This window comes from Rutidosis leptorrhynchoides, chromosome 1 (assembly GCF_046630445.1).
Source record: "Rutidosis leptorrhynchoides isolate AG116_Rl617_1_P2 chromosome 1, CSIRO_AGI_Rlap_v1, whole genome shotgun sequence".
Lineage (NCBI taxonomy): Eukaryota > Viridiplantae > Streptophyta > Magnoliopsida > Asterales > Asteraceae > Rutidosis > Rutidosis leptorrhynchoides.
In genome coordinates this window covers 481,854,853-481,926,941 of record NC_092333.1, presented here as the reverse complement: position 1 = coordinate 481,926,941, position 72,089 = coordinate 481,854,853, and the positions used below count along the sequence as shown (strand labels likewise).

General features: G+C 37.9%; 4 protein-coding genes and 2 non-coding genes across 6 annotated transcripts; 2 read left to right on the top strand and 4 right to left on the bottom strand.

Moving 5' to 3' along the window:
- Nucleotides 1-6,944: 6,944 nt before the first annotated feature.
- LOC139840156 (probable myosin-binding protein 4) lies at nt 6,945-10,206 on the top strand. Its single transcript, XM_071830381.1, has 3 exons — nt 6,945-7,086; nt 7,537-8,509; nt 9,173-10,206. Exons 2-3 carry the CDS (start codon nt 7,591-7,593, stop codon nt 9,856-9,858), a joined length of 1,605 nt encoding a protein of 534 aa, XP_071686482.1. The 5' UTR covers nt 6,945-7,086; nt 7,537-7,590; the 3' UTR covers nt 9,859-10,206.
- A 26,611-nt stretch (nt 10,207-36,817) lies between these two features.
- On the bottom strand, nt 36,818-36,920 carry LOC139887487 (U6 spliceosomal RNA). The gene has a single exon (XR_011773311.1). It is a non-coding gene; the product is annotated as a U6 spliceosomal RNA (small nuclear RNA).
- Nucleotides 36,921-38,985: 2,065 nt separating this feature from the next.
- Nucleotides 38,986-56,618, top strand: LOC139840146 (uncharacterized). The gene is made up of 3 exons (XM_071830372.1): nt 38,986-39,042; nt 39,808-40,525; nt 55,515-56,618. The coding sequence occupies exons 1-3, from the start codon at nt 38,986-38,988 to the stop codon at nt 55,949-55,951; spliced, it is 1,212 nt and encodes a 403-aa protein (XP_071686473.1). The 3' UTR covers nt 55,952-56,618.
- A 2,043-nt stretch (nt 56,619-58,661) lies between these two features.
- On the bottom strand, nt 58,662-59,769 carry LOC139840134 (uncharacterized). Its single transcript, XM_071830365.1, has 3 exons — nt 59,564-59,769; nt 59,359-59,488; nt 58,662-59,243 (listed from the first exon to the last, which is right to left on the bottom strand). Exons 1-3 carry the CDS (start codon nt 59,767-59,769, stop codon nt 58,662-58,664), a joined length of 918 nt encoding a protein of 305 aa, XP_071686466.1.
- A 5,620-nt stretch (nt 59,770-65,389) lies between these two features.
- On the bottom strand, nt 65,390-65,492 carry LOC139887488 (U6 spliceosomal RNA). The gene has a single exon (XR_011773312.1). It is a non-coding gene; the product is annotated as a U6 spliceosomal RNA (small nuclear RNA).
- Nucleotides 65,493-66,834: 1,342 nt separating this feature from the next.
- LOC139840125 (uncharacterized) lies at nt 66,835-67,683 on the bottom strand. Its single transcript, XM_071830356.1, has one exon. It carries the CDS (start codon nt 67,681-67,683, stop codon nt 66,835-66,837), a length of 849 nt encoding a protein of 282 aa, XP_071686457.1.
- Nucleotides 67,684-72,089: the final 4,406 nt, after the last annotated feature.

Below are 72,089 nucleotides of genomic sequence, written 5' to 3'. Positions count from 1 at the left end.
CGGAAACACCATTGACCATTATTAACTTTGGTCCATTGGTTGAGGATTTTCTTTTATTTGATCGGTTTTCTGTGGTTCCTACTATTCCCCCCTCCGGAACCTCTTCTTCTTCCGGTTTCTCTTCTTCTGGTTCCTCTTCTTCCGGTTCCTCTTCTTCCAGTTCCGTTTCCTCTTCTTCTGATTCTTCGGGAACTTGTGAATCTTGCCAATATATATTCGACTCTTCGTTATTATTAGGTGAGTCAATGGGATTTGTGCTAGAGGTAGACATCTATCACACAATATCAAACATGTTAAGAGATTAATATATCACATAATATTTACATGTTAATAATATATAGTTTCCAACAAAAATGTTAAGCAATCATTTTTAAAGAAAACACGGTCGAAGTCCAGACTCACTAATGCATCCTAACAAACTCGATAAGACACACTAATGCAAATTTTTTGGTTCTCTAAGACCAACGCTCGGATACCAACTGAAATGTCCCGTTCATATTGATTATAAACGTTCCATATTAATTGATTTCGTTGCGAGGTTTTGACCTCTATATGAGACGTTTTTCAAAGACTGCATTCATTTTTAAAACAACCATAACCTTTATTTTATCAATAAAGGTTTTAAAAACATTACGTAGATTATCAAATAATGATAATCTAAAATATACTGTTTACACACGACCATTACATAATGGTTTATAATAGAAATATATTACATCGACATATGTTTCTTGAATGCAGTTTTTACACAATATCATACAAACATGGACTCCAAATCTTGTCCTTATTTTAGTATGCAACAGCGGAAGCTCTTAATATTCACCTGAGAATAAACATGCTTTAAACGTCAACAAAAATATTGGTGAGTTATAGGTTTAACCTATATATATCAAATCGTAACAATAGACCACAAGATTTCATATTTCAATACACATCCCATACATAGAGATAAAAATCATTCATATGGTGAACACCTGGTAACCGACATTAACAAGATGCATATATAAGAATATCCCCATCATTCCGGGACACCCTTCGGATATGATATAAATTTCGAAGTACTAAAGCATCCGTTACTTTGGATGGGGTTTGTTAGGCCCAATAGATCTATCTTTAGGATTCGCGTCAATTAGGGTGTCTGTTCCCTAATTCTTAGATTACCAGACTTAATAAAAAGGGGCATATTCGATTTCGATAATTCAACCATAGAATGTAGTTTCACGTACTTGTGTCTATTTTGTAAATCATTTATAAAACCTGCATGTATTCTCATCCCAAAAATATTAGATTTTAAAAGTGGGACTATAACTCACTTTCACAGATATTTCCTTCCTCGAAAATAAGACTTGGCCACGGATCAATTCACGAACCTATACAAATATGTACATATATATCAAAGTATGATCAAAATATAATTACAACCATTTTTATTATGTTTTAAATATTTGAGTGTATTAAGTCAGCTGTCCTCGTTAGTAACCTACAACTAGTTGTCCACAGTTAGATGTACAGAAATAAATCGATATATATTATCTTGAATCAATCCACGACCCAGTGTATACACATCTCAGGCTAGATCACAACTCAAAGTATATTATTTTTGGAATCAACCTCAACCCTGTATAGCTAACTCCAACATTACTGCATATAGAGTGTCTATGGTTGTTCCAAATAATATATATACATGGGTCGATATGATATGTCAAAACATTTGCATACGTGTCTATGGTATCCCAAGATTACATAATATATTAGAATACATGTATAATACAATATAAGTTAGCTAGGATATGATTTGTATAGATTTGTTAAACATTTCCCGTAGCTAAAAAGATCAAAAATATCCAATCTTGTTTTACCCATAACTTCTTCATTCTAAATCCGTTTTGAGTGAATCAAATTGCTATGGTTTCATATTGAACTCTATTTTATGAATCTAAACAAAAAAGGGATAGGTTTATCGCCGGAAATATAAGTTACAAGTCATTTTTTTTAAAGGTAGTCATTTCAGTCGAAAGAACGACGTCTAGATGACCATTTTAGAAAACATACTTCCACTTTGAGTTTAATTATGATTTTTGGATATAGTTTCATGTTCATATGAAAAATTATTTTCCCAGAAGAACAACTTTTAAATCAAAGTTTATCATAGTTTTTAATTATCCAAACCAAAACAGCCCCCGGTTTCACTACGACGGCGTATATCCGATTTTATGGTGTTCATCGTGTTTCCAGGTTTTAAATCATTAAGTTAGCATATCATATAGATATAGAACATGTGTTTAGTTGATTTTAAAAGTCAAGTTAGAAGGATTAACTTTTGTTTGCGAACAAGTTTAGAATTAACTAAACTATGTTCTAGTGATTACAAGTTTAAACCTTCGAATAAGATAGCTTTATATGTATGAATCGAATGATGTTAAGAACATCATTACTACCTCAAGTTTTCTGGATAAAGCTACTGGAAATGAGAAAAATGGATCTAGCTTCAAAGGATCATTGGATGGCTTGAAAGTTCTTGAAGCAGAATCATGACACGAAAACAAGTTCAAGTAAGATTTCCACTCGAAATAAGATTGTTATAGTTATAGAAATTGAATCAAAGTTTGAATATGAGTATTACCTTGTATTAGAAAGATATCTTACTGTAAATAAGAAAGATTTCTTGAGGTTGGATGATCACTCTACAAGATTGGAAGTAAGCTAGCAAACTTGGAAGTATTCTTGATTTTATGAAACTAGAACTTGTAGAATTTATGAAGAACACTTAGAACTTGAAGATAGAACTTGAGAGAGATCAATTAGATGAAGAAAATTGAAGAATGAAAGTGTTTGTAGGTGTTTTTGGTCGTTGGTGTATGAATTAGATATATAGGATATGTAATTTTGTTTTCATGTAAATAAGTCATGAATGATTACTCATATTTTTGTAATTTTATGAGATATTTCATGCTAGTTGCCAAATGATGGTTCCCACATGTGTTAGGTGACTCACATGGGCTGCTAAGAGCTGATAATTGAAGTGTATATACCAATAGTACATACATTTAAAAGCTGTGTATTGTACGAGTACGAATACGGGTGCATACGAGTAGAATTGTTGATGAAACTGAACGAGGATGTAATTGTAAGCATTTTTGTTAAGTAGAAGTATTTTGATAAGTGTCTTGAAGTCTTTTAAAAGTGTATGAATACATATTAAAACACTACATGTATATACATTTTAACTGAGTCGTTAAGTCATCGTTAGTCGTTACATGTAAGTGTTGTTTTGAAACATTTAGGTTAACGATCTTGTTAAATGTTGTTAACCCATTGTTTATTAAATCAAATGAGATGTTAAATTATTACATTATCATGATATCATGATGTATTAATATTTCTTAATATGATATATATACATTAAATGTCGTTACAACGATAATCGTTACATATATGTCTCGTTTCAAAATCATTAAGTTAGTAGTCTTGTTTTTACATATATAGTTCATTGCTAATATACTTAATGATATGTTTACTTATCATAATATCATGTTAACTATATATATATCCATATATATGTCATCATATAGTTTTTGCAAGTTTTAACGTTCGTGAATCGCCGGTCAACTTGGGTGGTCAATTGTCTATATGAAACCTATTTCAATTAATCAAGTCTTAACAAGTTTGATTGCTTAACATGTTGAAAACACTTAATCATGTAAATAAAAATTTCATTTAATATATATATAAACATGGAAAAGTTCGGGTCACTACAGAAAGCGCGTGTGTGTGTGCAAATGATGACTAGGCTTCGGTCCGGACTGATGCAAGCTTGCCTTTCAAAAAAAAATTATATTTTTATTTACACTTTTAAAATAAAATAACAATCAATATTATCTCTTATGATTGGATATGGATTGTTTAATATGCATTTTAGGTGTTTGATGAAATGTTCAGCTGTCGAGTTTCTTAATCGGACTTTGTGGTTCCACGAGTCATTAAAATAAATGACTTTAGCATTTACGTTTACTTAATACTTAAAACATATTATTATATTGTTTCGTTTAAACAAACCCGTGATTCCACGGGTCAATTCACTAGTATATAAGTATATTGGCATCAATAAAGCACGTATCAAAAAATACGTAGGGCTAGATATAGATGAATACACGTTTAGCTATAGAAACATAATGCATAGATGGAGAATAGATAACATGTAGTACGGTGAAGCATATAATAAACAAACAATAGAGGCAAAAAACATGTAAATATCTTATATCTCCCTAGAGCACCGTACCCATCACCAGTGGCAGCGAATCTACCTTTTGACTCGTGAGATCACGGGACACCAATAGTTTAAAAATGTTGTGTACAAAATACTCTTTAAAATGTATACGACATCGCTAAATTTAACTACAGGACCCCATATATTTTTCGAATTTATAGTTTTTTCTTTTAAACTGTATATAGGACACCACTAAATTTAACTAGTAGGACTCCATATATATTTCGAATTTGTAGTTTTTTTGAAGGTAAACAATCATTAAAATAGTATTCAAATATAATTAGTCCTGAAAAGAAAAAGTCGGGACCCCCATTGAGTTTCGATTCTGAAATCGCCACTTGCCATCACATTATTGAGTTGTAGCTCAGCTGGTAGTGCTCTGCCTCTCTTAGCGAGAGGTCAGGAGTTCGACTCTGCTGGGGTGCAACATTGCACTCAATGTTATCCCTTGACCTGAAGTATCCACCCAGGTCGCTTTTCGCTTCGTGCAGGGGCAGCGGGGATGGGGTTTTTACAGGCCATGCCCTCGGATTAGTCGGGTTTCCTCCAGGGCAGTAGTTAGGGGCGGGTTATGCAACTACGGAAGATGAACGCGTGGGTGGTTAAGTCCCCACTGGGTGAGATCACCGATGTCCAAAAAAAAAAGAACCTTTTCTACTCCTATCGACTTAAACCTCTAAGTTCAAAGCTTCCATAAGTAGCCGGATGGACATGCTTGCCAATCTTGACTAGTCATCGCGTAGAACATGATTGCAGCAACGAGTGTTCGCATGAAGTAGGACAAACTTCTGTTTTCTTCTCTTAAATCATATTTTTGCGACACACACACACACACACACACACACACACACACATATATATATATATATATATATATATATATATATATATATATATATATATATATATATATATATATAAATGACTGCCTAACCAGCATAACTATTCAAAACCTTAAGACACCAATATCTCTCATTGAATGAAAAAACCTAACTAACCACATGAAACATTAAGAATATAAAAATTCATCTATCTATATAACTTATAACAATACAAAAACATAGATATAATATGAATGGGTATATATATATATATATATATATATATATATATATATATATATATATATATATATAAGACACGTACATATACATGAACAAAAAAACATATAATATGATACATAGAGCCATATATATAGGTAAAATTTTATAAAAATTTGACAGCAAAAACAACTTATTTCGCTTCTTCGCACACTACAAACAACTATAAAAAAGTAGATCGTCTTGATGACAAAGGTTCATGACATTCTAATTAAATTGGATTGAAGAAAACGAGAGAAGTAATCCGTGCGACAAAACTAGCCATTCGATAATTCAAAACCACTGACCAAATACCACCGAAACCCCCAAATTAACCTCACACTGTCATTTCATATTAGGCAGGATTGGAGTAAGGAACGAAGTCTTGAGTATTAGTACTCGTAACCTTTAGGCTTAGGTAATTGTCAGATTTCCAAAGCTAATAGGCCTTCACGCCCTGACCTTTAGATACGGGGTTCACTAAGCAAAGGAGGATATTACATTTTTTTTGCACTCCACCTTCGTGAAGAAAAGGCCGAAAACCATCATCACAAACCACAAAATTAAACACACAATATTATGCGTCTACTCTTCTTTCAGCTTAATCCACACACGATGCTTAAAATGTAGGGAGAGCGCACTAGCCACCATGGATTAATCATATAATTAAATGTTTCATTGACGGAGTAATTCCTTATTAGTGGAATGAAATGGAAAAAATTTAAATTGCTCATGATTCATGAAATTTCGAGAGCAAGTATATCTAGTAAAAAAGATTAAATTCTACAATAACTAGCTCTGATATCACTATATTATCTAATAGATAAAAATGGTGAATAGTAACTAGGGGCGTTTTCGTCCTTTTACTTTTTTTTAACTCTAAATAAATTTCACTACACTACCCACAATTTTTTCAAATATTCAAATCGACCCCCCAAACAGAGGGTAAAATGTCAAATAACCATTTTCATAAAAAATCTTAAATAAACTCCACCCAAACATTCAACGGGTCATATCTTCTCGCTCGCAACGAGTTAAACTTTTTCGACACCATCGTTAAACTCGAAATAATTTTAGGAACACAATGTCACTAACTATACGCAAAACGGACGTTTTTTAAAAAACGCTAAATATTTGAGGTACTATTCATACACGTTGATTTTGCGTTAAATTTTTAAAAGTCGATAATTACATAGCTAAACGCGGAGATGGACATATATTGTTAATTTAAAATAACATTTAAATCTTTCACGGGTTATATCTTTTAGTTCGACTCGAGTTGCGCTTCAACAACATCATTCTTTAGCCACGAAATAGTTTTACAAACTAAATGCAATAAAATACATTGAAAACCGAACCCCATGCGCGAAGCGAGGGTTAAACAACTAGTTAATTAAAGTTTGGTAAAAACAAAAATAACTGAATATTCCAAACCTTTTACAAGATATAAAAGAAATCACTTTAATATTAAAAAATAAAATATAAAAGTTAGTCGTATGTCCATCAAAATTGACTAATAAAGTTGGTAACACAAGTCATTAAAGAGTCGATTACTATCAACTTTCGGTAGCATTGATTTCAATATTATTAGCTTTCAATCCAAACACCAAATCTGTACACACTCACAACCTGCAGCATAAACGCTGTAAATCTAACCATCTGTAATCCTGACTTTAATTAATCTCCCAATCATAACAATTATAATAATCAGATTTAACTTCACTGTGTTGTATCAATCAGGTTCGATCATCTTCTTACCTCTGATCATCAAATTCTATTTTAGTTTGCTCTTACATAACCGAACCCTAATTTGTGTATCATTTTGTCTGTAGGCTAAGTCGTACCTCATGATTTCTATTTTCAACTTGTAGATTTGAATCTGTTTCATGATCCATAGATTGTGCTTACTGCTATTAAATCCTGTTACAGTAGGTGATTTTTGTTATGTATCTATATCTATAGCTATATATCGTATTATTTAATAATATAAGTTACAAAAAGTATTAATTGAAGTATTGAACCTGATGTATCTGCAATTAATTTTAATCTTAAAAGCTAGGAATCGTGAGTTTGACTTGTTAAAAGTCAAATTTCCACAGTTGCTGATCTGTCTATAATGAGTAATAATTTGTGTTATTACTGTTTTATTCAAAATTAATATATTTTCTTCTTGTTACTTGCCTTTTACAGTCCCATTTCGGGATTATTGGTTTGTTAATTGGTTGAAGATCAGCAAATTCTGAAATGAGTCAAAAAAGGAACTCATCTTTGAAGTCTCATAATTATTTTCATGGACTTTCAAAGGCGTTAGAGTATGCAGTTTCTGAATGGCTGCTCATGTTATTGTTATTCATCGACGCTTGTTTTACGTACTTGATTGCAAAATTTGCATCTTATTGTCAACTTCAAGGTCCATGTCTACTGTGTTCAAGATACGATCATGTTTTAGTCAAAGATAAAAAAGGAATATACCGGAATTCAATCTGTCATCATCATAAGTCAGAGATTTCTTCTGTAGTTCGTTGCCATGCTCATGATAAACTTGTGGATGTTCACGGAATCTGTGAAAGTTGTCTGTTTTCGTCTGATACCAAAACTAAAAATAAGTTCAGTGATGAAGATTTCCGATTGTTAGCCGGAAAGACGAAATCTAACCCTTTGGTTGAGGATGAAAATCGTGATTCTTCAGGTTCGAGAATTTGTTTTTGTTGCAATGAACAGTATGTGTCGAGGGACTATGTGAAGCACTTTCTTTCTACAAGTTCAGTTCATAATGATGCTAAGAATGAAAAGAACATTTTTGTGGATAAGTCTCTAGATTCTTTAAGAACTTCCCAAAATGGAACTACTCAAGTTGCTCGTTCATCAGAGTTTGAATATCATAAAGTTGATGTTGATTCTGATAACGAATCAGAACACCTTGTTTCTGTTAATGGAGGCATCCGTGCTTTCGATCTTGAGGTTCATTTGAAGCCCGGTTCACAATTTGAAGTTCATGATCTTCACAATGGTCCAGCAATTATTGAAAGACGTGATTTTGAAGAACCTAAATGGCAGAATGATGTGAATAAGGAAAATTTGTCTCAGGTTACTGAACAAATCTCCTTTGACGACGTTCCACAATCCAATAATTCAACAACTGTTGATCTGTTACTAGAGACATGTAAGTTCAATATTCCTTTCAATGAATGTTTGGATATGTGTTTCGTATGTGGTTATTCGTTAATGCGTGTCTCGTATTTGGTTATCTACTCTTTATTCTGATCATCTGGTATTTACGGATCAAATGATCAGTTTCGCGGGTGTTTGGATTTGTGCTTTGACGTGATCATTCAAAGTTGTATATTAAATATTTAAACACATAACTAGAAGTTTATTTTTAAAAATAATTAGAATTTGCCAAACAATCAACACATTGTAGTTCATGTTTGAACTTTAGTATCTGGTTTTGATTCTTCAGTAGTTCATATTCACTTTCAAAGTGCACATCTGAACACCCCTAATTTGCAATTATAGCATTCCTAGTGTCACATACCTATCGTTATTTGGTCAAGCAGTATCTACACCATCGTAGACCTACTAATGTCAACCGAGTTTTTTGAAAAGTTGGTTCAAGGCTCACTATTAACAGAGTGGGTGTTTGTGTGAACATTTAAAGTATCGACTGCTCATGTATACTGATATATAAGTTATTCATATTTCATTACCAATATTAAGTATGAAAATGATAAGTAAATGTGACTCCAAAAGTCGAAATTACTTGTAAAAGTTAAACTTTTTACTGACAAAAAAAAAAAAAATATCTGACAAGAAGTCTGCTGTGTAGCTGATCCGTCAAGAAAAGATGACCTGCCCAAAGATCCTGTTAGTGACGGTGATCCATCTGCTACTGCAAATGGGCACCAAGTGTCAAACTATTTGGATCTTGGTGACGCATATAAGCTCGCTATTAGCGCTAAAGGAAGACAGCTTTCTGGGAAGCTTCTAGACCATAAATCGTTCAAAGAGTCATCAACAAGAGTCAGCGAAGACTTAAAAATCTTATTATCATACAGATCTAACGACAATTTAATAAGTCCGAAACGATCTCTGAACAGCGATGAATCTACGCAGTTTCTTCAAAGCAGGATCTCTTTGGAAAGAAACGAGTCTAATCTTTCATTCGATGGAAGCATTTTGAGTGAGATTGATGGAGAAAATGTGGTGGATAGATTAAAACGACAAGTTGAACACGATAAAAAACTAATGAGTGCCTTGTATAGAGAATTAGAAGAAGAAAGAAACGCGTCGGCTGTGGCTACAAATCAAGCGATGGCTATGATTACAAGATTACAAGAAGAAAAAGCTGCACTTTATACAGAAGCTTTACAATCTATAAGGATGATGGAAGAACAAGCTGAGTATGACAGTGAAGCTTTACAAAAAGCGAATGATGTTATTGAAGAAAAAGATAAACAAATTCAAGATCTGGAGGAGCTTCTTAAAAGAACATCTGAAGACTCTATAGAATGAATCCCCTATATGATATATACTTATATCTAAAGACAAATCTATCTTTCTTGATTTAACACGTGAAACAACTAGTAACGTGTATTTGTGTAGACGTCTTATGATTATAAGTTGTCACAGTGCACCAGGGTACAGGTGGTTGAGCTTCAAGCCTTTATGGTTTCGTATAAAACGGAAAACAATATGATACTTTACACGAGATTTTGTTACGGATTTGTTACGTATGAAGGTACGCGTTTTAAGTTAATATAGCGTCTTGCTGTAGTGAGTGTATATTTGTTTTATTTTTGATCAAATATTTGAAGAAATGTAGAGAAGACTATTATGATTGAATATGTATCAGTGAAGTAGTAAGAGTTTGTTTTTTAAATTTGATGAATAAGTTTGATTCATTTACATGTTTATGGATACCCCTAACTAGATGCTTTATACAACAATCTTATATGACTTACTGAATAAGATGCTAGTCTTTTGCATTTTTCTTCAGTCACATTGTATAATCTTTATCTTTATTTTATTTTAAATAAATCTACATGTTAAATCTGAACAATGACACTGTAACTTGAAAAAAGTGGTGAATCTTGAACGAGTTGATATTACTCGGGGGACTAAAATCGTACAACCATGAACCATAACTTTTACTGAAGGGTATACCTGGAAAACGGGTCGAGATAGGTCGGGTTGGGTCAAAGAACAAATGGGTTCGGGTCGAAACGGGCCATGGTTTGAAATGGGTCAGAATTAAAATGGGTCGAACTGGTTGGGTCGACACCCGGGTCGGGTTGGGTCAATACCCAGGTCGGTTGGGTCGGGCTAGTAAAATTGTTCTTGTTTGTATATTTTGATGTATCTCTTCCGAACACGCGCCCCAAAAACTTGCGTCGAAAACACGCCTCAAAAAATGCGCCTCAATGGACCAGCGACGAAAATCGCGAGTCGAAAATTATGTTCGAAAACGCATGTCGAAAATGCTGGTCGAAAACACGGGTGAACAATGAGAGTCGAAAAACGCGGCTCGAAAACCTGCCTAAAAAAAGGCGAGACGAAAACGCGGGTCGAAAACATGCGTAAAAAACGCGCATCGAAAACGGGCGTTGAACGCGCGTCAAATAATGCGCGTCGAAAACGCGCCCGAAAATGGCGTGTCAAAAACGCGCGTCGAATAACGCACCTAGAAAACGCAATTTTGTTAATGGGTAATGCACGATTTACGCAATTTTATTTCCCACTGATTTTTTCATTTTTCATACTTTTAGTAACATTTGGTTAATTCTTATAATTATAGAAATCAGAGATATCGATCATTTCTTATGGGTAGATATATATCTCATATTCCATTTTCCTTCGCCCGCCCATTAAGCGCCCTTAGTATACCAGGTTTATATGTGGCCATTTTCATATGGGTCAAAGCAACTCAAACGGGTTGACCCACCAATACAAACCAGTTAATAAATACAGATCACCACATTTTATAAGTAATGTGGGGAAAATCGTCAACGCATCTAAAAGACGCATTCTAGCAAGGAAAAATAAATTATTTTTGAGTCATTGTCAATTCCTCATAACTTCATAAGTATCAGACAATAAATTGCAAATAAGGTGTCAACTCCACATTTTAAATGGATTAATATACATTTTACAAAATGTTTCTTGGATGAAACTGGGTCAAAAGATACATATATCGAGATGATATGAGAACACTTAAGATTATTAAGAACTAACGCAGTAACTCCTTCCTCTTCGGTAAAATCATTGCAGATATCTGATCAAATACAGACTTGTGCTATTCGAGGATACATCAAGACGTGCATCAAACCGAGTTAGGTCACCATACGGTTTTCTAAACTTGCCATGCTGAATAGCAAACGACAGTGAACCAAATAAATCAGCACCAAATGGACTTCTCTTGATGTTTGTACCATCTTTTTTTTTTTTCAAACAGCAAAATTTTATAAAACAAAACCCTAGCAAGGCGCTAGGGAAAGATTACAATGGCTTTAAAAGCCAAACGTTCAAATAGATACTTTTACGACCTCTATTACAATACCAATTAAACGACATATCACAAATGAAATCAAAAAGGCCACATTTCCGAATCGGAGACGGCCCAAAAATAATACTATTACGTAACTTCCATATAGTCCAAACCGAGGTCGCGAAGATAACCATGATTTTCTTCTTAACTTCCGATGCTTCTTGAAGATTATCAACCCACAAAATCAACTCCTGCCATGACAAAAATAGGGGAATAGGACGATCCATGTTGATCCAAATGTAAATCCTCCTCCAAATATCTATGGCAATCGGGCACCTAAAAAACACGTGGTCCGCATCTTCTATTCCATGATGACAAGCACAACCTATATCTTCAATATCTAATCCTTTCTGCGACAACTTAAGTCTAGTAGGCAACCTGTCAATCGCGAGCCTCCACAAAAAAAATATTAGTTTTACGAGGAACATATTCAAACCATCTGGTGGCAGTTGCGGAAGAAGGGAGCAACATGTCATCGACAGCTACACGAGAAACACTAACTGAAAACACACCATCATCTGCTAACTTCCACTGGTTGATAAGTCAGCATGATATGGTCAATCTCAGAGACCAAAACTTCCGGACTTTGAACATTCCGACTACCAATACTAGCTCGGATCCAACACCAATTCCACGTGTCATTAACTCTCCTCTCGGCTACTAAGCAAGCAGGGTTCACCTCGAGGTGAAACAACCGAGGATATCTGCTAGCCAAAGTACCATTACCGCACCACTCGTCTAGCCAAAAACGAACTATTCTTCCGTTACCAACTTTCCTGCATAACGTATTATAAGGAATAATATTCTAAACCTGAGCATTTGAGAATGATTTTAAAATAATTGCCCAGCACCCTTTTTGACGTGGACTCAAGTCTGCAATCCCAGTAGCAGGTCCGTGAATTAATTTAATAATAGTGGGCCATTTAGCATTTGGGTTCAAGCAATCCTCCAAATCCACTTGTACATTAAAGCCAAGTTAGACGCCCGTAGGCTACCGATTCCCAAACCACCTTTATCAAGAGCGCCTAAAGCAACATTCCAACTCACCCAATGCATTTTATTTGAGTCTCCGGTGGAACCCCAGAAAAAACCTGCTCGTATAGATTCTAACTCATTAAGCACCGACTCCGGACATTTGAACAAAGAGAGGTAATAGATACCTAGACTTCCCAACACCGACTTTATAAGAGTGAGGCGCCCTCTTATAGAAATTAAAGATGTTTTCCATCCCGACAATTTCTTCTTGAACCGATCAATAATAGGAGACCAACTTCCGATAATGTTCATATTTGCTCCTAACGGAAAACCAAGGTATTTAAAAGGAAATTCACCTTTTTCACACCTTGCACCCACCACCAATCTGTCTATATCCAAATCTTGAACACCCAACCCAAAAACTTGTGATTTATCAACATTGATTTTGAGTCCAGATTGTGTGAAAAATGAATCAAGAACTTGTAAAATATTATTAAAACTCGACACAACAATCGCGTCGTCCACATAGAATAAGTGTGACACCAATATATCATCTTAACCAACACGAGCACCTTTAATCACCCCAGAATCAACCTTTTCTTTAAACCTCAAGTGTAATCCTTCCATCTCAATGGGTCGCCTTGACGTAACCCTCTCCTCAAGACAAATTCTTGCGTGGGACTTCCATTTATAAGAACATAAGTACGTGCAGAATTTAGGCACATTGAAATCCAGTCTCGCCATAACTGACTGAATCCCATCTTAAGCATCATAGCATCCAAAGGTATGCCCATGACATTAAATAATATGTTCTCGAGTTGGTTACGGTTCAACCGTGGTTTGATCATGGTACATATATTCCGAAGGTATGCCCATGACATTAAATAATATAAAGTCCATTTATCCTATTCGGTCACACACAAAGGCCAATCGTAAATTGTTTGATACACCTTCTAATCGAGAATTAATTTATTAATCAATTGTTAATGGTTTAATAAATTAAATATTTTGAGATTAATTAATTAATAATTAATTTCCATGCTTGTCTACCTAAGAAAAGAAAAAAAAAAAAGACAAAAGGGTGCATGCTTGTATATATATTTAACCGATAGTGCATGTGTGTTTACCTCAAAAGCAAAAATAAAATAGGCATGCTTAGCCTTGCATGCTTATTCTTTTTTTTATTGTTTTAAAACTGATACATGTATCCTTGAGGAATACACACCCTTTTATCTATCCTTCCTTTTAACCAGATTTTTCTTTGAACATATAAAACACCTGAGGGAGAAAAGGGTTTAATAATAGGGACCTACTTTAGTTTTGTCATTTCTATCATCTAGATTTTACGGGTGAAAATAGAAAACAAAAGAAAAAAAGGGGTTTTGAGAAATAGAAGGTGTATATGAAAGTAAGGTTGGAACTTTAGATGTCTACCGTTAGAGGAGCTCTATTTTGGGTTCTTTACATCCGTCTTCAAAAAGGATTTACAAAGGTTGTAATCTAATATTTATCTTGTTCCATTTATATTTTGTTTGCTAAAAGTTTTGTACATGAGTCCTTGGGAGAGTATGATTTTGTAAAAATTTTAAAATGCTTCCGCTCACTATGTTTTTGGTATCATACTCTAACAAGTGGTATCCGAGCCATCTTGTACAAGTTTTAGCAAACTTTTCTTATGATAATAAGTTTTGATGAATGTGTTATGCATGATACTTGGAGATGATTATGCATAACGAACATGCAAAACTATTATCATGATTTGTGTTTTTATGTTTCCTAAATAATATTTGAATCTTGGGTTTTGGCAAAATGTTAAATGGTTAATCTTATTTTAAAAGTTATTTTTTCAGCTTGGACAGTCCGTCTTTGATGGACTGTTTCGAGGCTTTAAACTCCATATTTTCGTATGAGGCCAATTGCATTTGAAAGCTAACTGAAAGAACTTAAATTTGAAAAAAAAAATCATCGAAAACGGATTGGAAATGAGTAAGATATGACCATTTAAAGTTGATGTATGAATCTGCCAAAAATTAATTCCGAAAATTAAAAAAGGTAACTTGCATGTTGACTATTAAAGATTCAATTTAAGAAAATAAAGTACATGAATTCCTTTCATGTTTTACATGAAATGAGAAAATTAAAATTATTAATTTTAGACTTTATGTTTGGTTAAAGTGAATAAATCTCCAACATGTTTTAATTCACTTGATATGTTTGTTTGGATGGTTTTGGCATGAAAACCATACTTACAAAATATGAAGTGGGTTTACATACATATATTATGTAACAAGGATTGAATATTATAAGTGCCATTAAGTGTTGTTTCAACCAATCCTTATTGAAACATGTAATAAGAAAATGGACGGTTGGCACTCCATTTATTATGTATGTGATTGTTGTATGAAATCGGTAGTATTTGCCTCAATAAGACCCTTGTGTGGATGTTTGGTTGTATGATTTAATTTATTATTTATTCGGATGAATGTAATAATTTATTAAACGGCTTGCATGTCGTGTTTATTATTTATTCGGGATGAATGTAATAATTTATTAAACGACTTGCATGTCGTCTTTCTATTTATATTGTATTTGTAATAGTATAGGAAATAGAATAGTTTTTTTTATTTTGTAACATAATGCAACCAAGAATGGAATCAAGAAGACGATGTTCACAAGGCGGCCCATCCGAGCATATAATGGAGATGGCGGTTTTAGTGGGAGCCAATTCTCACACAAGGTTATGTCCCTAGTTGACCATGTTTTTCCGTGTGTTGGCTCACCGAAAAAACGCATAGGACTCGAGGCATACTACCGATATTTGCGTGTCATGATTATTATTGTTTTATTATTTGTCTATGCCATGCTAGCAAGAAAATGTTTTAAAAACAAAAGGACAATAATCATATAAAATGGTTTGGTTAAAATTAGTTTAACAAACGCAACACGCAATACATAATTAGCAAATGTAATGGTATAAACTACTTTTGCTAAAAAAAACAAAAACCCGTTTTAAATGTAAACTTTACGCTACCCATGAGTAGTACACACATCCGAACCTTCTACCTATTAGAGTTCGCGATACCCGAGAGTCTTGGGCCGGACTTTAATTGGGTGTTTGGAAGGGTGAAGTGAATTTCGCGATACCCGAGAGTCTTGGGCCGGATTTCACGTGTATCTATCACGGACGGTTTACAATCTGAAATCGTGGTTCGCGGCAAACCCGCCACGAGGAAGGATTTGCGTAGAAGGGATTAAACATGCCAAGTGAAATAATTGATTATCACTAAATCCCGCAGAAGCTAAGAATTTCATAATGGATGAAATTGGTAATATGTTTACCTACCTAAATAGCTTATGATTAGCGATCCGCGGCAAACCCGTCGTTACCATAAGTGAAATATGGATCTTAGCCTTGTTAATTATAATTGTTTGAATATTGAACACAATTGGGTAATTATCTTAACAAGGATTAAACATATCAAACTAACTAATACAACTTACTTTAAAAATATGACAGATGTCTACAACAAACACAAATCCTACTCCGTCATCAATCACTAATTTCTGCCTTAAAGGGCTCCTCGAAAAGGACAAGCTTACGGGCTTGAACTACATGGACTGGCTTCGCAACCTAAGAATTGCTCTTAGGATGGAAGGAAAGATCAGTGCAATTGAGGAACCCTTACCGGCAGAACCCGGATCGAGAGCTACTCAAGCGGCTAGGGACGAGTTTGAAAAACGGCGTTCCGAATCTAATGAGGTAGCATGCTTGATGTTGGTGACCATGTCTCCAGAGCTCCAAAAGGGCATGGAGAGCTTAGGGTCATATGACATGCTTAACCAACTCAAGGACATGTTCCAACAACAAGCAAAGCAAGAAAGGTTTGACACCGTGAAAGCTCTCGTATCTTGCAAAATGGCAACGGGAAGTAGCGTTAGTGTCCATGTACTACAAATGAAAGGGTACATAGACCGGTTAGAGCGCCTTGGTTTTTCCATAAGTCAGGAGCTTGCAACGGATTTTATCCTGAACTCGCTGACTAGTGCATATGAAGGATTCATTATGAACTATAATATGAACAATATGGAGAAAACAATCATGGAGCTCCATGACATGTTGAAAACCGCTGAGGCTAACATGGCCAAAGCTAAACCCGCAACTACCGTCCTAGCCATTCGTGAAGGTGGGATCAACAAGAAGAAGAAAAACAAAACAAAGGGCAAGAACAAGGGCAAGGGTAAGGTTGGCACGTCCAACTTCAAACCTAAACCTAAGGGCATTGCTAACTCTTCTACTTCAAAGATACCGCAAACCAAGTCTCCTGAAGAAGCAATATGCTTCCATTGTGGAGATAAAGGACACTGGAGGCGCAATTGTACTAAGTACTTGAAGGAACTTAATGAACTACGGGCTAAGGGAGTCGCCCTATCTTCAGGTTTGTTCATGATTGAACTAAACAATACTTCTATTTCTAATTCCTGGGTATTGGACACAGGATGTGGTACTCACATTTGTACTAATGTGCAGAGACTCACAAGAAGTAGGAAGCTGAAGACCGGAGAGCTTAATATAATCATGGGAAACAAGAACGTTGCCTCTGTTGATATGATTGGAGAATATAAGCTCACTTTTGATTCTGGTTTATGTATTGTTTTGTCTAATGTTTGCTACAGTGCCGAAATGGCAAGAAACATTATATCTTTTGATGCTTTATTTAATGATGGTTTTAATTTTAGTTTTGATAATGGATCAATACTTGTTCACAAAAATGAGATGTTTTATTTCAAGGCTAGTCCTTGTAAAGGCATCTTAGAAACCACAGCAAAGCTAAATGATAGTTCAATCTACAATGTTGATTAATCCAAAGATGTTTTGGATAAAACGTATCTATGGCATTGTCGTTTAGGCCATATAAACAAGAAACGCATAGCTAAACTCCAGTCAGATGGAATTCTAGAATCATTTGATATTCAGTCATATGATGAATGCGAATCTTGCTTATTAGGAAAAATGACAAAAGCACCTTTCACAGGAAACTGTGAAAGGGGTAAGGATCTGTTGGACTTGGTACACACTGATGTGTGTGGTCCGTTCAGATCTCCTACTAGACACCAGGAACGATACTTCGTTACATTTACTGATGACTTCAGTAGATATGGTTATGTTTATTTAATTAAACAAAAGTCTGAAACTTTGGGAGTGTTCAAGGCATATCAAAACGAAGTAGAAAATCAACTGAACAAAAGAATTAAGATTCTCCGATCTGATAGAGGTGGTGAATATCTTAATGACGAATTTCGTGATCATCTACGAGGTTGTGGGATAATCTCACAATTAGCTCCTCCTAGAACACCACAGCATAATGGTGTGGCTGAAAGGAGGAATCGAACATTACTTGATATGGTTCGATCCATGATGAGTCGCACAATGCTTCCAATCAGTTTTTGGGGTTACGCCCTACAAACTGCAGCAAGGATCCTTAACCTCATCCCAACCAAGAAAGTTTCCAAAACACCTTATGAGATATGGCATGGCAAAACTGTGTCTCTCTCGTATCTTAGAATCTGGGGTTGTGAGGCTTACGTTCGTCGTGAAGCTCAAGATAAACTTGAACCCATATCGAAAAAGTGTTTATTTGTTGGTTACCCGACTGATTCTTTTGGATATTTGTTTTACAACCCTACTGAGAACAGAGTCTTTGTGTCTCGAAGGGGAGTTTTCCTTGAAAAGGATCTCATATCAAAAGAAACCAGTGGGAGCAAAATTGACCTTGAAGAAATTCAAGAATCAACCAACAAGGAAACTGATATTGGAACCGATTCTCCTCAAGAGGTCGATGAGCCTGCTATTGAGAGAGAAACTGACCTACAACCACCACCCATACGTAGATCTGATAGAGTACGTCATACACCAAAGAAATATAGTTTAAACATATTTGAGGGTGATGACGAAAATATAGATTCTGATGAACCTATTACCTATCAGGAAGCGATGACAGGCCCCGAGTCTGCCAAATGGAAGGAGGCTATGGACAACGAGATTCAATCCATGCATGATAATCAAGTCTGGACCTTGATTGATCATACACCAGGAATTAAAACCATTGGGTGTAAGTGGGTCTTCAAGAAGAAGACTGACATGGATGGAAATGTACACACATTTAAAGCCAGACTGGTGGCTAAGGGTTACACGCAACAACATGGTGTAGACTACGATGAAACTTTTTCACCAGTGGCTATGTTGAAATCCATTAGAATACTTCTTGCCATAGCTGCATTTTATGACTATGAAATATGGCAAATGGATGTAAAAACAGCTTTCCTTCATGGTAAGCTAACAGAGGATGTGTTTATGACACAGCGTGAGGGTTTTGTACATCCTAAGTATCCTAAAAGTGTGTGCAAGCTTCAAAAGTCCATTTATGGACTTAAACAAGCTTCTCGTAGCTGGAATCTTTGCTTTAATGAGAAAATCAAAGAATTTGGTTTTATCAGAAGCGAAGATGAGCCATGTGTCTATGTTAGGTCTAGTGGGAGTGTTGTAGTCTTCCTTGTACTATATGTCGATGACATATTACTCATGGGAAACGATATCCCGACATTGAAAGATGTCAAAGCTTGGCTAGGGAAATGTTTCTCCATGAAAGATTTGGAAGATGCATCATATATTTTGGGAATTAAAATCTATCGAGATAGATCAAGGAGATTGATTGGGCTAAGCCAAAGTGCATATGTAGATAAGATACTGAAGAAATTCGGTATGCATAACTCCAAGAAAGGGTGTGTTCCTATGAACCCTGGAATGATATTGAGCAAGTCTCAATGTCCTAATTCCGACTTGGAGTCAGCTGCCATGGGTCGGACTCCATATGCTTCAGCTATAGGATCGATCATATATGCCATGATATGCACTAGGCCTAACGTATCGTATGCACTAAGCATGACTAGTCGTTATCAGGCCAACCCTGGTGAAGCTCATTGGATAGCAGTCAAGAACATTCTAAAGTATCTTAGGAGAACTAAAGAGATGTTCTTGGTCTATGGTGGGAATGATGAACTGAGCGTCAAAGGATATTCTGACGCTAGTTTCCAATCAGATAGAGATGATTGCTCTTCACAATCAGGATTTGTATTTGTGTTGAACGGTGGAGCCGTCACTTGGAGAAGCTCCAAACAAAATACTATTGCTGATTCTACGACAGAAGATGAGTATATAGCGGTAAATGAAGCTGCTAAAGAGACCATGTGGATAAAGAAATTCATCGGGGATCTAGGTGTGGTTCCCACAATCCATGATCCTGTTGAGATTTTCTGCGACAATGTGAGTGCGGTTGTCTTGGCTCAAGAACCGAGGTCACAAAAGCGCACACGACACATACTCAGAAAGTACCATTACATCAGTCAACTTGTAGCAGATAATGATATATTATTAAGTAGAGTAGACACGACTAAGAACTTGGCTGATCCTTTCACCAAGCCTTTGCCACAGACTAAGCATGATGCTCATAGCATGTCTATTGGCATTCGTGTCATTGATGATAAAGTTTGATTGTATTTATTATGTTAAGTTTGAAACTTTAAACATTCGGCAATAATATATGTTGCAATTGATCTGATGATTAATATATTGAGATTATATTATACGCACGATGCGATCATTTCATTGTATATTGCCATGTTTCATTTTGCATGTTTTAACTTCCAATGAATATTATTTCATAAACTTCCATAGTCGGTCATTCTCTAAGGAAGAGAGAATTGAATTAAGGCTGCTATGAAGTGTAGTAATATAGGCTTATATGAAACTACATTCATGAGGAACTTGATAGTTGATTCAAGGTTCTGGAATGACCACACTTAGACGCTACTTCATGGTTTTAAGTCACAAGTAAGCTCTAAGATGGCAACGTCATTTATCCTAGAGTGGATATGTATGAGGAATCCTGACACAAACTATATTCTACTTTGACCTGTATTTAACGCTGTGCGTAAATGCCAGTCATAAGGGTGCAGATCAGGTATAATATGGGATGTGGTGGATGTCTATACAGTTGAAGCAATTTGTTCCTTCTTCTCTTAGCAAGTTGAAGCGATATCTCTGGGCCCCTCGTTGGTTTGTGCTGAATTAAATGCATGGTCATGCTACGACTGAATTAATGCAATTGCAGTCTATTTGATCACCACAAATCTCAATCGGGAAACATAATCTTAAACGATGATGATTGACATTTAACCATGTCACACGTTCATAAAGATATCTAGAACAAAAGGATGATTGATATATATCAAAATATAGGAGTGTAACTTAATTGACTAGTTGTTACACATGGTGTGTCCTTTTAAAGACTAACCAATATTATTAATGTCAGTGCAAGTGGGAGTCTATTGGAAATATGTTCTCGAGTTGGTTACGGTTCAACCGTGGTTTGATCATGGTACATATATTCCGAAGGTATGCCCATGACATTAAATAATATAAAGTCCATTTATCCTATTCCGTCACACACAAAGGCCAATCGTAAATTGTTTGATACACCTTCTAATCGGGAATTAATTTATTAATCAATTGTTAATGGTTTAATAAATTAAATATTTTGAGATTAATTAATTAATAATTAATTTCCATGCTTGTCTACCTAAGAAAAAAAAAAAAAAAAAAACAAAAGGGTGCATGCTTGTATATATATTTAACCGATACTGCATGTGTGTTTACCTCAAAAGCAAAAATAAAATAGGCATGCTTAGCCTTGCATGCTTACTCTTTTTTTTATTGTTTTAAAACTGATACATGTATCCTTGAGGAATACACACCCTTTTATCTATCCTTCCTTTTGACCAGATTTTTCTTTGAACATATAAAACACCTGAGGGAGAAAAGGGTTTAATAATAGGGACCTACTTTAGTTTTGTCATTTCTATCATCTATTTTACGGGTGAAAATAGAAAACAAAAGAAAAAAAGGGGTTTTGAGAAATAGAAGGTGTATATCAAAGCAAGGTTGAAACTTTGGGTGTCTACCGTTAGAGGAGCTCTATTTTGGGTTCTTTACATCCGTCTTCAAAAAGGATTTACAAAGTAATGATAACGCAACCCGCAGGCGCACCTCGAATGTATGCGTACAATCACTATTGTGCGTATGCGTGTTCTTGTGTGCGGTATGCGGCGTGCGTATGCCTTTGTTCCCGGTACGGCGGTTGCTTAGCTGTCAAGTAAATATCTTTTCCATAATTATATCCGTGATTCGGGGGAGTCAGTTATGGATGAGATTATCATGATCTGGGACGGTTCTAGAATTAGGGTTTGCCTATAAATACAAACCCTGATCATCGTTTACCGGACACAACACATTACGTAACCATCGCATACGATACACATTACGTAAAGCAGCATCATTCAGCATCTTTTCAAGGTTAACAGGTTAGTATTTTGTAAGCTGGTACCTACGACCTTATTTGGGGCCTTCCGATCAGCGACCGCTATCGAAGGTGGACTTAATCACTTGGCCACCCCGCCGACATCATCATGTCGGCCAGGGTTATTCACGGTAGCCGGACCGGAGAGTCACGTTCTAAGATCCTTAAACCCCTCTTTACGTATTGAGCAGGCATATTAAACCCCTCGGTTAAAATATGCATGATCAAGTGGTGCTTTCATTGAGAGTCGAATTAATTCAAGACTGTTTAATTGCTTTTTCTTTTAAGGTTTTGAATTGTATGACTCGTTATTTACAAAATTTTTGAATTTTTTTTCTTTAACAGTATCATGACTTCCGAGGAATCATCGGAACATACCCAAACAGATGTTCAGAACGCACCGTCTGGTAGTCAACATACACCGGTTATGACTACGGGGGCCGCTACTCAGGCGGGATACACGATATACCCTCCACCTATATCCGGCGAACCCTTTCAGAGGTACAAGCCGATATATTCAGACGGGGTCACACCGCCAAGAGCAAACTCACCAGTCACAACCACGCGGCTGGACTTTTCGTCAGTGGATCCAAGGGTCATCTTTGCAGGCACTGGCGGTGGAACAACGGGGCCGCATGTGGTTTGCTGCGGCCAGGTACCTATTTACAGTACCACTGTTTCGATACCTCTGCATACGCAGAGCATTCAGCAGAATTCGTCATTTACACCGTTGCAACCTTGGCAACCACCGCGCCCAGTTTCACAATTTTTAACTCCTGCGGATGCGCAGGCGTTACTTAATAGTTGGGGATTTGGGGTCATCCCAGATGCGAACTCTCATTGGGCGCCGATAACAGCGCAGCAGCAAAGCACAGCGCATACAGTTGGGCTTTTAAGTGTGTATCCTCAAGTTTCGCAGATATCTGCGCCACAGGTTTCGCTTCCTTTACAGCCACCTGTGTACTCTGCGTCTTCAAGTTATCCCTCTTTTCCAACGCAGCAGCCTTGGTTATATCCGCAGACGCAGGGTCAACCTTGGCAAAATGTTCAAGGGCAGGCAAATCTTGCAAGTCAATTCATGCAGGCCGCACCTCCCGATATGGTTCACTTATTTTCACAACCTGACTTTGTTCAGGACATGATGAGGCGTTTCTTTTCAAATTTGAAAGGGGATCCTGTTAAACCACCCTTCGAGCTACCGACTACCTTTGACAAGTTTCCTCCGCATATATCCGCATACCCGTTTCCATCAGCACCAAAGATACCTAGCACGTTGGGTACTTACAATGGCCTGACCGATCCAGATGATTTTTTACAGCGCTTCGAAGGCGCAATGCGCACTCAAGGCTGGGTGGATCCGGTTGCGTGTCAGATATTTCCTATGACACTACAGGGTATTGCTCGTGAGTGGTTTAATAAGTTGCCGGCGGGTAGTATTGCCGGGTTTATGGATCTGCGGACGAAGTTTTTACTGCAATATCAGAATCAGAGACCACGCAAGCGCACTCACATTGAATGCCATGACATCGTGCAGAAGCCCAAGGAATCTTTGGGCGAATTTCTCACAAGGTATACTAATGAGTGCCTGCGTATACCAGATCTCAAACCAGAGCAACAGATTTCCGGACTCATACATGGTATAAACTCAGAACGTCATCCAACACTGGTAAGGCGTCTGCGCCATACAGTCCCAACAACTTATGCTGAGGCGCTTAATGAATGTCACGACTATATGCGGAGTGGCGAAGATAATGACATTCCAACAGCTAGCTCACGCAACGAGAGAAGGGACGATGATGATCGTTCGCGCGATCAAGGTCGCGGTAACAACTCTCGTGGAAGGTATCCTAGCGGTGGTCCCATCAGGAATGATAAAGGGAAATCAAGTGGCAATTATCGAAACAATAATCAGCGCGGCATCAATAATCAAAACTATGCGCTACTCAAAAGTTTGTCCAAAACGCCCAAGGAAATTTTGGCAACGGAGCCAGTATGCGCCACCTTCGCGGTTCCAACTCCGCTTACAGAATTTGGCAAGCGGGACAAAACAAAGTATTGTGAATTTCATGACGATTATGGTCACGACACCAATCGGTGTAAAAATTTGATGGAACGGGTTCTGGAAGCGCTTCGCGCAGGCAAATTGGATCATCTAAAACCACCTAAAAAGGACAAGGGAAAGGCCGCAGAAGAGGCTCCGAAGTCTAAGACTTTCGCGTGGCAGAAAGTTGACAAAGCGAAAAAGGCCGACTTAACCATTAACATGGTTGACGCAGAGAAAATCAGCCAGCGGAGAAAGTACAACGATCAACAGGATTGGGAGCTTCTCCCGATCACTTTCCCTCCTGTAATGTCAATTGATTCTATTAATGAGCCCATTATCATCAAGTGTCGCATCCCCGATTGCGGAATCCAGGTTAAGCGCATGCATGTTGACACTGGCAGCGGTGTCGATATTATGTATGAGCATTGTTATCGTTTCCTTCCGGCAGAAGTCAAAGCGCAGTTACGTCAGCCTGATATTACGCTATCAGGGTCTTCTGGAGAAAACTCGTGGCCGCTAGGCCGAATAGAATTAATGATAGAGCTTGCGGATGACAGGAACCCGCAGATGATCAGGCGTGAATTGGTCGATTTTTATGTGGTTCGTTCAACTTCACGATATAACGCACTGCTAGGAAGAAACTTTATACGGCGTTTTAACATTATCCCATCGGTAGTGCATGGTTTGATTAAGTTTCCCACAGTAGGAGGCGTTGCCACAGTTGCGTCACATCAAGCAACCGAGCTGTGTGGCTCTGTCGCGTCTGTAAGCGCTCCTAGCGTAGGAGAGCAACTTGCAAACTGTGCAGTAATAGCAAATCGCTTGCATCCGGATAAGCGAATTAAAATCGGCGCAGGCTTGTCAGCCGAAACGAAGGGCAAGTTGCATGGAATACTGTCAGCTAACGCAGATATTTTCGCATGGCGCGAGTCAGACATGAAGGGGTTCCGCGGGATATTGCGGAACATAAGTTAAACGTTAATCCATCATTGACACCCGTTAGGCAAAAGAAGCGGCATATGGCCCTAGACCGCAGTGATTGGTTGTGCGCAGAGGTGGACAACCTTGTCAAAGCAGGCATTCTGCGGGAAGTGCGTTATCAGACATGGGTTGCAAATCCTGTATTGGTAAAAAAGGCTGACGGTAACTGGAGGATGTGCGTTGATTTCAAAGATATCAATAAGGCATGTCCCAAGGACAATTACCCTCTCCCGGAGATAGACTGGAAGGTAGAATCACTATCGGGATTTAGGTACAAGTGTTTTCTGGACGCGTACAAGGGTTATCACCAAATCTTAATGGCTGCGGAAGATGAGGACAAGACTGCTTTTCATACGCCGCAGGGTATTTATTGTTACACGAAGATGCCTTTCGGTTTAAAGAATGCTGGCGCGACCTATCAGCGTGTAATTGACGCAGCATTCAAGCACCAAATCGGTAGAAATCTTGAAGCGTACGTCGACGACTTGGTAATTAAAAGTAACACCGAGGAAGACATGCTCGCGGACATCCTGGAAACGTTTGCATCTCTGCGCAGGATCCACATGAAGCTTAACCCGCTAAAATGTAGTTTCGGGGAAGAGGAAGGCAAGTTTTTAGGTCATGTGGTGACAGCGCGGGGTATCAAGGCCAATCCCAAAAAGATTGAAGCCATTGATAATTTGCCATCTCCGAAGACAAAGAAAGATGTGCAGAGTCTAACGGGGAAGCTTGCGGCTATCACACGGTTTCTGTCGAAAGCCGCAGAACGACAGTTGCCATTCTTCAATACTTTGAAAAATTGTTTGAAGAAAAAAGACTACGTATGGACTCAGGAAGCGGAATCAGCCTTTCAGGAGATGAAAAAGGTGCTTGCAGAATTACCAACACTTACTGCGCCAGTATCAGGAGAAACGCTAACGCTGTACCTCGCGGCATCGAAGGAAGCTGTCAGCTCAGTCCTCATCGCGGATCGCGGAAAGGTAATCCATTAATTTACATGCTTTATTTATATCGCAGAAATTTAACGACTGAGGTTTTTCTCAGACACAAATGCCGGTCTACTTCGTAAGCAAGACGCTGACATCAAGCGAAGTAAACTACTCACCAATAGAAAAGCTTGTATATGCGCTGGTCCATACGGCGCGGCGTTTGCGCCGATATTTTCAAGCACATCCAATCGTGGTTCTAACTGATCAACCAATCAAACAGGTGTTGTACAAGCCTGAGATTTCTGGCCGAATGGCTAAGTGGGCAGTTGAATTAGGTGAACATGAAATAAATTTTTCTTCGCGCAGTGCGGTTAAGGGTCAAATACTTGCTGATTACCTAGCAGAATTACCTGCGGAGGTTGAGGCATCAGCAGAACATCAGGATCCACCTGCACCAACTTTGTCACCATGGGAATTGTACACCGATGGTGCATGCAGCGCATCTGGTGCAGGTGCGGGTGTCATTTTAACAGGCCCGGATAGCGAAGAGCATACATACGCACTGCGGTTTAATTTTGCTGTTACAAACAACGAAGCAGAGTATGAGGCTCTGTTAGCAGGTATGCGCATTGCGCATAGGTTAAATGTTAAAATTTTGCACGCTTATGTGGATTCAAAGCTAGTATGCAGTCAAGTCAGCGGAGATTTCGAAGCGCATGACATAGCCATGCAGCAATATCTATCGCTTGTTCACAACCTCGCTGACCAGTTTGAAGCTTTTCAAATCTCCCACGTAATGCGTGGGCAAAATAAGAAAGCGGATGCGCTAAGCAAACTGGCTGCCTTGGCTTTTGATCATATGGGGAAGAAAGTTCTAATAGAAGAACTCAATGCGAAATCCATTGTTATGATGCCTTTAGTGGCACCAGTCGAGGAATCAAGATCAACATGGATGACGCCCATCGTGGCTTTTCTGCGGGATGGCACTTCTCCTGCAGATTCCGCAGATGCAAAGAAAGTCCGCGTTAAGGCACCGCTGTATGCCCTTGAGGGTAACGTCCTATATCGAAAGAATTATTTGGGACCGCACTTAAGGTGCATTGGCCCGAAAGAGGCGGAGGAAGTTGTACGCAAGGTGCATGAGGGTGCATGCGCACTCCATTCGGGGCACAGGTCCATTGTGTCAAAAATAATGCGGCTAGGATATTATTGGCCCACCATGTACGCGGATACTACGCGCATAGTTAAGCAATGTGAATCATGCCAAATACATGCACCTATTAGCAGAGCACCTGCGCATCCAATGATACCAGTCTCCTCACCGTGGCCATTCTGCAAATGGGCAATCGACATAGTCGGACCATTCCCAAAAGGTCGAGGTAATTTTATCATTTATTTTCTTAACATGTTACTCACATCAGTACCTTACGCACATTCTGCACACGCAGGAAACATCAAATTCTTGATTGTTGCAATCGACTATTTCACAAAGTGGGTCGAAGCGAGACCGCTGGCAGCAATCTCAGGAAAAAAGGGTGCGAAATTTTGTATGGGAAGACATCGTCTGTCGATTTGGTATACCAAACGAAATTGTTAGCGATAACGGTACGCAGTTCGCGGGTGACCCTTTCCGCAGCTGGTGCGCGGAGCTTAATATTAAGCAAACTTTTACATCTGTCGCGCATCCGCAGGCGAATGGCCAGTGCGAAGTCACCAACCGGGATATAGTAGCTGGAATCAAAGCTAGGTTGGGTTATGGTCGCGTTGGTTGGGTGGATGAACTACCGAAGGTTTTATGGGCGCATAGAACAACACCCAAAGCAAGCACTGGTGAGACCCCGTTCAGTTTGGTCTATGGATCAGAAGCTGTTGTACCCGCGGAAATTGGGGTACCAACGTTCCGCATACAAAATTTTGATGAGCAAAATAACTCTGAAGCTTTGCGGGAAAATCTTAATTTGCTGGAAGAGCGCAGACTCTCTGCGGCTGTCAACGAAGCAAATAACAAGCAAAAAATCGCAAAGTACTATAATCAGCGTGTGCGTTCGCGCTCTTACAAGTGCGGTGACTTGGTTTGGCGTCAAAACGACGTAAGTCATGCGGAAGATACTGGGAAACTGGGCCCCCGTTGGGAAGGTCCATACAGGGTAGCGAAGGCAAACAATACCGGGGCGTACCATCTCGAGACATTAGATGGAAAACCTGTGAAACGCACTTGGCATGCGACGTTATTGAAAAAATGTTATATGTAGCTAGGTGGACCTGATCACTCCAATTTATTGTAGCACATTATTTTTTCTATGTATTTTTCCGTCCGTTTGGATGTGTCGCGGTTGTAATTGTGATTAATGCCAATTAAATATTTACTCGCGCATACTTTTGTTGTCTAAATCTTTTTTGTATGCGGTTCCTGCCTACTTAAGGGGTGTCCTCTAGCCCCCGTGCGGCAGAAGCCTGTTTGGTTACAAGGCTAGACGCTAACGGCAGGCAAAGGGAATTGGTTTTTCCCTAGCCAAGCGCCACGCAGACTAGATAGCTGCAAAGTCGACTTAAAAAATTACAAGCATTGGTTTGCTTGTGCGTAATTACTCTCGCATTGGTTTGCTTGAGGAACTCAAAGCATAAAAACATTGGCTTGTTTTTAGTTGCGTTGCTTACCATACAGCTATAGTGCACCTCTAGTACATGACAAAGCGATAACGCAGTAGCTTTCGAGTCTAAATTATTAAAGGGTAATTGTTAAAGTATTGGTTTATTTTACGCAGTAAATACCCGCATACGCATGAGTTTTGGTTAACTATGCGCATGGGCATGCGGTTCACCTTTTGTTTTGATTCGCGATATATAAACAAATAAACACACTACGCATGCATGTCAGGAATGTATATACATCAAATTAAGTTTACATAAGAGGTAATTGTTTGTAACGCCTGCCCAACACGGGACTTAGGACTGCAAAAATACAAATACCTGCCTAAGCATAGGACTTACGGCGCAATCCAATACTAATAATCCTCCTTTAAAAACCCATCGATTGACATGTTCGGGTCCGCAGCGAATGCGTTGATTAGGGGGATAGGGATGGACTTGATGGTTTCTTCCGCCTCCATTAACGCTGCAGCCGTTCCCTCTTTTAGCTTCTTTTGAACGATGTCGGGGAACGGCGGTGTTAGACCGCAAGCTTGGATTACCTCCTGCACAGCCTTGTTGATCTCATGGTCCCTGACCGCATCAACGTAGGCATTGAACTTGTCGGACACAGGCTCTGAGTCCATCACCTTTTGCGCAATGGTAGGGAGTGCGGTGCGCAGCTTCGCTAGATCCGCCTCTGCCAGCTCGCGGTTGGTTACCGCGTCATCCCTTTCCCTCGTAACTTTCTCAAGCTCCGACCGCAAACGTTCTGCATCCCCCTTCGCCTGCTCAACCGCATCAACCAGCTCACGGCTCTTTTTTCTTTCCTCAATCAGCGCGGCTTTGGTTTCATTCGCGGTCGACTCAACCGCCTTACGCGCCTCCTCAGCAGCATCCCTATCCTTCTTGACCTGATCTACACCCGCCTGCAGAAGTCCCAGCTCTACCTCTTTGCGCAAAGCTAGCTGGTATATGCTGGCAGAGCGGCGGGCCTGATCCGCAAACATGCCGAAAAATACAAAGCCGTTTTGAATGAAGGCATTGTGTGTCTGGTTAAACGGTAGAGCGGCCAGTTGCTCGCGGAATTCGTCCGGAAAGATTTGCTGCAGGAACGCAGACTGCTCTGCGGCATTTTCTGCGGAAGACTGTGTGAGTTGGCTGAGGTTGGCAACGCGGAAGCTACCTTGCGGAGGAGTTGGTGTGGAATCGGAATCCACGTGTATTGTCTTATCCTTTGATGTGGCGGTAGCTTGGAGATCTGGGTTGACCCGCGGGGTGGACGGCTGCGTCTCCTCCACATGCTCTGCATATCAGTAAATAGTTATAACGTAAACTTTATTATGCGGTGAAGAGGCAAGGAATGGACGTTTACCAGTGATGGGGGGAAGTAGTTCTGCGGAGCGTGGCTCGATTGGAACAAAGTTATCGTTCCGCATATCCTCCCTTTGTTTGGGAGTCATCTTCTTCTTCTTCTGCTGAGCCGCAGAGGTCTCAGCTGCTTTGCGTTTGTTGCCAGATGCCGCCGGCGATTGCTCCACGTTTTCGCTAGTTTTCTCATGCTCTAGCTGTACGTTCACATCTTGCTTGCGGAAGGAGATTCCCGCAATCTCTTCCGCAGTCAGCACCTTCTTCATCCTCATTTCTGCAAAGATACGCGCATGCGTTAGATAATATACATACAAAAACAGTTTAGCACGTGATTATACTATTCCTACCCTTTCCATCCGGTCCGACTATGGCTGGGCGCACATCCTCCCATGGCCAGTGTGCGGATATCTTCCCTAGCCGCAGCATTACGTTCCCATATGATCGATGCACTAGCTGTGCGTTTGCACACTCCGCTAATAGTTTCCTTTCATCCTCATCCAGGGCGGGGGTCTTGTTTACATCCTTCTCCACCTTCTCGAACCATATCAGCGTTTGCGGGAAGTTTGCACTCACCACAGTTGGTCGACGAAAAAGAATGTCTCTTTCCAATTCCCCGCATTCGATTTTGGGGTCTTGGTGAAGTTTTGACGAGCGAAGAAGGTGAACCACGATTTGTGGTGGTGGGCTAGTCGGTATAAATGGCAAAACACCTTCACCAGGGGCACTTTCTTGAGTGCAACGCACCACATCTCGAACAAGACTATTTTTCCTATAGCGTAAGGGTGTAACTGACCTAATCCGACCCTAAAATGATCTAGCACGCCCAGGAAGAAATCAGTGGGAGGAACCCTAAAGTTGCCATGCTTAAAAGCATGTTCGTAAATAGCCACCTTTTTCTCCGGTGGCTCGTGGGCTCGCTGATTGGACAAAGGGGGCACCGGATTGTACTTGGCTAAGGGAGGATACTGTTTCACTAAGTAATCTATGTGCTTCTGCTCTATAACAGACTCTACGCTATCTACATACGTCTCGTTAGCTTTAGTCATTTTCTAGGAGTAATCGGATGAATACTAACCTTTAAATGGTGGCCGGAATGTTCGATTTTTGATCGGAATTCAAATTGGCAGCGTTACGAGGAAGCTTGAAGCAGGAAAGTGGAAATGAGCTGCGAAATGGAGTATTTATAGGGCAGATTGGATGGAGTGGTGTGATCGTGGCTGTACACGTGTTACGCAATTGACGGCCAGCACTTTATTTATGCGCGTGGATGCCAGTTGGGTATGATTACATGTACGCGCGTGGTTGGCACGCGCCTGACACACTGCCACTTTATGTCATGTCCGCCGAATGGGCTTCTGCGATTGTGACAGGCATTTAATGGCATCGAGGCGCACGCGGAATATTAAATGCTAGCCGTTTTCTTGTTTTTTCTTTCGCTTAATAGTTTGATATCATACGCCTCGCGCCATATAACATCAAACTGGGGGGACATAATGATACCGCAACCCGCAGGCGCACCTCGAATGTATGCGTACAATCACTATTGTGCGTATGCGTGTTCTTGTGTGCGGTATGCGGCGTGCGTATGCCTTTGTTCCCGGTACGGCGGTTGCTTAGCTGTCAAGTAAATATCTTTTCCATAATTATATCCGTGATTCGGGGGAGTCAGTTATGGATGAGATTATCATGATCTGGGACGGTTCTAGAATTAGGGTTTGCCTATAAATACAAACCCTGATCATCGTTTACCGGACACAACACATTACGTAACCATCGCATACGATACACATTACGTAAAGCAGCATCATTCAGCATCTTTTCAAGGTTAACAGGTTAGTCTTTTGTAAGCTGGTACCTACGACCTTATTTGGGGCCTTCCGATCAGCGACCGCTATCGAAGGTGGACTTAATCACTTGGCCACCCCGCCGACATCATCATGTCGGCCAGGGTTATTCACGGTAGCCGGACCGGAGAGCCACGTTCTAAGATCCTTAAACCCCTCTTTACGTATTGAGCAGGCATATTAAACCCCTCGGTTAAAATATGCATGATCACAAAGGTTGTAATCTAATCTTTATCTTGTTCCATTTATATTTTGTTTGCTAAAAGTTTTGTACATGGGTCCTTGGGAGAGTATGATTTTGTAAAAAATTTAAAATGCTTCCGCTCACTATGTTTTTGATATCATACTCCAACACTACCGACACGCCTTTAATCGAATGGTTGCTACGATGGTATTTTAATATACGATGAAAATATTTCGTGTTTTCATCACCTTCTACGTTCCACTTAGACTCGGGCTTTTTGCTTAATATCCATATCGTCTACTTGAATAATGGATTCAAGCTCATGAAATAAATTACACCTCTCCTCTATCTCACCTTCAGAAGCTATTTGTTGATCAATGAGAATGTCAAGAGAATCAATTTTTTCCATAACCTCTTTCTTCCTGTTGCCAATAGAAGATTTCCTATTTAAAATTCATTCTCTAATCTTTATCTTTTGGTGACTTTAATTTATCATGGAAAGTCACTTCATTACCCCATTCAGCTACCTTATTCGAAACGACCTCATTAAAACCATCAACCGACATCCACGAGTGGAAAAACTTAAACGGAAGCAGGCCAAAATCCAACTTCAAATTGTGGAACAAAAGTGGGACATGATCCGACCATCCTCTACTTAACGCTGTCAACTTCAAATCTGGGATAGAATCTATAAACCCAGGAGACACCATAACTCTATCAATACGACTCATTTTAGTAGCTCTCTTATTAAACCAAGTGTACCTCCGATTACCCAAAGGAATATCAATGAGCCCGGTATCTCCTATGAAGTTATTAAAATTCGCAGCATCCACTTGACTAAAAATGGATCCATATCGATCGCCTTCATCTCTAACTTCATTCATGTCACCGAACACGATATACTCTCCTATATGTTCATTCATGAAAGTCTTCAATTTGGCCCAAAGCAACACTTTATCACTACTAGTACGTTATAGACATTAACCATGTAGAACATAGCAACAGTATTCGCCCATTTGCCACTAACAATAACGAAATTATCATCACACCAAATTTGATCTTTTATAAAGAAATTAGGATCCCACACCGACAAAATACCTCCCGACCTACCTCTAGCGGAACTACAAGCGTAAGCAAACGAATAATTACCCCACATCGACTTAATTCGGAACAATTCAAGACGAGTCATCTTCGTTTCTTGCACTCCCAAAAAATGAACGTTATTAGAATAACACAATTCTTTTTACCCAATCCCTTTTCTGCCGCTTCTTAGAGCCACGAATATTTATCGAAAGAAGCTTCATTAATCAATCATTAAACCCCCAGTTCGTTCCATAAGTTTCTTGAACCTGTTTCTAAGTTCAACATCATCTATCTTGGAACCACACTACTCGAATTTACCTTTCCAGTCTTCCCTATGAATGAACCTCGACTTTAGATAACTGATATCGTGTGCATTATTATCTTTGAATCGAAGGGAGCTATGCCTTGAAATCTTGTTGAACTGCACATTCATGTCAATTTTAATCCCTTCCTTACTAGTGTTAGAATCCACAGAATCCGCCACCGATTGCTTTTCATCACTGATTCCATTATTTACCTCCTTGTAATCATCCTTACCAACATATTTCACTTCGTTAATAATCGAAGGCACAATAGACAAAGTCTCCTCTGAATGGGAATCGTCCTCGTCTTCTTCATCTAGATCAGCTTTCCGTGTTCCAACCTCTTGGGAAAACACTTCATACTCTACACCATGAATGATAACCGTAAGCTTTTCTGCGATATGATGTTTTTGTTTCGTGGCTATGCACGCCCTAGCCAAGCTCACTGCGTCACCTTTCTCTTTTTCAAAAAACATGAACTTGCCCAACAACCCAGCCACTTTACGGTATGCACTAGTTTTCCAAGCACATAAAGGCATACCGGATAACTCAACCCACGTCAACCCCTCATCTAAAACGGAGTTTTTGATGATAGGAATTATAGAAGAGCATATATTGCTTATGGTTATGTTACGCTTAAAGGCTCCACAAGCATCAACAGAGGAAAAAAGACACCAAATCCAACATCATCCAACATGTTTAAAAGTAATGTCATCAAAATCTTCATCTCTACAAACCGTACGTAAACTGCTCATAGACGCCACGTCTTTGACCTTCAACAATAATGACTCCATTGGATTCGACATTTGTATCAAATCCTGTTCAAGAAGAACAATCTTCTTGGTGTTGTTGTGAGTTTTACCAGCAGTTTCACCTTTTAGGGTTGAAGCATAAGTCGGACCATAAGAATTTGTCTGATTATTATTAACAGACTGAAATGAACCAGAACCCTTCTCTCCCGTCTGATTCTTAATGTTAACCCTAGTTGCCTCCCCACCCTTCTGATAACAGATGCAAATAATCGGAACCCATCAACTGTTATGGTGGATAACAATTTCGCAAAACCGTCGTTATCCTTAACCTCATTGAATCGAGCAAAACCGAATCGCTTACCTTGTTTGGAACGTTTGTACGCCACATATGTGTCTACCACCGCCCCATATTGTTCACAGAGAAACCAAAGTCTTTTCCGATCTACCCTTTCCGGCAGATTGGTGATGAAAAAAGTTGTTGAAGCCCTAATCTTCTCGGCGTAGGGATTCGAAATCTTCTGTTTTATTTCTTGTTTCCCGTTACGAACCTTCAAATACCATCCCTCATCGTCTTTTGATAAGAAAAGCCCCCCATGGATCCCCCACCGGCACCGCCGTGAAAGATTAGAACGATTGATTTAAATCGCCCTAAATTTTTGGAGAGAAATCGATTGGTTCTTGATAAGGGCTTTTTGTACCATCTAAGCTCGCCTTTCCACTTAACCACGCCTCACACGTACCGCCTACCATGTACATTATATTTATATTTACAGTTTAAAACAATGACACATATCTTAAAACTTGAGACCTAAAGCCATTTATACATGGGTGATGGATCTGGTTATGTTTTATCTCTAACAAGTTAACCGGGTAATATACAATTATAAAGGGAATATATCCTTATTGATACTTGTCTAAAAGTATCAAATCCATTAAAACTGTTTTACTTCTCAATTTTCTTACCTAAATAGACCATTTATGATAGTTTGACCCAAGATGAACGAAGATGATGGATCCATATTGTTAGAAAGTGAAGAATACTTACCGAGCTCGGGATCAACAACAATTACATCATTCCCAAGAATGTTACAGCTCAGATACAACATACAGCAAAGCAGAATCATCTACAACAGCTGCTTACCATAATTAAAATTATTCAAATAATCTCCAAAGCTAGCAAAAAGCTCGATACCTAAAATAGATTATTAGTAGCTTTTTATGTTCTCCTATAAATAGGAGGCGTAATTCTCTGTAACAAAAAATATCGAATCAGTTATAATAAAGCATTCAAATACTCATTTCAATTATCAATCAATATAAATGTGAGAGTATATGAATGTGTATAGTGGCAACAAGGGCATGTTTAGCGGGTTGAGTAACGGTGTACGAACGGGTTGTGTCAGTTTGATACATCCCACCAACATGTTATGTCCTAATTTTAACTTAGTAAACATATGATGTGTGTATAACCAAATCTAACAAATAAAAGATCTCTTAAGTAAAAGATCTTAAGACAGTGTAAGCATTATATACTTGGTAGGTGACTTCAGACCCATTTAACAAGTCAAACCCATGTTAGTTTTATCTTATTTGCATATCACTAGTGGCAAAATATTGATTTAGCTCATTTGCGTATCAGTGGTGTCAAAGGTATGATCATACGGACATAACTTATAAGACTTCCGTTCAAACATATGGGGTGGGTAATCTTGCTCGGGCTCGGGTAAATACTGTAGCTTCCTAGTCTGTGTATTATGTTTGATTTAAGTTCCAAACCATGATTGTCAGTAATCAACCTGCAGCTCAAATATCATAATGTGTTTACTGCACTAATAAGGTTAGCAAATGATATTTATGCCCCTAGTTTATAATAACCATTGAATTTGTAGTCACTAAGTCACTAACCCATCTTAAGAGGTGATTAATTGCAGGGTATAACCAAAAGCAAAGCATACAGTGTGTCTCCCTATACATATATAATGTTGCTGCTCTACCAAATACTCCAAGTTATCATATCATATAATTAATATAACTTGTACGGAGTATCTAGATTCTATAGAGTATAGATTCCAAAAAGAAATTATATATCATATTTACCATCTGTTTAGTGCAACAATAAGCTGCCAACCAATACCTGACCTCTTCGAAGCTCGTGAATGGAACAACAGGCCAATGTAAACATCAGACGAAGCCTAAGAACTGAAATAACAAATCGTTATGTGTTAAAGCAAAATGAACAATAATATTAACAAATCCATAAAACAGAAAAGGAGGAAAACTTGCACCAACTGATTGTGCGAACTAGAGGAACAACAAACAAATATTAACAAAATAGAGTAAATTACACGGAAAAGGGGAAAACCTGCACGAATCCATGGAAAATTAGGGCAAAAATCGAGTGAAAAATGAAAAAAAAAAGAAAAAAATTTGGACCATTTCTCGATTTGTGCGTGTCATCCTTATGCAGGGGCCATGCTAATCTTCTCTGTATCGTTCCAATTTTATCGGATGTCCCCGAAGGGACGATAATACTTTGGAGTCTGCAGTATAAAAACATAGAAAATGTCTTTTGAGGAACCGATGTGGGAATGAAAAGGCGATATGTAACTAAGAAATAAACCTGATACTGTACTCCCATGTTTTTTACTTCATGTTCTAAGGAGTTACAGTAAATAATTAGGGTTAGTTTATTTAGCATGATGAAGATGATACTTTTATATTATTTAATATATGAAAAACAGCAATAGTACTCTGTAGTCTGTAGTACATTACTAACATCAATATTTTGTAAGAAGCATCTAATCTCTCGATAATATTGAACTTTTATTTCTTAGTTTATGATATCCTGTTAACCTATTTATATTTATATCTTTCTTATAACATAACATAACAATTTAAGGTTCAAATCTCATCTTATCAAACTTTCAAGAAGAAGACGATTAAATGAACAAAATTCATTAATGAGTAAATCTCAAAACTTGTTGCATAATATTATAATGTCACATTCCTTGTATACATATACGTAAAAAATGAAGTCTTTCAATGGGTACGTTCATACAAACATGTCAAATTCCCGTTTATCATATCATTAGGTCGGGTTTTTTTTTTTTTTTTTTTTTTTTTTTTTTTTGCGAAAAAACGAAAACTTATATAGAACCAGGAAAACAGTCTCAACAAGGATTACAAGAAGACGGGAGAAACTTGAAAACTCGCACCTAGAAAGCAATTATCTAATGGATAACTATGATAACCGAGTCTCTCCTAACGTCCCGAAAACATTAAAAAACACAAACCAAACAGAACAAAAACTACATGAAAAAAGTAAGAAACAATGAAGCAAATTCCATAAGACAAACCACAACAATCAACCTCTAGATCCTGCCCTTTTCAATTTGCCATTAACCGTCTCTTTCAAAGAATTCTTGCCGGACCGATTCTCTATCTTGTAGGATAACACATTAGAGGATCTATCACCCAGTATGCTCTCATCGGCCAAACGTGTCATCAATACATCGAAAGCCGCGAAAGCTTCCGCGGACATATCTCCTCTCCCGATTGCCGATGTACCGCCATCTCTTCCATCTTGAGGACCCATAAACAAGCTTTGAATTGCGTCCCCATAATCCAAATCATCGATGTTATCTTTGAGCTTATAAACGCCCGAAGTAGAAGCCTCGTTTGCCTTCTTTCTTGACCTCGGATTAGTTTCACCAAGTAAAGTTTTTGAGACATCTTTATTCAAGACATACCACGCTTTACAAAATCCTTCGCACGATGGGACCTCACAGTCGCAATAACTTCTTCCACTCCGACCAATCAAAACCAGTGTAGGCTTATCAACATTCAATTATGTCATACATTTTTTCAATTCTTCCTTCTTTTTCTTTTTCTTTTTTTTCAACCGATCCAAACTTACTGCCAACGTGATGTTATCATCAATTGGCTCCAACACTTCATTTGGACCATAACAATGCCCAGCAACTTCATCAACAGTAACTTCTGACCCTTTTGGGTCAAGAACTGGGTTGTCAACAAACATGGCCCCATTCTCTGTCCCAATACCTGTGTTAACCAAATAGTCCATTGCAGCAACATCTTCCAACACCGGCCCATTGCCCGATTCCTGTTTGGGCCCATTATTAAAACCAAGGTCCACTTCCATTGACCCAACAAATAAATGGTGTATAGACCCGTTAACAGCTAGCCTAAAAGGGCAGTCCATCTTTGGCGTTTCATCTTGTACAGACTCGTTAACTTTAACAACATCAGAAGCACTCTTTGCTCGTTTAACATTTTCTATAGCAACCTCAAGCTGTGTCGAATAAAAAGGATGCCCTTTTTCCTTGTCTCTATCATGTTCAACAAACTCAGGAACCGTGCCCCCACTCGATACCACAAACGATTGGTGGATTCAAGAAGATTACTATCAAAAGTATTGAAAAGAATGCGACTAAGGCAAGAAGGATCGAAAATTTCTGACACCCAAACATTGCACTTAGATCCGTCTTTGTCCTAAGGAAGAAGACGAATTAGCTACGGTAATCACTTCACCAAATAATTCGGCAACTTTTATTGCGCTATCATTAGACATGCAAGGAATCGGGATACCCAAAACCTCAATCCATGCAAATCTGAAGAAAGATCCGGCAAACTCTGATAAGGGGCGAATCACAACAAAATAATCCGAGTTAGAAGATAAAAGCTTCGCAAATCCCTCAGAGTCACAACAAGTCAACACACATCCAAAGATGCCAAGCTTGCTAATATTCGCAACTTGAGCATTATAGGCAATTAAAAAAATCGACACTTTTGTGTCCACCAAAGGACACGAATCAACAATTAAAATCGACAGATCAAGCCAATTAGTAATCGTCGGATTAGGTGAAATTTTACACCTTAAAACTTGATTCAAAACACTTCTTTGACGATAACCAGGACAAGCAGAAACCCATTTTGGCTTACCAACATAAATAGTGTAACAACCCAACCCGTAATCCATACGATAATTTTTTTTTTATACAACACAATTACACGCCGAATAAATATGTAACCTATTTCACGAGTTCCATTTAAAGCGCACAACAATTAATCGTTTACAAAAGGCACGAGGGCCACGAATAAAGTTTAGTACAAGTTTGACCCATTACAAATGATAGTTTACAATCCAAACGACACTTCGAGCATGGTTTGGGACTAAACTACCCATAACATTAGGCCAACATCAAAACTCCAACAAAGCATCATCACGGGACACCTAATGCCCGATAACCCCCTTGCCCTTAACTGCGCCTGCATCTAAAAAGATAAACAACGAGAGGGTAAGCTAACGCTTAGTGAATGCAATAATTATACACATACATATATAACCTACTTACATGCAATCACATACACAATTACCTCATACACGCTAGCAATTTAAAAAAAAAGGAATATACTGGAATTCAATCTGTCATCATCATAAGTTAGAGATTTCTTCTGTAGTTCGTTGCCATGCTCATGATAAACTTGTGGATGTTCACAGAATCTGTGAAAGTTGTCTGTTGTCGTCTGATACCAAAACTAAAAACAAGTTCAGTGATGAAACTTTTCGATTGTTAGCTGGAAAGACGAAATTTAACCCTTTGGTTGAGGATGAAAATCGCGATTCCTCAGGTTCGAGAATTTGTTTTTGTTGCAATGAACAGTATGTGTCGAGGGACTATGTGAAGCACTTTCTTTCTACAAGTTCAGTTCATAATGATGCTAAGAATGAAAAGAACATTTTTGTGGATAAGTCTCTAGATTCTTTAAGAACTTCCCAAAATGGAACTACTCAAGTTGCTCGTTCACCAGAGTTTGAATATCATAAAGTTGATGTTGATTCTGATAACGAATCAGAACACCTTTTTTCTGTTAATGGAGGCATCCGTGCTTTCGATCTTGAGGTTCATTTGAAGCCCGGTTCACAATTTGAAGTTCATGATCTTCACAATGGTCCAGCAATTATTGAAAGACGTGATTTTGAAGAACCTAAATGGCAGAATGATGTGAATAAGGAAAATTTGTCTCAGGTTACTGAACAAATCTCCTTTGACGAGGTTCCACAATCCAGTAATTTAGCAACTCCGGTTGATCCGTTACTAGAGACAAGTAAGTTCAATATCCCTTTCAATGAATGTTTGAATTTGTGTTTTGTATGTGGTTATCCGTTAATGTGTGTCTCGTATTTGGTTATCTACTCTTTATAATGACCATCTGGTTATTTATGGGTCAAATGATCAGTTTCGCGGGTGTTTGGATTTGTGCTTTGACGTGATTATTCAAAGTTGTATATTAAATATTTAAACGCATAACTAGAAGTTTATTTTTTTAAATAATTAGAACTAGCTTAAGACCCGCGAATTCGCGGGATTTTTTTATGAACGAATCAAAAATCAAACTGTCAAAATAATTATAATTATATTTTATATAATATTTGTTAAGAAACTAAAACAGTTTAAGTGGTAATATTGAATTAGTGATGATAAAGTAAGCAAATTATAACCGAAAAAAAATAATCGAGAAGAAACCGTCAAATTATTTCATGAGGTTTTTTAATTGCAACTGTAACGACCCGGCAAAATCGTCATTGACGGTGCCGCTAACTTAGGTCCCATTACGTGGTCGTAGTCCCTAAATGAGACTCGTTTGACCAAAATTATGTCGCATTCATTTGAAAGTACAAGATTTGCAAAGTTTAGTTTACCAAACGGATCGACAACAAGTTTAAGTTTACAAAAGTAGTAATGTAAAAATGAAATAACTTGCGACATAATTAGTTGAAAATCACAGTTGCTATAAATAGCGTAAGTATGTAAACAATTTGTTTGAATCCAAAGGTGCTATCACTAGCGTATGTATGTATGTATCTTGACTCCAAGCAAATAATCAGAGTGTATGCATGTATGCTTAACCCCAAGCAAGTATGAGTGAACGCGGAAGCATATATCAAATAACCAAGTATGAACCTGAGAAACATATAGAAAACTGTCAACGAAAAACGTTGGTGAAATCATAGGTGTTTGTAAACGTTGTTTTTGAACCACAAGATTTTGTATTTCCATAACATTGATTATCTAAATCGCTTGCATTCCAAAAGTTTGTTCGCGAGCACCCAATTATCAAGACTTAACGTTTCCTTCCATAGAACCCCATCACAATAGTGTTAGAACATACACTGTTTCTCGAAAATATATTTCATCCGTAGACGGTAGCGAACTGTCCGTAATGAGGGTTTGTCAAACCCGTATGGCCACACAATATAAGTTCTCGCTTACACCCTGCAAGTGTAACTAATGATAATCGAATTGAGGATTTTTGTTCTAACTCGCTGTGGAATGTTTGTTTCATCGTACTTGTGTTCAAAGTATAAAAGTAAGTAGTACAAAATGTAACAAAGTATATGTTTCTCAGCCCACAATTTAAAAGCATAAAAAGTTGTTGAAAAGGTGGGACTATGATCTCACCTCGAGTGCACGAGTATAAATGTACTTCACAAAGTAAACGTGTGCATGAAAGTTGCTTAGCCTTGACCTAAACAAGTAAGTTATATCAATTGACCGGTTACGACACAAGGTCGGGTGAAATGTGTTCAATTAGTCCTATGGCTCGTTACGACTCGAATAAATAGCATGTGAATCACGTTATCAAGTTTCATGCAAGAATCAAGTATAAAATAAGATTAGAACGATTGCATAAGTGTTTTGTTAAGTTTGACTAAAAGTCAAACTTGGTCAAAGTCAACGAAAAAGTCAACGGGGTCGGGTCGGGTCCCGGACTATTTTCCTAAGCTTAGAAATCATATATGAGCATGTTGTCCAAGTTTCATGTTGATCGGGGGTGCGTAGCATACTTAGAATTAAGCGAAAATTGACTTTTTTGGGCAGTCTGCCTCAGATGCGCCGCATCTGAGGCAGATGCGCCGCATCTGCAGCTGTATCAGCAAATTCTGGGGCAGTTTTCACTTATACGATTTCAACTTCAAACGATCATAACTTTTGACTCGTTAACATTCAAAACACGTATCTTATATCGTTGGAAAGGTAATTTAAAGATAAACACATTTCATGAATCAAATCCATCACTAACAACAATGAAAACCTCATCAAATGATCATTAAACGTTCAAAATCAAAGTTTCAAGAACACAAAACGCATTTCTTGACTCGGGAATCCAATTTACACATACGATACATCGTTTTGAAGGTAATGAAATATACAATACAATTAAACACTTACTAACAACATTAACAAGCATTCAATGCATCAAAATCCCGTTTTAAAGTTCATCAAACCCTAACCAAAATCATGAATTCAACAATTTTGTAAATGAAGCTTTTCTAAATCAACCTACACATCAAAATGAAGCTAATGATGCTAGTAACATATTTAATACATGAACTTTAACATTTAAACAACATTTAATCATCCAAAATTAAAGATTAAGTACACCCATTTCAAATGTTCAAACTAGTTACTCAAGACAACAAATCGAGCAAGTAACTCATATATTCATGCTAGACACGAGCCATAGACACTAACTAACACCATTTCAAGTATATAAAACGAATTTAGAGAAATCTAGTGTTTTTAGAAACCTTACCCCAAGCTATGAAATTTGTACCAAATCGAAGAGGATGAAGAGGGGATTTCAAATATGTAATTTGTTTTGTTGTAAGCCTCCTAGATCGAATTTAGATGATGATTTAGTGAAGTTGGGAGAAATGGAGTTCTTGAGCTAGAGAGAAAAAGGAGGTGAAGATGGATGGAAATGAATTGATGAGAATGGTGGGTTGACTAGTTGACCTAGTCAAATTTTTGCCCACTTGGCAAGTTTAGTCCCTCAAGTTTCAAAGCGGGTGCGGGAATTAACCAAACGAATTATTTTAAAAACGCTAGAGTAACCGAGAGATGTTATAATTAAATAACAGGAATATTAAGAACGTTAGTCAATGGAAAATACGATTTTTAAATAACGAAAGGTATTATTTAAAAAAAAAGACGGTGTTAAAAATAAATTTAACGAAAAAACGCGGGATGTTACATTACCTACACCTTAAAAGAAATTTCGTCCCGAAATTTAGTTGGAAGTAGTAGTCGTTGTTTATTCCTCGAGATCTTGCGTTGTCAATTCTATGAATAAGTAAAGGTACTTCCTTGGGTGTTTCAACGAACTTTGACAGTCGAGATTTTTCGTCGTTTCAGAGTTTGGTTTCATGATTCAAAATTTTAACCGGTTCTCCTAGGAAGTGAAGTTTGTCATCGATAGGAAGTTCATCAAAAGGATAACAAGTTCTTGTTCCGCAAGACACATCTTTAAGTTTGATACGTAGGATGTTGGATGAGCGAAGAATCAAATGAATCGAAAAATATAAACGGCTAGCAACGGGTCCAAAACGCCCCAAGATTTCAAAAGGATCAAAGTATCGCAAATTTAGCTTTCTACGTTTCCCGAAACGGATTACACCTTTTCAAGGTGCGACTTTTAACGTTACGCGGTTACCCACTTGGAATTTGAAATGTTTAATTCTAACATCGGTGTAGCACTTTTGGCGACTACGGGCCGTATTGAGCCTTTCTTGGATTTGAATAATTTTTCGGTTGTTTCATGAATGAGTTCGGGTCCGGTGGTTTGCTTGTCACCTACTTCAGTTCAACGATTAAGAAAATGACAATTGCGGCTATATGAGTTTTCGGAAGGTGTGGCGTTAATACTCGTGTGATAATTATCGTTGTAAGAGAATTCGGTTAAAGGCAAAGACTTTTCCCAAGTATATTTGAAGTCGATAACACAAATTCGTATTATGGTTCCCCAGGTTCAAATCGTACATTTGCTTTATTCGTCGATGCGTGGATGACACGCAGTACTTATGTCTAAACGTGGTCCCTAGGCTTTTTGTAAGGCACTCCGAAATCTAGAAGTGAAACAAGAATCTCGATCTGAAATGAGGTACATTTCTGTAAGGTATGTTTGAACGGGTACATCAGGACTCGAAAACGTTAGTTAGAACAAATTTCTCAAGAAATTTGCGTCGCGAAAGATTTATCTGTTTCCAAAAACGTTTGTCGGAGCAAGTTCTCATCGGTCTCTGAAAACGTTCGTCGGGGCTATTCACCCTCGAGGCGAGTACTAGTATAACGTGAAGAGTCTATCTCTCCATTGAAAATTTAGAATCAAAGATTTCCTTATACGGAAGTACGAGTGTAATACGAGAGAAGTTTCTGCCTCGATGTGAGCATAACAAACATATTGAAGTTCGCCAATAAAACTGTGCGAAAATGAGATAGTATACACGTGTAACATATGTTTGATGTTGAAAGAATTTGTCATTCATTCGGAAGCATAAATATGGTTCGACAATATTCGAAGGTGTGTCCCCGGTATGGTTGTTGTCAGTACTTTCGGAGTTTTCAGATGTCCAAACATGAATAGATGAAGTCATGTACATGGCACATGGTGGTGATTAGGTTGATCGAGTCTAACCACCATCACGTGTCATTAGAACTTTGGTATGTCTTACCGTAATATAACCACGTTGATTGAGTGTCGTTATATTACGCTAACTCATACCTCCATTCCCACATCACTCCATAACATCAAGTTCGTGTAACTGTGAAGATCTAATATGAACAAAATGTAACGACGTCTCAAACGTGACTAGTATTAAATCGAAAGAATTTCTGCAACTCTCAGGAAGCGTTCCCCGAGGGAAGTGTATAAATGATTGTTCACGTCAATGCGGTTCGAGTCAGACAATAATGTATTTAGGTATGAAAAGAGTAACGAGTCATGATAACGAGTAGTACGCAACCGTAGTGATAAATAGTGATGACGATACTCATCTAGAGTGGTGGTGGAAACTTTACAACACTTGTGGATAGTAAGCTGAGACGGGGTGGATAACAACCAAGGAGTCAGAATTCCCGAACCGGAGTGACTAACAAATTCGTGGTCATCCGTACGCGTATAAACCTTGAATTCACGTGTGTTACCAAAAAGTGGCGGAATACGAGTTCGTATGATGAAGGTTGGGTACCATTAAAAAGTTTGCCTAAGAATGATTCAAGTATAATGCACAAGTAGTCAAGTAAGTGCTATCTATAGCAAATGTATGTCAGAATGCAATGGCTAACTATCCGATTGTAGTCTAGATTCACTAATGCGTCCCAACGACTCTGTCAGACACACTAATGCACATCCTAGTTCCCTACAACCAACGCTCTGATACCATCTGTAACGACAGATGGGGTAGAAACCCACCCAATGCCTTTCCAGCTAACCGCTTGGTGACCACTGAGTGTACCTCAGACACTGATTTTACGGCCCGCATTTCTGCCAAACTGCCAACCCTCAAATTCCAAGGGATCGCAAGGGGTAAGAGCCAATGCTTCGTCACAGGTAACACTGTGAGAACCCCCTCTACGATTAACCCGCCAAAAAGCATAGTCCGTATGAGTGCCCGGCCTGACAGCCGGCGCGCGTGACTACCTTTACGGCTAAGGTTAAACCAGCTCTGATACCATCTGTAACGACCCGGCAAAATCGTCATTGACGGTGCCGCTAACTTAGGTCCCATTACGTGGTCGTAGTCCCTAAATGAGACTCGTTTGACCAAAATTATGTCGCATTCATTTGAAAGTACAAGATTTGCAAAGTTTAGTTTACCAAACGGATCGACAACAAGTTTAAGTTTACAAAAGTAGTAATGTAAAAATGAAATAACTTGCGACATAATTAGTTGAAAATCACAATTGCTATAAATAGCGTAAGTATGTAAACAATATGTTTGAATCCAAAGGTGCTATCACTAGCGTATGTATGTATGTATCTTGACTCCAAGCAAATAATCAGAGTGTATGCATGTATGCTTGACCCCAAGCAAGTATGAGTGAACGCGGAAGCATATATCAAATAGCCAAGTATGAACCTGAGAAACATATAGAAAACTGTCAACGAAAAACGTTGGTGAAATCATAGGTGTTTGTAAACGTTGTTTTTGAACCACAAGATTTTGTATTTCCATAACATTGATTATCTAAATCGCTTGCATTCCAAAAGTTTGTTCGCGAGCACCCAATTATCAAGACTTAACGTTTCCTTCCATAGAACCCCATCACAATAGTGTTAGAACATACACTGTTTCTCGAAAATATATTTCATCCGTAGACGGTAGCGAACCGTCCGTAATGAGGGTTTGTCAAACCCGTATGGCCACACAATATAAGTTCTCGCTTACACCCTGCAAGTGTAACTAATGATAATCGAATTGAGGATTTTTGTTCTAACTCGCTGTGGAATGTTTGTTTCATCGTACTTGTGTTCAAAGTATAAAAGTAAGTAGTACAAAATGTAACAAAGTATATGTTTCTCAGCCCACAATTTAAAAGCATAAAAAGTCGTTGAAAAGGTGGGACTATGATCTCACCTCGAGTGCACGAGTATAAATGTACTTCACAAAGTAAACGTGTGCATGAAAGTTGCTTAGCCTTGACCTAAACAAGTAAGTTATATCAATTGACCGGTTACGACACAAGGTCGGGCGAAATGTGTTCAATTAGTCCTATGGCTCGTTACGACTCGAATAAATAGCATGTGAATCACGTTATCAAGTTTCATGCAAGAATCAAGTATAAAATAAGATTAGAACGATTGCATAAGTGTTTTGTTAAGTTTGACTAAAAGTCACACTTGGTCAAAGTCAACGAAAAAGTCAACGGGGTCGGGTCGGGTCCCGAACTATTTTCCTAAGCTTAGAAATCATATATGAGCATGTTGTCCAAGTTTCATGTTGATCGGGGGTGCGTAGCATACTTAGAATTAAGCGAAAATTGACTTTTTTGGGCAGTCTGCCTCAGATGCGCCGCATCTGAGGCAGATGCGCCGCATCTGCAGCTGTATCAGCAAATTCTGGGGCAGTTTTCACTTATACGATTTCAACTTCAAACGATCATAACTTTTGACTCGTTAACATTCAAAACACGTATCTTATATCGTTGGAAAGGTAATTTAAAGAGGAATACAACTAAACACATTTCATGAATCAAATCCATCACTAACAACAATGAAAACCTCATCAAATGATCATTAAACGTTCAAAATCAAAGTTTCAAGTTCACAAAACGCATTTCTTGACTCGGGAATCCAATTTACACATACGATACATCGTTTTGAAGGTAATGAAACATACAATACAATTAAACACTTACTAACAACATTAACAAGCATTCAATGCATCAAAATCCCGTTTTAAAGTTCATCAAACCCTAACCAAAATCATGAATTCAACAATTTTGTAAATGAAGCTTTTCTAAATCAACCTACACATCAAAATGAAGCTAATGATGCTAGTAACACATTTAATACATGAACTTTAACATTTAAATAACATTTAATCATCCAAAATTAAAGATTAAGTACACCCATTTCAAATTTCAAACTAGTTACTCAAGACAACAAATCGAGCAAGTAACTCATATATTCATGCTAGACACGAGCCATAGACATTAACTAACACCATTTCAAGTATATAAAACGAATTTAGAGAAATCTAGTGTTTTTAGAAACCTTACCCCAAGCTATGAAATTTGTACCAAATCGAAGAGGATGAAAAGGGGATTTCAAATATGTAATTTGTTTTGTTGTAAGCCTCCTAGATCGAATTTAGATGATGATTTAGTGAAGTTGGGAGAAATGGAGTTCTTGAGCTAGAGAGAAAAAGGAGGTGAAGATGGATGGAAATGAATGGATGAGAATGGTGGGTTGACTAGTTGACCTAGTCAAATTTTTGCCCACTTGGCAAGTTTAGTCCCTCAAGTTTCAAAGCGGGTGCGGGAATTAACCAAACGAATTATTTTAAAAACGCTAGAGTAACCGAGAGATGTTATAATTAAATAACAGGAATATTAAGAACGTTAGTCAATGGAAAATACGATTTTTAAATAACGAAAGGTATTATTTAAAAAAAAAAGACGGTGTTAAAAATAAATTTAACGAAAAAACGCGGGATGTTACAGCAACCATGGAGTCTTATTCATGAGCTTTTTTAATTGTGTCATGTACTATAATAGTGCTATCTTGATTATCATTTATGTTAAAAGCAGCCATGGATTTTAATCCATGTTTCTAATTTCTCATTAGTTTCTAATCTTTCACTATGTTTCTAATTGTAGCTTGAAATATTATAGTTTTTGATTTCAATTCATATGCTTTTTTAGACAAAACTGAAACCAGCATCCATAAATCAAACTCCAATTGTCATTCCTCTTACTAAACAATAGTACGTAATTATATATAGTACATGCATTTAGAAAATATGCATTCTATTCTATACAATGAAACTTGAACAAATTCATAAAATTTTTACAGGTATACACGTTTTTAATGAATGATTAATACAAATTTTGATTTTAAATTAGCTAATTACAAATAGATACTTCCATAGCATATAAGGTTTTTCTTTTGTATTCAAATGAAAAATAATCAATTATAGATTATAGTTACAATTATTATCTTTCTTGAAATTAGGAGCCATTTTTTTTAAATGAGTAAGAATGATAGCAATACTTTTTATATAACATATTTACCAATTGGCTTATAGAAATTTTACAAAATCCTAGCAAAAAAGGGACAATACCATAATTATGATCTTCATAAGTTTTCCCGTAAGGAGGTGAAACTAAAGTGATTCCATTATCCAGGGCCGTCTCCACAATTCGAAGGCTCAAGGCGAAAATAAAAATGGGCTCTTGTACACGGAAATCCCTTAAACATGAGTAAAGATGTGTGGGCTTAAGAAAAGTAGATAAAAATAATTTTGGGCCCTAGGCGATCGCCTATCTTGCCTATGTCTAAATACGCCACTACCATTATCCACCGGCTCAAAAAAAGACCTGCGAATTTGCGGGCTTTTTTAGAATAAATCACCATTATGTTTTAAGAATCATTATATTTTACATACAGTTCGTAAGGTTTTTAATATATCGATTTAGTTATGGTAGTAATGGCACATGCGTTATATTCAATGTTAGTAGTTTACATAAACATAGATAAGATAGAAACTAAAATTGAAATGCTAACATTGAACAAAATTGTTTACTTTGTAATCAATATTTTTTAACTGTATATCAATACTCGAATCCTTGAACTGTTGTTATTACTTCATAATATTCATATTAAGCATTGTAGAGGCTCATGTGACCAAATAATTGACTTTCAAATTCCATACTTTTACCTCCAAAACCTCTGATTCAACCAAATGTTCATTTTTTTGATTAATCATAACCATCTTTGTAACTTTCTATTCTCCAACTTAAATATCCCCCTCTCAAGCTTATAGATCCCTAACGTCTTTTATAGCTCTGATTTTGAGTAAAACTGCATTGACTCGTCAAAGTCAACAATTCATAATTTTTGCTTGACAATGATCTACCGGAGTAACTCGTGCACCAACAACTTGATTCTTCGACTTAAAGGTGCAAATTCTCTACATCATCATGCATAATTTTACACAGAAACTTGCCCAAGTTACCACCATAGTTAATATTTTTGACGTTGTATGGAATCCATAAACGCACCTCTTCATGATCATGTACTTGCAAGCAAGTTTATGTGTTTGTCATTTCCTCTTTAAAAAATAAAATCATGATTTATAGACATCATCCGTGACCTGCCCATTTGCACTCTAATATGATCAATAAGTTTAACGCGCACATGTGATTCAAGTTCATCTATATGACTACATGATTGTTCAAATTAGGAACGTAATGCATCACTAAACCTGTGGCTTATCAAGTCAATGAGTATATAGATATGAAATAAGAACAACTCTCTGCAGCCTGCATGTCCAATCTGAAATAATAACCAGTTTTATGAATATAAGAAGTCCACAAGAATAAGTTACTTGAGAGGAGAACCTCGTCCAATTTTAGTATATTAGTGCCCCCTCTCAATCCTCAAACTACTCATACCAAACATAGATATGAACCAAAAGTACAAAAAAATAGCTCACTTTGTCAATTAAATCAACATGTCACAAGCTCCAAATATTTACTTATTTATCTAAAGTCGTCAGGTCTACCGTTCTTAATTAATATCAGTTTATTAGCGTAAAATCGAGAGTTTCAATGTGCTACAAATTCACAAGGCATATATTATTTATATAAAAGATACAAGTATACTATAATATACATACATGTAAGCTAATTAGATATCAAATAGGTAGGTTTAAACTGTTATATACAGGTAGGTTTAAACTGTTAAATGATATTGTTACAAAATATCAAATAGAACTGTGCAGAACTGAACAAAAATAGTGAAATGGGTTTGCACCAACCCGACCCATTTCACCCGTAATACGCCTTGATCATGCTAAATGTCACCCATTTTGACATGTTGTTCAACATGCTTATTTGCATCCATCCATAAGCTAAAATACTAAATGGAATCCTTGCAATAATAAAAAGAAAAAGGTTAGTGCACCTGTAATATCTCTCTGAACAGCAGTAGATCCAGAGGGACCCCTGTTTTAAACATATTGACATAGAGACAACATTTTTGATAGCTAAGTTAATAAATCAGCATGAAGTCGAAGGATACATACATTTCAATTTTTTAGCGCCAGCCCATTTTATCTTTTCGACGAAATTTGATCTGACCCAAGAGAAATGGCATCGGCGTAACCCAATTACAACTAAATTCACAGTAAAATACATGCATTGATGATGTGTATTGTTCAACCACATTGTAGCACATAATGCCTGAATATAGAGCAGTGAAATAATAAGCAACAGTAACGGTTTTGGCCGAAGAATACCTACGACTTGAGTAAATTAGTCCACATAAGAACCAAGTGTATGTTATTAATGCAAATATAACCTCCTCTCACTCTTGTCAGATAAATTGTCTCGCGTAGTAAAAATTGGTATCCTTCTTAAAACATGAAAATATATTTAAGAATTTATTTTGAAAAATAAAAAAATAAAACAGGTTTCTCTTGGCAACGAAAATCAAGTTAGAAAGAAGTGGATTTGAATTACATTATGAATGATCATTATAAACTTTGTACATTGGCAAAAATGTGGAACCATTACAAATAATATAGAGAAGTCAAACCTCACAACATGGACACTGTTCAAAATCAATGTTCACAGTTTCTGTCAACTGCCGGCTTTATATGGAGCTTCAATTGTGCCTGCAAGTGCTGCAGCAGACCATTGAAATAAATAATCTTCTGATACTCACTTGTTTGGGCGGCTAGAGAGTGGGATGAACACTCACATGTTTGGGCCAATATAACTTTCAAAGAATATAAGTTTTTACCAGAATGTAACTTTTTGGCACCTCTTTCAGTGATGAGAATGAGAACTTTGCAATCTGAAATCTGAATTTTTTCTTCTAAATGACAAAACTTTCATTAACTTCTACCTACACACATCCAAAAAAACAATAATATTAGCAAAATCTATCTGAAAATTACAGTCGATTTATGTTTCCAAATATTGAATACTTTATAATAGTAGGAATTTGTAACTAACAAATCTCATTGTTTTTCGGATGACTCCAACCTGAGAGACGAACTTTAGTAACGTGACCTGACAATTCAAATTTTCAAGAGCTATGCAAGTCGTAATATGTTTCCCTTGAAAATCATTTAAAAAAACTATACATACATTCTTGTGTACATGTAAATCAATAATACAAATCAATCCATTTAAGAAGATTAATCGGTACCTGTAGATCTAAAGTGTAGTTTGAGTCTCAAAACAATTCCATTAATGAAAGATGCTTGACTGTAGGTGATTGAATACTAAACATTAATCGATCAAAATGTTGTGGCTCAACCTGCAAATCGGAAACATTAATCGATTATGTTCTGCCTCAACCTGCAAATCGGAAACTCATCTGGTTGGTTGCTGTTTGTTTTTTTTTTTTTTTTTTTTTTTTTTGCACGGAATGATTGAATATTGAATTGCTTGTGAAGAACCCTTTTTGTGACCTAATAATATTATGAGCTTTATCATATTTTTAAGTATTGGCGTAAGAAACCAAAAGTGCTTGCATGTTGGTGCTTTAGATGGCAAAACAATCGGATCCAAAGATCTGTAAAAGATTTTAGCAAATTATAATCTAATAATCTTCAAGTTATTCACTTCCATGTCTTGCTTTAAAATATCTTAGTTAACCTGCATATCAGTATCGTCCATAGCATCAACGGCTGGATGTAAGATGTCATAACGTGATGTGTACTACTCTTTCCCCAACTCCTATCGCTTTTATGAAGCAATGTGAAATACAACATTAAGCATTCGAAAACGTAAAGAAAACGAAGGATATGAAGAAATTAAGAGATAGGAAAAAGCAGACATACGAATATAAATCTTTCTGCTTTAACGCATTAGTGGTGCAAGACCCCATACATCAAACACAACAACACCCACATCTGGAAGCAGCTTCAGTATCATAGGTTTACCTTGCAAAGTGCTGCATGATGTTTGATCACAAATATTAAACATGGAGCTAGAAGGTTACATCATAGCCTGAATGATTATTCCGTCGAATATAACATGAAATTGAGTAATTGACTAATTGTGGGGAAAATAGGAAAGAAATATCACCTTGCTAAGACAAGAGCAACATTCTTCACTGCATTTAATGAAACTGCAGTTACAAGCATCCAGCACACACACATTTAGAAAGAAAAAAAAAACAAAATAAAAAAACTATGCAATCAGCAACACTACTTCAGCTTCTGCTAATGGCAGAATTAAACATTGTCATGATAGATATTTAAAATATATAACCTAAAATGCAACAATATCAGTTCTCAAACACAAACCCTAAAAGTAGCAATTAAACATTGCATACACGAGGGTGAACCCTACCTCTTAGTCGTTCTGTTTTCTATTGATTTTGTATTTTTTTTTTTCTTTCCTCATCTTTCAATATCTGATGCAATTAAGGTAGCACCCACAGAAAATATGTAAGAGATCAGACAAATAAAGCATATAACAGAAATCATTCATTAGTTTTTACAATTAAACACATTTGTTCTTTTTTCAATATGTAAAAGATAATTCTCAAACACAACATTTAACATTTTGATTCAAGTATGTAATCATAATGCGCGTATGAAATTAGTTTTTACAATTAAACCCAATTGTTCTTTTTTCATATGGCTGAAATATTTTAATCCTAACGATAGTTGTACCTACGTAACGGTAACTTGATCTCGTGAGATATTGAAATCATAATGATAGTTGTCATGCTAAAAACTGCCAGAATCGATAACACTAAATAATCAAAGGTCTGAATAAAATTGCAAAATCATTTCAATAACAATAAACAATTAATGGAAGTAATAACCAATTATTCAAGTAACAGTTTATATTGACGAAAACTAAAACTTACTCATTGGGGCATTTCATCAAACACTTGTTCAGCACTTCATGAACCATATGTTGTCAATAACTCATAATCTGAAAACAACAAAGTGATAAGATCACAACTCTATTTGAACGGTTCTAGGGTTTTTATTCATATAAAAAGGATATCATTTGAACTTTGTGTATTAATCGAAATATAAGAACACATATTAAAAACTTGATACAAAAACTGTTGAGCTTTAAAACTTGAAAATGCCCAAATTTTAATAGCCAACGTTAGTATAATAGACGATAATCAAATCGATTGCACCATAAGAACCCTAATCGATTCATAATGAAACTGAAATTAAGAAGATTTACCATTGTATTTTGCCACTCTCACAGAGTTCGATTAGCTAATCACAGATATGCTACCGTGTTTTTTCTTCTATGGAATTTTTTCGCTGATATCCGTATGGTATATCGTGATTTGTTCATCACCGATTGATTTTTAAGGAATGATCTGCATCTGCTTTGTATAATCCTTTGTATTTCCCCAGGAATCATCATTATCGATATGAATGATATGAATCTGAGATTATGGAACCCTAATTTAGTGTAGGTGTTGTTGATGGACAGTATAGAAGCGTTTGAAATTCGTCCGAGTTTCTTTTTCTTAAGAGGAAGAGGGGTAATTTGGTAATCAAACAAATCAAGACCAAGATTATGAGGTGATAATCAAGATTAGGTAAAAATCAATAGTCTAGATTAGTGGTTACTAATTAAATGGATGGCTAAGATTAGATTTAGCTTTTTAAAATGACTTATTTTTAGTTTTGTTATTATATATATATAACAGATAAAAGATAAAAGATAAAAGATTTGCCAAACAATCAACGCATTGTAGTTCATGTTTGAACTTTATTATCTGGTTTTGATTCTTCAATAGTTCATATTCACTTTCAAAGTGCACATCTGAGCATCCCTAATTTGCAATTATAGCATTCCTAGTGTCACATACCTATCGTTATTTGGTCAAGCAGTATCTACACCATCGTAGACCTACTAATGTCAACCGAGTTTTTTGAAAAGATGGTTCAAGGCTCACTATTAACTGATGCAAGATTAGATAGAGTTGTTAATGGGTCTGTTAAAGTTGGGGTCCAAGTGGACAAGTATTTAGATCACAATTGTGGACTTGATAAGGTGGGCCTTGGATCAAAGAAATGGAGTATGTTGTTGGGCCGTGGAATACATATGAGTTGGGATACTGGTTAGCTTTGATCGTAAAGGACAAGTAACAAGAATATTAATTGGAAGTGGAGTCTTATCTATTATTTTAAAATTTAAATATATGTTCTTATCTATTTAGTAGCATTTATCTCTTTAGTTAATAGTTATCCATTTAGTTAGTGGTAGTATTTATATTTACGTTTAGTTTGTTTGAAGCTAGTTTTTATTGATTTTATTTTACGTGAAGTAATAAAAAGAAGCCGTAGGCTTTGTGTGTTACATACTAGTAATACAATTTATCAATTGTTATTTTCTGTTTGGCTACGATTTTCTTCATTATTTAAAGTATCGACTGCTCATGTATACTGATATATAAGTTATTCATATTTCATTACCAATATTAAGTATGAAAATGATAAGTGAATGTGACTCCAAAAGTCGAAATCACTTATAAAAGTTAAACTTTTTACTGACAAAAAAAAATATCTGACAAGAAGTCTGCTGTGTAGCTGATCCTTCAAGAAAAGATGACCTGCCCAAAGATCCTGTTAGTGACGGTGATCCATCTGCTACTGCAAATGGGCACCAAGTGTCAAACTATTTGGATCTTGGTGACGCATATAAGCTCGCTATTAGCGCTAAAGGAAGACAGCTTTCTGGGAAGCTTCTAGACCATAAATCGTTCAAAGAGTCATCAACAAGAGTCAGCGAAGACTTAAAAATCTTATTATCATACAGATCTAACGACAATTTAATAAGTCCGAAACGATCTCTGAACAGCGATGAATCTACGCAGTTTCTTCAAAGCAGGATCTCTTTGGAAAGAAACGAGTCTAATCTTTCATTCGATGGAAGCATTTTGAGTGAGATTGATGGAGAAAATGTGGTGGATAGATTAGAACGACAAGTTGAACACGATAAAAAAACTAATGAGTGCCTTGTATAGAGAATTAGAAGAAGAAAGAAACGCGTCGGCTGTGGCTACAAATCAAGCGATGGCTATGATTACAAGATTACAAGAAGAAAAAGCTGCACTTTATACAGAAGCTTTACAATCTATAAGGATGATGGAAGAACAAGCTGAGTATGACAGTGAAGCTTTACAAAAAGCGAATGATGTTATTGAAGAAAAAGATAAACAAATTCAAGATCTGGAGGAGCTTCTTAAAAGAACATCTGAAGACTCTATAGAATGAATCCCCTATATGATATATACTTATATCTAAAGACAAATCTATCTTTCTTGATTTAACACGTGAAACAACTAGTAACGTGTATTTGTGTAGACGTCTTGTGATTATAAGTTGTCACAGTGCACCAGGGTACAGGTGGTTGAGCTTCAAGCCTTTATGGTTTCGTATAAAACGGAAAACAATATGATACTTTACACGAGATTTTGTTACGGATTTGTTACGTATGAAGGTACGCGTTTTAAGTTAATATAGCGTCTTGCTGTAGTGAGTGTATATTTGTTTTATTTTTGATCAAATATTTGAAGAAATGTAGAGAAGACTATTATGATTGAATATGTATCAGTGAAGTAGTAAGAGTTTGTTTTTTAAATTTGATGAATAAGTTTGATTCATTTACATGTTTGTATGGAAACCCCTAACTAGATGCTTTATACAACAATCTTATATGACTTACTGAATAAGATGCTAGTCTTTTGCGTTTTTCTTCAGTCACATTGTATAATCTTTATCTTTATTTTATTTTAAATAAATCTACATGTTAAATCTGAACAATGACACTGTAACTTGAAAAAAGTGGTGAATCTTGAACGAGTTGATATTACTCGGGGGACTAAAATCGTACAACCATGAACCATAACTTTTACTGAAGGGTATACCTGGAAAACGGGTCGAGATAAGTCGGGTTGGGTCAAAGATCAAATGGGTTCGGGTCGAAACGGGCCATGGTTTGAAATGGGTCAGAATTAAAATGGGTCGAACGGGTTGGGTCGACACCCGGGTCGGGTTGGGTCAATACCCGGGTCGGTTGGGTCGGGCTAGTAAAATTGTTCTTGTTTGTATATTTTGATGTATCTCTTCCGAACACGCGCCCCAAAAACTTGCGTCGAAAGCACGCCTAAAAAAATGCGCCTCAATGGACCAGCTACGAAAATCGCGAGTCGAAAATTATGTTCGAAAATGCGTGTCGAAAATGCTGGTCGAAAACACGGGTGAACAATGAGAGTCGAAAAACGCGGCTCGAAAACCTGCCTAAAAAAAGGCAAGACGAAAACGAGGGTCGAAAACACGCGTAAAAAACGCGCATCGAAAACGGGAGTTGAAAACGCGCGTCAAATAATGTGCGTCGAAAACGCGCCCGAAAATGGCGTGTCAAAAACGCGCGTCGAATAACGCACCTAGAAAACGCAATTTTGTTAATGGGTAATGCACGATTTACGCAATTTTATTTCCCACTGATTTTTTCATTTTTCATACTTTTAGTAACATTTGGTTAATTCTTATAATTATAGAAATCAGAGATATCGATCATTTCTTATGGGTAGATATATATCTCATATTCCATTTTCCTTCGCCCGCCCATTAAGCGCCCTTAGTATACCAGGTTTATATGTGGCCATTTTCATATGGGTCAAAGCAACTCAAACGGGTTGACCCACCAATACAAATCAGTTAATAAATACAGATCACCACATTTTATAAGTAATGAGGGGAAAATCATCAACGCATCTAAAAGACGCATTCTAGCAAGGAAAAATAAATTATTTTTGAGTCATTGTCAACTCCTCATAACTTCATAAGTATCAGACAATAAATTGCAAATAAGGTGTCAACTCCACATTTTAAATGGATTAATATACAACAACAACAACAACAATACCCAATCCCACAAAAGTGAGGTATGGGAGAAGTGGGTGTAGACAATCATTCCTCGTACCCTAGATTAGAAGGAAGTCGCTACTCCACCCGCGAGTATAGAACTCGCGCCTAGATAAGGTCGTCTCTCCCTCTACTCTAGAGCAAAAGAGATTGCTTCCAAAAAGGACCTCCGGCCAGAAGTGCTCATAAAAACGAAATAGATAGGGCAAAAGATACGTACCTGTAAGAGTTATGTGCGCCTAGCAAGATGCAACCAAACACAGTAACCAAAAAGGGAACACATATAGCAGTATTGCACAACAGTAGGGCAAATAGCATGAATCATATAGAGCACAAAACCATTTAAATTCAAGTAGACATACAGACAAACAAAATAAATACATACATATATATATATATATATATATATATATATATATATATATATATATATATATATATATATATATATATATATACACGCGCGCACCACACATGTGCTAGGTCAAAAGATACATATATCGAGATGATATGAGAACACTTAAGATTATTAAGAACTAACGCAGTAACTCCTTCCTCTTCGGTAAAATCATTGCAGATATCTGATCAAATGCAGACATGTGCTATTCGAGGATACATCAAGACATGCATCAAACCGAGCTAGGTCACCACACGGTTTTCTAAACTTGCCATGCTGAATAGCGAACGACAGTGAACCAAATAAATCAGCACCAAATGGACTTCTCTTGATGTTTGTACCATATTTTTTTTTTTTTTCAAACAGCAAAATTTTATAAAACAAAACCCTAGCAAGGCGCTAGGGAAAGATTACAATGGCTTTAAAAGCCAAACGTTCAAATAGATACTTTTACGACCTCTATTACAATACCAATTAAACGACATATCACAAATGAAATCAAAAAGGCCACATTTCCGAATCGGAGACGGCCCAAAAATAATACTATTACGTAACTTCCATATAGTCCAAACCGAGGTCGCGAAGATAACCATGATTTTCTTCTTAACTTCCGATGCGTCTTGAAGATTATCAACCCACAAAATCAACTCCTGCCATGACAAAAATAGGGGAATAGGACGATCCATGTTGATCCAAATGTAAATCCTCCTCCAAATATCTATGGCAATCGGGCACCTAAAAAACACGTGGTCCGCATCTTCTATTCCATGATGACAAGAAGCACAACCTATATCTTCAATATCTAATCCTTTCTGCGACAACTTAAGTCTAGTAGGCAACCTGTCAATCGCGAGCCTCCACAAAAAAATATTAGTTTTACGAGGAACATATTCGAACCATCTGGTGGCAGTTGCGGAAGAAGGGAGCAACATGTCATCGATAGCTACACGAGAAACACTAACTGAAAACACACCATCATCTGCTAACTTCCACTGGTTGATAAGTCAGCATGATATGGTCAATCTCAGAGACCAAAACTTCCGGACTTAGAACATTCCGACTACCAATACTAGCTCGGATCCAACATCAATTCCACGTGTCATTAACTCTCCTCTCGGCTACTAAGCAAGCAGGGTTAACCTCGAGGTGAAACAACCGAGGATATCTGCTAGCCAAAGTACCATTACCGCACCACTCGTCTAGCCAAAAAGGAACTATTCTTCCGTTACCAACTTTCCTGCATAACGTATTATAAGGAATAATATTCTAAACCTGAGCATTTGAGAATGATTTTAAAATAATTGCCCAGCACCCTTTTTGACGTGGACTCAAGTCTGCAATCCCAGTAGCAGGTCCGTGAATTAATTTAATAATAGTGGCCCATTTAGCATTTGGGTTCAATGCAATCCTCCAAATCCACTTGTACATTAAAGCCAAGTTAGACGCCCGTAGGCTACCGATTCCCAAACCACCTTTATCAAGAGCGCCTAAAGCAACATTCCAACTCACCCAATGCATTTTCTTTGAGTCTCTGGTGGAACCCCAGAAAAAACCTGCTCGTATAGATTCTAACTCATTAAGCACCGACTCCGGACATTTGAACAAAGAGAGGTAATAGATACCTAGACTTCCCAACACCGACTTTATAAGAGTGAGGCGCCCTCCTATATAGAAATTAAAGATGTTTTCCATCCCGACAATTTCTTCTTGAACCGATCAATAATAGGAGACCAACTTCCGATAATGTTCATATTTGCTCCTAACGGAAAACCAAGGTATTTAAAAGGAAATACACCTTTTACACACCCTGCACCCACCACCAATCTGTCTATATCCAAATCTTGAACACCCAACCCAAAAACTTGTGATTTATCAACATTGATTTTGAGTCCAGATTGTGTGAAAAATGAATCAAGAACTTGCAAAATATTATTAAAACTCGACACAACAATCGCGTCGTCCGAGTAGAATAAGTGTGACACCAATATCTCATCTTAACCAACACGAGCACCTTTAATCACCCCAGAATCAACCTTTTCTTTAAACCTCAAGTGTAATCCTTCCATGATAATCAGAAATAAAAACGGGCTCAATGGGTCGCCTTGACGTAACCCTCTCCTCAAGACAAATTCTTGCGTGGGACTTCCATTTATAAGAACAGAAGTACGTGCAGAATTTAGGCACAATGAAATCCAGTCTCGCCATAACTGACTGAATCCCATCTTAAGCATCATAGCATCCAAAAAATCCCAACTTACCGAGTCATATGCCTTCTCAAAGTCGATCTTGAAAATCATCAACTTCTTTTTATTTATTTTTTTACCACTCGATGGATTCACTTAAAACTAATGGACCATCCATAATTTATCGACCCGAGATAAAAGCGGATTGCTCTTCGCTAATAAGTTTACCAATCACTTTCGATAAACGGTTAGACAAGATCTTGGCTATAATCTTATATTGCACGCTAATAAGAGAAATAGGCCTAAAGTCTTTGACAAATATAGGATTTATTACCTTAGGAATAAGAGTAATAAAAGCGGAAGAAGCACCTTTAGGAAGTCATCGATCCTTGAAGGCATTAGAGATCGAAAGGCATAAATCGTGTTTAATAATATCCCAATAATTCTTTATGAACCCGAAAGTGTAACCATTCGGCCCAGGAGATTTTGAACTCCCACAACTCCACACAGCTTCTCTTATTTCCAACTCCGATATATCAGATTCAAGACATGTTCTATTAGCTTCGTCTAGGGTAATGCAAGGGTCTGGAACCAGCAAAAGCCCATCACGCTGAACCAAATCAAACTTGGTTTTGTAAAAGTCATGAAATGCTTCTTTAATACCAACTAGATCTTGATCCAAAGCCCATCTACCGACACGCCTTTAATCGAATGGTTGCTACGATGGTATTTTAATATACGATGAAAATATTTCGTGTTTTCATCACCTTCTACGTTCCACTTGACTCGGGCTTTTTGCTTAATATCCGTATCGTCTACTTGAATAATGGATTCAAGCTCATGAAATAAATTACACCTCTCCTCTATCTCACCTTCAGAAGCTATTTGTTGATCAATGAGAATGTCAAGAGAATCAATTGTTTCCATAACCTCTTTCAATTGTTTCCATACATTTAAAATCCATTCTCTAATCTTTATTGTTGGTGACTTTAATTTATCATGGAAAGTCACTTCATTACCCCATTCAGCTACCTTATTCGAAACCACCTCATTAAAACCATCAACCGACATCCACGAGTGGAAAAACTTAAACGGAAGCGGGCCAAAATCCAACTTCAAATTGTGGAACAAAAGTGGGACATGATCCGACCATCCTCTACTTAACGCTGTCAACTTCAAATCTGGGATAGAATCTATAAACCCAGGAGACACCATAACTCTATCAATACGACTCATTTTAGTAGCTCTCTTATTAAACCAAGTGTACCTCCGATTACCCAAAGGAATATCAATGAGCCCGGTATCTCCTATGAAGTTATTAAAATTCGCAGCATCCACTTGACTAAAAATGGATCCATATCGATCGCCTTCATCTCTAACTTCATTCATGTCACCGAACACGATATACTCTCCTATATGTTCATTCATGAAAGTCTTCAATTTGGCCCAAAGCAACACTTTATCACTACTAGTACGTTATAGACATTAACCATGTAGAACATAGCAACAGTATTCGCCCATTTGCCACTAACAATAACGAAATTATCATCACACCAAATTTGATCTTTTATAAAGAAATTAGGATCCCACACCGACAAAATACCTCCCGACCTACCTCTAGCGGAACTACAAGCGTAAGCAAACGAATAATTACCCCACATCGACTTAATTCGGAACAATTCAAGACGAGTCATCTTCGTTTCTTGCACTCCCAAAAAATGAACGTTATTAGAATAACACAATTCTTTTTACCCAATCCCTTTTCTGCCGCTTCTTAGAGCCACGAATATTTATCGAAAGAAGCTTCATTAATCAATCATTAAACCCCCAGTTCGTTCCATAAGTTTCTTGAACCTGTTTCTAAGTTCAACATCATCTATCTTGGAACCACACTACTCGAATTTACCTTTCCAGTCTTCCCTATGAATGAACCTCGACTTTAGATAACTGATATCGTGTGCATTATTATCTTTGAATCGAAGGGAGCTATGCCTTGAAATCTTGTTGAACTGCACATTCATGTCAATTTTAATCCCTTCCTTACTAGTGTTAGAATCCACAGAATCCGCCACCGATTGCTTTTCATCACTGATTCCATTATTTACCTCCTTGTAATCATCCTTACCAACATATTTCACTTCGTTAATAATCGAAGGCACAATAGACAAAGTCTCCTCTGAATGGGAATCGTCCTCGTCTTCTTCATCTAGATCAGCTTTCCGTGTTCCAACCTCTTGGGAAAACACTTCATACTCTACACCATGAATGATAACCGTAAGCTTTTCTGCGATATGATGTTTTTGTTTCGTGGCTATGCACGCCCTAGCCAAGCTCACTGCGTCACCTTTCTCTTTTTCAAAAAACATGAACTTGCCCAACAACCCAGCCACTTTACGGTATACACTAGTTTTCCAAGCACATAAAGGCATACCGGATAACTCAACCCACGTCAACCTCTCATCTAAAACGGAGTTTTTGATGATAGGAATTATAGAAGAGCATATATTGCTTATGGTTATGTTACGCTTAAAGGCTCCACAAGCATCAACAGAAGAAAAAAGACACCAAATCCAACATCCTCCAACATGTTTAAAAGTAATGTCATCAAAACCTTCATCTCTACAAACCGCACGTAAACTGCTCATAGACGCCACGTCTTTGACTTTCAACAATAATGACTCCATTGGATTCGACATTTGTATCAAATCCTGTTCAAGAAGAACAATCGTCTTGGTGTTGTTGTGAGTTTTACCAGCAGTTTCACCTTTTAGGGTTGAAGCATAAGTCGGACCATAAGAATTTGTCTGATTATTATTAACAGACTGAAATGAACCAGAACCCTTCTCTCCCGTCTGATTCTTAATGTTAACCCTAGTTGCCTCCCCACCCTTCTGATAACAGATGCAAATAATCGGAACCCATCAACTGTTATGGTGGATAACAATTTCGCAAAACCGTCGTTATCCTTAACCTCATTGAATCGAGCAAAACCGAATCGCTTACCTTGTTTGGAACGTTTGTACGCCACATATGTGTCTACCACCGCCCCATATTGTTCACAGAGAAACCAAAGTCTTTTCCGATCTACCCTTTCCGGCAGATTGGTGATGAAAAAAGTTGTTGAAGCCCTAATCTTCTCGGCGTAGGGATTCGAAATCTTCTGTTTTATTTCTTGTTTCCCGTTACGAACCTTCAAATACCATCCCTCATCGTCTTTTGATAAGAAAAGCCCCCCATGGATCCCCCACCGGCACCGCCGTGAAAGATTAGAACGATTGATTTAAATCGCCCTAAATTTTTGGAGAGAAATCGATTGGTTCTTGATAAGGGCTTTTTGTACCATCTAAGCTCGCCTTTCCACTTAACCATGCCTCACACGTACCGCCTACCATGTACATTATATTTATATTTACAGTTTAAAACAATGACACATATCTTAAAACTTGAGACCTAAAGCCATTTATACATGGGTGATGGATCTGGTTATGTTTTATCTCTAACAAGTTAACCGGGTAATATACAATTATAAAGGGAATATATCCTTATTGATACTTGTCTAAAAGCATCAAATCCATTAAAACTGTTTTACTTCTCAATTTTCTTACCTAAATAGACCATTTATGATAGTTTGACCCAAGATGAACGAAGATGATGGATCCATATTGTTGGATCCATATTGTTAGAAAGTGAAGAATACTTACCGAGCTCGGGATCAACAACAATTACATCATTCCCAAGAATGTTACAGCTCAGATACAACATACAGCAAAGCAGAATCATCTACAACAGCTGCTTACCATAATTAAAATTATTCAAATAATCTCCAAAGCTAGCAAAAAGCTCGATAACTAAAATAGATTATCAGTAGCTTTTTATGTTCTCCTATAAATAGGAGGCGTAATTCTCTGTAACAAAAAATATCGAATCAGTTATAATAAAGCATTCAAATACTCATTTCAATTATCAATCAATATAAATGTGAGAGTATATGAATGTGTATAGTGGCAACAAGGGCATGTTTAAACATATGATGTGTGTATAACCAAATCTAACAAATAAAAGATCTCTTAAGTAAAAGATCTTAAGACAGTGTAAGCATTATATACTTGGTAGGTGACTTCAGACCCGTTTAACAAGTCAAACCCATGTTAGTTTTATCTTATTTGCATATCACTAATGGCAAAATATTGATTTAGCTCATTTGTGTATCAGTGGTGTCAAAGCTGTTCAAACATATGGGGTGGGTAATCTTGCTCGGGCTCGGGTAAATACTGTAGCTTCCTAGTCTGTGTATTATGTTTGATTTAAGTTCCAAACCATGATTGTCAGTAATCAACCTGCAGCTCAAATATCATAATGTGTTTACTGCACTAATAAGGTTAGCAAATGATATTTATGCCCCTAGTTTATAATAACCATTGAACTTGTAGTCACTAACCCATCTTAAGAGGTGATTAATTGCAGGGTATAACCAAAAGCAAAGCATACAGTGTGTCTCCCTATACATATATAATGTTGCTGCTCTACCAAATACTCCAAGTTATCATATAATTAATACTTGTACGGAGTATCTAAATACATAGATTCTATAGAGTATATAAATAGATTCCAAAAAAGAAATTATATATCATATTTACTATCTGTTTAGTGCAACAATAAGCTACCAACCAATACCTGACCTCTTCGAAGCTCGTGAATGGAACAACAGGCCAATGTTGAAACACCAGATGAAGCCTAAGAACTGAAATAACAAATCGTTATGTGTTAAAGCAAAATGAACAATAATATTAACAAATCCATAAAACAGAAAAGGAGGAAAACTTGCACCAACTGATTGTGCGAACTAGAGGAACAACAAAAAAATATTAACAAAATAGACAGTAAATTAAACGCAAAAAGGGGAAAACCTGCACGAATCCATGAATTAGGGCAAAAATCGAGTGAAAAAGGGCAAAAAAAATTTGGACCATTTCTCGATTTGTGCGTGTCATCCTTGCGCAGGGGCCATGCTAATCTTCTCTGTATCATTCCAATTTTATCGGATGTCCTCGAAGGGACTTTGGAGTCTGCAGTATAAAAACCTAGAAAATGTCTTTTCAGGAACCGATGTGGGAATGAAAAGGCGATATGTAAGTAAGAAATAAACCTGATACTGTACTCCCATGTTTTTTGCTTCATGTTCTAAGGAGTTACAGTAAATAATTAGGGTTAGTTTATTTAGCATGATGAAGATGATACTTTTATATTATTTAATATATGAAAAACAGCAATAGTACTCTGTAGTCTGTAGTACATTACTAACATCAATATTTTGTAAGAAGCATCTTCGCACATATGTATAAATCTCTCGATAATATTGAACTTTTATTTCTTAATTTATGATATCGTGTTAACCTATTTATATTTATATCTTTCTTATAACATAACATAACAACTTAAGGTTCAAATCTCATCTTATCAAACTTTCAAGAAGAAGACGACTAAATGAACAAAATTCATTAATGAGTGTTTGTACAATAACCGGCGATTAGTATGAGTATGGGGACATACAAGTCACAGAGATTGGAATTGGGTGATTATGGTTTTGATTATGTTCGCTGGCGATTCCCCGAAGGTAACAGTCAGGAAACTGTTTTACGCCACCGAAGCAAATGGTATAACATGATTGTGTTATTATGTGTGTATGGATTGAATGTGGAATGTTTCCTGCATTCTATACCATTTATAAGTGAAATGGAACGGCTTTCCATACCAGTTCGCTATTCCCAATGATTTTGGATCACTAGTTGACTTTCCCTTTTGGTAAACCTGCAAAGGAAAGTGAGCTTGTCCCCTTTCCTTTGTGATATAGGTGTGCACCGAGCTAGGAATAGTTTTACTAGTCTTGACATTGTAATTGACCGAGGTTTTATGGGCTCTAAGCGCACTGTTGTTGCTCTGATTTCATGACCTCGTTCACTGTAGCTGGAGTTTCCTTCGTTCCATATATTGTAGCCATATCCTCCGAAGCAAACTTTGAAGCTGATAATCGTGCCGGAGGTGGGGTACACTATCAAGCCCCCCAGTTTAATTTTACGAAGCGTAAGTATCAACATATGAGCTTCGTGAAGTTAAACTTAGTAATAATTACTTTTGCTGCATTGATTTGACAATTAACTGCGTCCTTTAATACCTTTGTCCCCGAAATTACCTTTTTACCCTTAATGAGAGAATCTTATCTGTTTTTGAGTTGAGGGCACGATCGTCCAATTGCTCGCGGTTACCGAGGGTGTCCTGCAGTTTGATTTGACAACCGACTTTCTCTTTCCCTTAAGGGTTTAACCCTTCCTCTTCTCCCTCTTATCTGTGTTTATCTTTCATTCAAATTTTTGCTTTTCTGGAAACCTTTCTTCTTCGCACACTAAGGTATTCTCCATTTTCTTTTCCTGTATCCTCCATTTTCTTCGCACACTAAGCTTTTCTGGAAACCTTTCTTAGGTTCCCGAATTCCCTTTATGAGATGGGACAGTTTGCCCAACCTTACAGCCTCCTCGATGGCTGTTTTGAGGTTGAAACATTCGTCTGTATTATGCCCAAAATCGTTGTGGAAGTCACAAAATTTGGTCATGTCCCTATCTCTTCCTCTATTGTACATTTTTCCTGGGGCTTTGAACTTGTTAGCAGCTTTTTCTGTTGCTAGGATTTCCCTAGGAGTTTTCATTAACGCTCCAAAGATCTCAGCTCCGGTTTTCCTTCGATAAGGGTGGAACCTCCCCCTATCCTCTTTCTTACCATGTCTGTCTTCCCTTTTTTCCGACTTCTCCTTTCGTTTACTCATGGAGGTGTCGTCTAGGACAAAGTTACCGGCTGTCTCCTTAGCATCCAACCATACATATGCCTTTTCTAACAAAGCTTCGTAAGTGTTCGGTAGGTCTCGGCTAAGGTGTTCAATGAGAGGCCTGACCCTAGATCCGTAGAGTAACCCCGAAATTCTTTGGGATTCTGGTAGGTTAGGAATTTGCTGTGTTTCGTTGGTATACCTAGCGAGAAAGGCCCTAGATCCTTCGCTATCCTTTTGCTTTATCCCATGGGCAGCCACATGATTCTTCTTGTGTCGTTTTTGCTGACTAAACTTAGATCTAAATTTTCGTTTTAGGTCGTCGAAGCTAGCTACGGAGTCTTTTGGTAGGGAGTCAAACCAAACCCTAGCATCTCCCTTTAACATGTAAGAGAATGCATGGCATGCTACGGGTATGTCCCATTTGGCCATTCGTGCTGCCCCTCGAATATATTAAGTAAATCATCCGGATCATCTTTTCCTTTGTAATAAATTAGATGCGAAGGTATCTTCATCCCATCGGGGAATGCACAGTTTTGGATGTAGGGCACGAATGGAGTTTTTTGGTTTATCCAGAAGTTGCTGTTGGATGTGTTGGAGGGTGGTACTTGGTGGCCTTGGGTGTAACATATTCCCCCTGGGTTAGAAGGATATATCCAGGTGGTGGTCAGCTGTTGCGGTGGTTGGTTCCAACTTTGGAAATAGGCGTGGTTGGTCACTGGTGGTACTGAAGCATTTGGTTGGCTGCCTGCAGGGGTTATCTCTACACATGGTATGTTTGGGGTGACATGGGGATTTCCTTGGTCCCACATATATTGGTTGGGTTGTCCGAAGCTACCCCAACTCGGGTGAGGTGGTGGTATATGTATATTTGGCGCTCGGGGTGTTAGGGACACAGTCGGAGCTGTTGTGTTACAAGTGTAGAGGGGTAATGTAGGTATAGTTATGGTTACCTGAGAAATATTGGGAGTTTCCCCAACACGAGTCATAGTTTCGGCCACGAGTTTGCTGGTGGGATCCTAGGTTGTGAAGTTTGATTCGGACGCTCCATCTCTATCTCCTCGTCATACTCCTCACTTTCGTACGTTAGTATCCTTCTACTTTGTAAGACTCCCGTGTCCCTTAGGTTCTTTATCACCGATCTGATATGATCATAATTATTCAAGACAAAGTTTTTGTCTATTAACGGTGGTGGCTCTGCAGAATGGGAGCCATGGAGGTTCGTCGAGACGAGTATAGCCGGAGTGGCGGGTGACCTGGTTAAGGTTCCCACAGTTGAGAACTCTAGTTGTGTTGAATCCGAGGCTTGTGTAATTCTGGGTGGCGTGAAGCCTGGATGTAACACCCTAGGCAAATCCCACATCGCCCATGAACATGAGTGATCATGGGATTATAAGGTAATACTCACGTTTAAATGACACAACGCGTTTTGGGATCACAGGCTGAGTAGAAGTGCGAGTACGTTGTGGTTAAGCGTGCTCGGGCGAGAGCACTACCAGGATGGGTGACCTCCTGGGAAAGTGCTTCTCGTGTGTGGTCTCCAAGAAAAAGCCGTGCGCCTGCGGGCAAAGCGGACAATATTGTGGTTATGTTAAGCTGGGGTGTTACAGAATGGTATCAGAGCCACTCATGTGCCGCTAGGGGTGGTGGGGCAAATCTCATCGAGGACGATGAGTCCCTAAGGGGGGGGGGGGGGGGGTGAATGTAACACCCTAGGCAAATCCCACATCGCCCACGAACATGAGTGATCATGGGATTATAAGGTAATACTCACGCTTAAATGACACAACGCGTTTTGGGATCACAGGCTGAGTAGAAGTGCGAGTACGTTGTGGTTAAGCGTGCTCGGGCGAGAGCACTACCAGGATGGGTGACCTCCTGGGAAAGTGCTTCTCGTGTGTGGTCTCCAAGAAAAAGCCGTGCGCCTGCGGGCAAAGCGGACAATATTGTGGTCATGTTAAGCTGGGGTATGTGACTGGAGTCTGCCATTGCGTCGGTTCTTGCTCAACAAAATGAATAAGATGTGAGTCCCACGGATGGCGCCAATTGTTTGTACAATAACCGGCGATTAGTATGAGTATGGGGACATACAAGTCACAGAGATTGGAATTGGGTGATTATGGTTTTAATTATGTTCGCTGGCGATTCCCCGAAGGTAACAGTCAGGAAACTGTTTTACGCCACCGAAGCAAATGGTATAACATGATTGTGTTATTATGTGTGTATGGATTGAATGTGAAATGTTTCCTGCATTCTATACCATTTATAAGTGAAATGGAACGGCTTTCCATACCAGTTCGCTAGTTCCCAATAATTTTGGATCACTAGTTGACTTTCCCTTTTGGTAAACCTGCAAAGGAAAGTGAGCTTGTCCCCTTTCCTTTGTGGTATAGGCGTGCACCGAGCTAGGAATAGTTTTGACATTGTAATTGACCGAGGTTTTATGGGCTCTAAGCTCACTGTTGTTGCTCTGATTTCATGACCTCGTTCACTGTAGCTGGAGTTTCCTTCGTTCCATATATTGTAGCCATATCCTCCGAAGCAAACTTTGAAGCTGATAATCGTGCCGGAGGTGGGGTACACTATCAATGAGTAAATATCAAAACTTGTTGCATAATATTATAATGTCACATTCCTTGTATACATATATACATATACGTAAAAAATGAAGTCTTTCAATGGGTACGTTCATACAAACATATCAAATTCCCGTTTATTATATCATTAGGTCTGGCTTTTTATTTTTATTTTTATTTTTTTTATTTTTATTTTTTTTTTGCGAAAAAATGAAAACTTATATAGAACCAGGAAAACAGTCTCAAGAAGGATTACAAGAAGACAGGAGAAACTTGAAAACTCGCACCTAGAAAGCAATTATCTAATGGATAACTATGATATCCGAGTCTCTCCTAACGTCCCGAAAACATTAAAAAACACAAACTAAACAGAACGAAAACTACATGAAAAAAGTAAGAAACAATGAAGCGAATTCCATAAGACAAACCACAACAATCAACCTCTAGGTCCTGTCCTTTTCAATTTGCCATTAACCGTCTCTTTCAAAGAATTCTTGCCGGACCGATTCTCTATCTTGTAGGATAACACATTAGAGGATCTATCACCCAGTATGCTCTCATCGGACAAACGTGTCATCAATACAACGAAAGCCGCGAAAGCTTCCGCGGACATATCTCCTCTCCCGATTGCCGATGTACCGCCATCTCTTCCATCTTGAGGACCCATAAACAAGCTTTGAATTGCGTCCCCATAATCCAAATCATCGATGTTATCTTTGAGCTTATAAACGCCCGAAGTAGAAGCCTCGTTTGCCTTCTTTCTTGACCTCAGATTAGTTTCACCAAGTAAAGTTTTTGAGACATCTTTATTCAAGACATACCACGCTTTACAAAATCCTTCGCACGATGGGACCTCACAGTCGCAATAACTTCTTCCACTCCGACCAATCAAAACTAGTGTAGGCTTATCAACATTCAATTCTGTCATACATTTTTTCAATTCTTCATTCTTTTTCTTTTTCTCTTTTTTCAACCGATCCAAACTTACTGCCAACGTGATGTTATCATCAATTGTCTCCAACACTTCATTTGGACCATAACAATGCCCAGCAACTTCATCAACAGTAACTTCTGACCCTTTTGGGTCAAGAACTAGGTTGTCAACAAACATGGCCCCATTCTCTGTCCCAATACCTGTGTTAACCAAATAGTCCATCGCAGCAACATCTTCCAACACCGGCCCATTGCCCGAGTCCTGTTTGGGCCCATTATCAAAACCAAGGTCCACTTCCATTGACCCAACAAATATATGGTGTATAGACCCGTTAACAGCTAGCCCAAAAGGGCAGTCCATCTTTGGCGTTTCATCTTGTACAGACTAGTTAACTTTAACAACATCAGAAGCACTCTTTGCTCGTTTAACATTTTCTATAGCAACCTCAAGCTGTGTCGAATAAAAAGGATGCCCCTTTTCCTTGTCTCTGTCATGTTCAACAAACTCAGGAACCGTGGCCCCACTCGACACCACAAAGCGATTGGTGGATTCAAGAAGATTACTATCAAAAGTATTGAAAAGAATGCGATTAAGGCAAGAAGGATCGAAAATTTCTGACACCCAAACATTGCACTTAGATCCGTCTTTGTCCTAAGGAAGAAGACGAAGTAGCTACGGTAATCACTTCACCAAATAATTCGGCAACTTTTATTGCGCTATCATTAGACACGCAAGGAATCGGGATACCCAAAACCTCAATCCATGCAAATCTGAAGAAAGATCCTCGATAAGGGGCGAATCACAACAAAATAATCCGAGTTAGAAGATAAAAGCTTCGCAAATCCCTCAGAGTCACAACAAGTCAACACACATCCAAAGATGCCAAGCTTGCTAATATTCGCAACTTGAGCATTATAGGCAATTAAAAAACTCGACACTTTTGTGTCCACCAAAGGACACGAATCAACAATTAAAATCGACAGATCAAGCCAATTAGTAATCGACGGATTAGGTGAAATTTTACACCTTAAAACTTGATTCAAAACACTTCTTTGACGATAACCAGGACAAGCAGAAACCCGTTTTGGCTTACCAACATAAATAGGTTTGCCAAAAATTGTAGAGCCATTAAGCAATGAATAGCCTTCGATGCGTCTTCAGCAGCAACATAAGAAACGAACGAGTAGCGACGCCCAGGCCAGAATTTAACGTCCGATAGAGACCCAATCTTGCCAAAAACCGACTCCACCATATGTTGATTAACGGAACTAGCAACCCGACCAATGAAAACAGTGTTACCTGAATGAACAGAGGGAACTCCGGTTGAA

Bases quoted from the DNA above. Each gene is read 5' to 3' on its own strand.
- LOC139840156 (XM_071830381.1), top strand. From the start codon at position 7,591: ATGAGTCAAAAAAGGAACTCATCTTTGAAGTCTCATAATTATTTTCAT. The intron at 8,510-9,172 runs GTAAGTTCAATA...TCTGCTGTGTAG, and splicing joins TGATCTGTTACTAGAGACAT to CTGATCCGTCAAGAAAAGAT.
- LOC139840134 (XM_071830365.1), bottom strand. From the start codon at position 59,769: ATGCATTGGGTGAGTTGGAATGTTGCTTTAGGCGCTCTTGATAAAGGT. The intron at 59,489-59,563 runs GTGCTGGGCAAT...TACGTTATGCAG, and splicing joins TTGAGTCCACGTCAAAAAGG to GAAAGTTGGTAACGGAAGAA. The intron at 59,244-59,358 runs GTTAATGACACG...CTTATCAACCAG, and splicing joins GCTTAGTAGCCGAGAGGAGA to TGGAAGTTAGCAGATGATGG.
- LOC139840125 (XM_071830356.1), bottom strand. From the start codon at position 67,683: ATGGCCAAATGGGACATACCCGTAGCATGCCATGCATTCTCTTACATG.
- LOC139840146 (XM_071830372.1), top strand. From the start codon at position 38,986: ATGCAAGGAATCGGGATACCCAAAACCTCAATCCATGCAAATCTGAAG. The intron at 39,043-39,807 runs GCAAACTCTGAT...CATACACGCTAG, and splicing joins CAAATCTGAAGAAAGATCCG to CAATTTAAAAAAAAAGGAAT. The intron at 40,526-55,514 runs GTAAGTTCAATA...TCTGCTGTGTAG, and splicing joins TGATCCGTTACTAGAGACAA to CTGATCCTTCAAGAAAAGAT.